The 70,405-nt window shown below is 45.6% G+C and overlaps 2 protein-coding genes, 2 long non-coding RNA genes and 2 other non-coding genes across 9 annotated transcripts; 2 read left to right on the top strand and 4 right to left on the bottom strand.

The window, feature by feature from the left end:
• Positions 1 to 9,960: 9,960 nt before the first annotated feature.
• On the bottom strand, positions 9,961 to 20,910 carry LOC135577074 (UPF0729 protein C18orf32 homolog). Of its 3 annotated transcripts, none has more exons than XM_065044735.1 (3): positions 20,831 to 20,910; positions 12,027 to 12,279; positions 9,961 to 11,418 (listed from the first exon to the last, which is right to left on the bottom strand). In XM_065044735.1, exons 2-3 carry the CDS (start codon positions 12,252 to 12,254, stop codon positions 11,344 to 11,346), a joined length of 303 nt encoding a protein of 100 aa, XP_064900807.1. In that variant the 5' UTR covers positions 12,255 to 12,279; positions 20,831 to 20,910; the 3' UTR covers positions 9,961 to 11,343. The 3 variants fall into 3 exon arrangements, 2 of the variants coding, with proteins under 2 accessions (XP_064900807.1, XP_064900806.1); XM_065044734.1 differs by having other exon boundaries at positions 10,273 to 11,418; positions 15,326 to 20,905; XR_010468679.1 differs by lacking the exons at positions 9,961 to 11,418; positions 12,027 to 12,279 and adding an exon at positions 12,416 to 19,478 and having other exon boundaries at positions 20,831 to 20,885.
• Positions 20,911 to 21,105: 195 nt separating this feature from the next.
• Positions 21,106 to 25,215, bottom strand: LOC135577073 (large ribosomal subunit protein uL22-like). 2 transcript variants are annotated; one of them, XM_065044732.1, is made up of 8 exons: positions 25,125 to 25,215; positions 24,122 to 24,273; positions 23,738 to 23,790; positions 23,599 to 23,639; positions 22,661 to 22,795; positions 22,321 to 22,419; positions 21,694 to 21,885; positions 21,106 to 21,226 (listed from the first exon to the last, which is right to left on the bottom strand). In XM_065044732.1, exons 3-8 carry the CDS (start codon positions 23,775 to 23,777, stop codon positions 21,179 to 21,181), a joined length of 555 nt encoding a protein of 184 aa, XP_064900804.1. In that variant the 5' UTR covers positions 23,778 to 23,790; positions 24,122 to 24,273; positions 25,125 to 25,215; the 3' UTR covers positions 21,106 to 21,178. The 2 variants fall into 2 exon arrangements, with proteins under 2 accessions (XP_064900804.1, XP_064900805.1); XM_065044733.1 differs by lacking the exon at positions 23,599 to 23,639 and having other exon boundaries at positions 25,125 to 25,210.
• LOC135577226 (small nucleolar RNA SNORD58) lies at positions 21,543 to 21,610 on the bottom strand. Its single transcript, XR_010468771.1, has one exon. It is a non-coding gene; the product is annotated as a small nucleolar RNA SNORD58 (small nucleolar RNA).
• Positions 23,869 to 23,938, bottom strand: LOC135577227 (small nucleolar RNA SNORD58). Its single transcript, XR_010468772.1, has one exon. It is a non-coding gene; the product is annotated as a small nucleolar RNA SNORD58 (small nucleolar RNA).
• A 128-nt stretch (positions 25,216 to 25,343) lies between the features above and the next one.
• Positions 25,344 to 41,946, top strand: LOC135577071 (uncharacterized). Its single transcript, XR_010468677.1, has 3 exons — positions 25,344 to 25,512; positions 26,310 to 26,435; positions 39,532 to 41,946. It is a non-coding gene; the product is annotated as an uncharacterized LOC135577071 (long non-coding RNA).
• An 8,929-nt stretch (positions 41,947 to 50,875) lies between these two features.
• On the top strand, positions 50,876 to 52,150 carry LOC135577072 (uncharacterized). Its single transcript, XR_010468678.1, has 2 exons — positions 50,876 to 50,974; positions 51,808 to 52,150. It is a non-coding gene; the product is annotated as an uncharacterized LOC135577072 (long non-coding RNA).
• The last annotated feature ends 18,255 nt before the right edge of the window (positions 52,151 to 70,405 follow it).

The following is a 70,405-nucleotide window of genomic DNA, read 5'->3' as shown; positions in this document are numbered from 1 at the left end:
CTGTGTTTAGTTGCTTCAGATTGATCTATCACTTACCAGCCACCCTGGTGTGGTGAATGCACTCAACACCCCCCCCCCCCCAGCCAAACCAGCAGCAGTTTGGTCCAGGCTCCAGAAGAGGTAAGGGCTTGAGCTGTAGCCAGGCCAAGAACTCCTTCCAGGAGACCCACAAGGAAGCAAAACAGCACATGAACTCCAGTAATTTGTGGGCGAAGGGACTCTCGTGCATACATTTCCTACTGTATGAAATTTGACTACAAGTCAACCACTTTGTTCTAGAAATATGACAGCCTGGATGAGCTCACTTTGAGCTCTCCCTGCTAAATAAGTGAGCTGTATGGCAATGGTTTTATTACTCACAAGTTAGTGGATGAGCCCAATTTAAGTTTAATATTAATCATTCAGCTTAAGTAGATGCATACTAAATATAATGAATTATTTATAGGCATAAGGTTGTATGATTTTTAATATACTCTTTGCTAAATGTTACTTGGTAAGCTGGATTTGCTAAAATTTTAAGCTGTAAAGTTCTGTTCATATTTACCAAAAACAACTACAAACTACATGGAACACTTGCAAGATAAGGTCTAATTTGCACTTTGCTGGGAGAAACGGGACTGGGAAAAATAATGATCCAAGGCTAATGCGGAGACATTCCAGACATCTACAAAACGGGGCCTATTTCGCACTTTGCTGAAAGGATTTATCTAGACCAAACAGCACCTGCAAGGTTATGGACCATAAACATACAGCTGAACAAAACAAAGGCCCACGTGGAATCAGAGAAAGGGATCCAATGAGAAACAAAAAGACCCCAAAGTGAAATGTTGCTATTGGACTGAATCATGGTATGAATGGTTTGTAAAGATAGAAAGGTCTATGGTTTCCTGTGCTCAGGACAGACATCTGCACAGGTACTCAGCTTGAGCCAGCCCTTCTGCTATTCTACTCCATTAAAATATCTTTTTTTTCTGAGAATTTTGCCTCCTGAAAGTCTGCTCTGCATACAGTTAACAGGCCTTGAAAGTTTGCCTCTAGAGTTATAAAATATAGACTCCAGAGCAAATGATCATCAGGGAGGGAATGGCTGAAAGCTAGCTTTCGTGAATGGGTAGAGGCCTCACCTGAAAGTTTGCCTTCAGAACTCTAAAATACAGACTCTTTAAGAAATATAAACATTGTTCTGCAGTGAGCAGAACCCTAAATTACCGCCCCCCACAAAAGTATCGCAGCGCGTGACACTAAATATGCAACCTAGGTCTCACACATACCTGTAAAACCTGTAAACTGGGTGTGTAAGCAAACAGGACATATACAAATGGTGCAAATGCAAAGGTGGGTGTGACCACTTCATATACGTTGGCACAAAAAAGCAAAAATCTTTGGTGTCGTGTTCATATGGTATTTGATCGGACCACTATGGCAATAAAAATGGTGCACAGACAACAGAGTAGCTATAAAAGAGGTAAGACTGTGCACAGAGAAGGAATTGATAAACAATCTTCATGCAAAATACAAGTATTGCTACATTTATCTACATATAAATATATCTATTCACAACATTTCAAAGAATTTGTTTCATATACAACAATGAAAGAAACTTACAGTGCTATGAGCTAAAAAACATTCCTAAAGCAAGAGAATCACTGCAGCAAACATGGTTTTCGAGACCATTTCAATTAAACTACTGCAGTCAGGCTCACTGAAAAGCAAAATGACAGTCTGTGAAACCTAAAATATTATTTGGTTCATCGAGCGTGTTCTAACAATCAGAAAACCGCACAAGGGAGATAATCCCTTCCTCCATGTATTAGTTCAATGAAACAGAATTAGTTCTCATTGAAGGCAGATTTAGTTAATCTAAGTGTAAATTAAATTTCTCTTAATTTCCTTTACCAGCAGCCTCTGAAAAGACTCTTCTTCCAGCAATTATGTTCTGCATTGTACAGAAGGCTGGGGTGCAATTGCCACTTTTTGGTAATAACATTATATTGTATTACTGTCATTAGATCGGCTTTGTGAATATTAACACATCTGAATAAAGATAATTTTGCACAGAATTCACTGTCAGTGTCGATATCCTGAGAGGTTGATCATGTTCCATTCAACCCGCCAGAATTTCCTTTGCCTGCACAATCAGGTCCATCAAAAGAATTTGCAATATAAAACTTTTTTTTGCACATACTTGCAGTATCTTAAAGGGGTATTTCAACTATTTGAAGTTCTTGCCATCCAGCTACCAAACCAACACATGGAAGGTACCATGTCACATTTAGACCTTCCCGTAAAGAAATACAATTTTAAATTAGATTATTTGAATGTTATTTTTTCAAATAGTGATTTCTTGATTCTTGTTCTCTCACGTGAGGATTTCCTTAATTTCTCTCAACTTATTTGTCTTAAATAAGGCTTTATGCACTTCTTAGCATCCCAGCAGATGATCTCCTCTCCTTCATCTGTTTTCTGACTTATTTTTTCTTAACTCTTCACAACACCATAGGATTATTGGCCTATTTTTGGAAATTTTTGCAACACAAACCTGCCAGGCCTCCCAGTTAAGTGCCTCATTCCAGAAAGCTGGATGATTAATCACATTAGCGTTTAATTGCAGCTTAGTAAAGTATTGAAACACCACTTCAGAAAGCACGAATGGAGTAATTTTACAAACGAGAAGAGATAATTGCATTATCTGCCTATTTTGCTTTTTGCAGGATTTTCAGCAGCCCTGCTAGAAGCCTCATTTACTATAGTTTATTGTCTGTGTCAGTCTGATGCACTTCCTTGTACAATAATATCCTAAATAATTCAATTAATTACGTAGATTTTAGAAACTGCACACATTTACAAACTAAAGGAGCTCCAGTATGGCTCTTGCTCTACTTTTTGTCGCGTTCCCAGCTGTAAGAGCTGAAGGTATTACTCCAAAACTTTGGCCTGCTTATCAGATGCCCACAATTTTAAAACAGTGTCTAAGTTTACCTGTCCTAGGACACAAACCACAGCAGAAGGGACGATCTTTTACCTTTTACTGGCTGAAGTTTCGATGGATACGATTTGTCGCAACAATATACAGGCGAAATATCCAAAGATACAGAGGACAAAAATTATCAGAAACTGGAGTGGCCTCTTTTCCTCACTTCTGCTTCCTAATCCACGTCTTCTCTACTAAACAATCCACACAATAATATACCTGAGAAGTGATAGGAGCGCACAGTTAGGATCGCTACCTTTTATTGTACGGATTATACCATGCAGGCATGCTTAGAATAATAAAAAACAGGTTTTAATACCACAAAGAATAGGTACTTGACGAGTCTAAAACACTGCATCTGTGATACACCAATCAGATGGGGGATTATGTTCCATGGATGATGCAAAAGCTGCTTAAACAGCAACACCAACTTCACTTCCTAATTGACAAGCTCGTTAAGGGAGAGCAAACAGGATTAGGCAACAACTTAAAAGAAGTTTTCTGTGATTCAGCTTATTACGGACGTAATGGTTGTAGAAACATGGGCCCGATATCCAGCTGTGAACGTTGCACTTGGATTCACACAAGACCTGACAAAACCATGTAGTAGTAGGAAAAAAACCACCTCACCAGAGGCGTTTGGCATCAATGAAATCTTCGGAATAATTAATTATCTGGTAGGAGATAGTTTTATGACCTCCATTTGCCCGTGGCATGTCCACAGGTTTGGTAATATTTTCGTACCACTCTAAAGATTTCTAGCTCAAAAGCCTAAGAACAGTCACACAAAGCAACTTATTTTTAAATAAAATCCTAGTTTATTATAACTGAAATCACACAAGCATGTTCAAGAGATTTTAGTTAAGATTTTTTTTTTTTTTAAGACAGAGCTGCAACATTTTAAACCACCACAACAGAATATAAAGCAACAATTCTCTTGCATCAAGCCCCTGCTGCTCCTATCCAGGAAAGAAAGACACAACGTTTCAAAGAAAATATTTCATGGAAGTATCAAATCAAGACTTTCTGCTTATAGCAAGCTAAGTAAATTTTGCATATAGCATAACTCCTTTAGTTCATCCACAGATTTGACATGAAAGTCTACATTCTTAATAATTTAACCATGACATTTACATTGCCACAATCCAATTTACAGTTCTTCAGCAATATCAAGAACAGCTACAGTTTTTAAGGTGAAAACCTGAAGTATTATATAGCAGTTAGTCAAACTAAGATGCCAAGATAGATTTACCTTCCTAGATTTATTAATAAGTTATTTAACCTAAAAGCTAATCATATAAAATAGATGAAAAGTAGTTCCAGTGAGGAAAATAAAGAACATCTTTTAAATTAAGAAATGTGCTATCTGCCATTTTCATGGCAAGAGACCCTCTCCTGTAAGTGATAAGGTGTTTGGGTTTTTTTCAGCTAAAATGTTGTCGAGGGTTAAGATTGCGGGGTGACAATAAAACCCTGGCAGATGTATTGTTAACCCCCTCTCCTTCCCCCCCCACTTCCCCCTCCCTCTCCCCCCTTTCCACTAAGGAGAGGCAATTGGGAGGAAAAGAAGGACAGAGTGAAGAGAGTTGGAAAAAATTAAAGATGTTTTACTAATGCTACTAATAAGAATAGAGAAAATAACACAAAATATACAAAACCAATCTTGAAAGTCTCAGCAACTGCAGAGCCAGCACCTGAAGTCCTGGATTAGACTCTGCAGCCAATCGGAGCTGGATTCAGTCTCTCATTAGGCCTCAGTTCGCAGGGACGACTAGCAAGGTCCTCTTCTAATGTCGGCCATAAGCAGAAGGGAAAAGGGCAAAAGGGAAAAAGGCGAGAAAAAGGCGTGAAGGCGAGAATATTTTAACCTGGCTGCTCCGATGCTGGGACAATGGGGCAGAAACAATTGAATTGGAAGGTGGTGAAGCCAGGCAGCTGGGATCTCTGTCAAGAGATTCCACCATTGATAGGGCAATTTCAAGAGAGTCTAATGCCACTACTCTCTGGACCCGACTCCTGGCAGCTATGAAAGTAAGATTTCCCTACAAGGAAGATTGTATATCCAAGTTGGGGAAATGGAATACTATGGAGAGAGGTATTCAGTTCCTGAGAGAATTAGCTGTGCGAGAGATCATCTATTTTGGATCAGACAACCAAGAGGGGACAGACCCAGATAGAATCAGTTGTACACGACCTCTGTGGCGCAGATTTGTACAAAGTGCACCCCCTGCATATGCTAAGTCATTGGCAGGAATGGTCTGGTCAGCTAGAGGTGTACAAGAGAATACTGAAGTGGTTGAGCAGCTCCAGAACTTTGAGGACAGCCTTGCTTGTTCTCTACGGGCTTGTGTCTCTGCTGTAGAGAAACTGTGTGAAAAATCTGATGACCGGTTTGAAAAGATATTGCAAGAAATCAAAGAACTCAGAGAAGACACATACCATTCACGACCTGCACAAACCTATGTTTCAGCTATTAGGAAAAGGCGTTTCCAATCTCGAGAGAGAGGACAGAGGCAGCCCACAAAAAGAGGTTCACTGTGGTTCTTCCTACATGAGCAGGGAGAAAACATGAATAAGTGGCATGGAAGACCTACCTTAGAACTTCAGGAACGAGTACGTGAGATAAAAGGAAAAACTCCTAGGAATGTGGCTGCTCCAGTTTACAAAAGGAGCAGAAGAGATTCTGATGCCCTTGAAGGAACCTCTAATTCACACCCAGAGACTGTGCAAAACAGAAATTAGAGGTGCCCTGCCTCCAACCAGGTGGAGGAAAGGGATAACAGAGTTTATTGGACTATACAAATACAATGGCCTGGTACAACACACCCCCAGGAGTACAAAGCTTTAGTGGACACTGGTGCTCAGTGCACAATAATTCCTTCTAATTATAAAGGAACGCAATCCATCAATATTGTTGGAGTGACTGGGGGATCCCAGGAACTGACTGTTGTAGAGGCTGAAATGCGCCTAACTGGAAAAAACTGGCAAAAGCACCCCATTGTGACTGGTCCAGATGCTCCGTGCATCCTTAGCATAGACTACCTCAGGAAAGGGTATTTTAAGGACCCAAAAGGGTATAGGTGGGCATTTGGTATAGCAGCTGTGGACACTGAGAAAATTGAACAGCTGTCTGATTTGCCTGGTCTTTCAGATGACCCTTCTGTTGTAGGACTGCTGATGGTTGATGATCAGCAGATGCCAATTGCTACCACAACAGTGCATCGTCGGCAATATCGCACCAACCGAGACTCTTTGATTCCGATCCAGAAGTTGATCCGTCATTTGGAAAGCCAGGGTGTGATCAGTAAGACTCGCTCACCTTTTAACAGCCCAATCTGGCCAGTGCGTAAGTCTAGTGACGAGTGGAGACTAACTGTAGAGTATCGTGGCCTGAATGAAGTTACACCACCACTGAGTGCTGCTGTGCCTGACATGCTAGAACTGCAATTTGAACTGGAGCCAAAGGCAGCTAAGTGGTATGCTACAATTGACATTGCTAATGCATTTTTCTCTATTCCTGTAGCAGCAGAGTGCAGGCCGCAGTTTGCTTTCACCTGGAGAGGCATCCAGTACACGTGGAATCGCTTGCCCCAGGGGTGGAAACACAGTCCTACCATCTGCCATGGACTGATCCAGACCACGCTGGAGCAAGGTAAAGCTCCAGAACACTTGCAATATATTGATGACATCATCGTATGGGGCGACACAGCGAAAGAAGTCTTCGAGAAAGGTGAGAGAATAATTCAGATTCTTTTGGATGCTGGTTTTGCCATAAAACGAAGCAAGGTCAAGGGACCTGCACGAGAGATCCAGTTTTTAGGAATAAAATGGCAAGATGGCCGTCGTCAGATCCCAATGGATGTGATCAACAAAATTGCTGCAATGTCTCCACCTACTAATAAAAAGGAGACACAGACTTTCTTGGGCGTTATAGGTTTTTGGAGAATGCATATTCCTGACTACAGCCAGATTGTGAGCCCTCTCTATCGAGTGACTCGTAAAAAGAACCAATTTGAGTGGGGCCCTGAACAACGACAAGCCTTTGAACAAATTAAGCGTGAGATAACTCATGCGGTGGCCCTTGGACCAGTTCGGACTGGACTAGATGTTAAAAATGTGCTCTACACCGCAGCTGGAGATAATGGACTTACCTGGAGCCTCTGGCAGAAAGCACCAGGAGAAACCCGAGGTCGACCCTTAGGTTTTTGGAGTCAAGGATACAAAGGATCTGAGGCCAACTATACTCCAACTGAAAAAGAGATACTAGCAGCATACGAAGGAGTTCGAGCTGCTTCAGAAGTGATCGGTACTGAAGCACAACTCCTCCTGGCACCTCGACTGCCGGTGCTGAGCTGGATATTCAAAGGGACGGTTCCCTCTCCACATCATGCAACCGAAGTTACGTGGAGTAAATGGATTGCATTGATCACGCAATGAGCTCAAATTGGAAATGCCAATCGCCCAGGGATCTTAGAAGTAATTACAGACTGGCCAGAAAGTAAAGACTTTGGGATGTCTCCAGATGAGGAAGTAAAACGTGCTGAAGAATCACCACCGTATAATACACTTTCAGAGACTGATAAGCAGTATGCACTGTTCACAGATGGATCTTGTCGTCTTGTAGGAAAACATCGAAGGTGGAAAGCTGCTGTGTGGAGTCCCACACGACAGGTTACAGAAGCCACTGAAGGACAAGGTGAATCTAGTCAATTTGCAGAAGTGAAAGCCATCCAGCTGGCTTTGGACATTGCTGAACGAGAGAAGTGGCCAATACTTTATCTCTATACTGACTCATGGATGGTAGCAAATGCCTTGTGGGGGTGGCTACAGCAATGGAAGAAAAGCAACTGGCAGCGCAGAGGTAAACCCATTTGGGCTGCCACACTGTGGCAAGACATTGCTGCTCGGCTAGAGAGCCTGCCTGTGAAAGTTTGTCATGTAGATGCTCATGTGCCTAAAAGTCGAGCCACCGAGGAACACCTAAACAACCAACAAGCAGATCAAGCTGCTAAGATTAAAGTAGCTGAGGTGGACTTGGACTGGCAACATAAAGGTGAACTTTTCCTAGCTCGGTGGGCCCATGATGCTTCAGGGCATCAAGGTATAGATGCAACATATAAATGGGCTCGCGATCGAGGGGTGGATTTAACTATGGACACTATTTCACAGGTTATTCATGAATGTGAGACTTGCGCTGAAATCAAACAAGCGAAACGGTTAAAGCCTGTATGGTATGGGGGGCGATGGTTAAAGTATAAGTATGGAGAAGCTTGGCAGATTGATTATATTACACTTCCACAAACACGTCAAGGTAAGCGTTATGTACTTACAATGGTGGAAGCAACCACTGGATGGTTGGAAACATATGCCGTACCTCATGCTACAGCCCGAAATACTATCTTGGGCCTTGAAAAGCAAGTCCTTTGGCGACACGGTACGCCAGAAATAATTGAATCTGACAACGGTACTCATTTCAAAAACAGTCTTATAGACAATTGGGCCAAAGAACATGGTATTGAGTGGGTATATCATATTCCATATCATGCACCAGCCTCTGGGAAAATTGAAAGGTACAATGGTTTGCTAAAAACTACACTAAAGGCACTTGGTGGTGGAACCTTTAAAAACTGGGATTCACATTTAGCAAAAGCCACTTGGTTGGTCAACACCAGGGGATCAACCAATCAAGCCGGGCCTGCCCAATCAGAAATTCTACGGACTGTAGAAGGAGATAAAGTCCCTGTAGTACACATGAAAAATTTGTTAGGAAAGGCAGTCTGTGTTACTCCTGCCTCAGGCAAAGGCAAGCCCATTCGCGGGATTGTTTTTGCCCAGGGACCTGGCAGCACCTGGTGGGTGATGCTTAAGGATGGAGAAGTTCGGTGTGTACCTCAAGGGGATTTGAGTTTAGGTGAAAATATTCAATACTGAACTGCATAATGTGAATTGCCATGCTAACAGTGTTTAATAAGTGTTTTTCAGATCAAAACAGTGATGATGAAACCAAAGCTAGCTTCTTCGAGTGGCGCCTGACAACTTCTTCGAAGTTGATGTCTTTAACCCACAAACAGTGGTCATGAGATGCACTTGTACCATTTTTCCTGCCCTGGGAGACTGTCGTGACAAAATGAACTTAATGAACTTTTTAAAGGATGGTCCACTGATTACTCCTGTGTATATATGTACATATGTATATATATATATATAGTAGTAGTGATTAATTAGATTGTATTGATAGATTGTATTGATAAGGTTTAAGCATTCAGTGGATGGCATATTATAAGGGGTGGAATGTCCTGGTTTTGTTAAAAACAAGTTTCTCTTTTAGTGAATTTGCCTGTCAGCTAAAGCCTTCGTATTAACTGCATTTTCCTGGAGAACCAGACACATGTTTTGGTAAACCTAGCAATGGAATGCAAACTTATTGATAAGCACGGATGGACATCTCGCGAGAGGGGCGACGAGAAGCAAGTGAGCAAGAAACTGACCAACTGTGTATAACATTCCATTCACGTGAATACTTCATATAAAGTGGGAGATCTCGAGGATCACTTCATCTCCTCCCTGTCCTGATGGTGCCCCTTGGGTTGATGTTGGCCCTGTGTCATCATCTGCTGCACGAGTAGTCTTTCTAGTGACTTTCTTACAACCAGCAACTGATGCTGATATGGGTTCACCATCATTTGATTTATTTCCAGAGTCTGAATAACTGTCACAGTGGTTACAGCAGCAACAGTGCCCAGTGTGTGAAGAAGGGGGTGCCGCCTTGTTAGCCTTTGAGGCTGGAGAAGTAATGTTATCTGCAGCGACCTTGGCAGAGGAACTCTGCGGAGGAGCTGTAGCTTCAGCCTGTAAAGCCGCCGTTGGGGGGGCAGTGGCTGCAGCGGCAGCTTTCGCTGTTTTGCTCTTTCTCGAGCGGCTCGGAGTGCTTTTTGCTAAAGCTTCCGAAGACGCACCGCAAATCTCAGGACAACAAAGAGACGCAAACCTCCTGTTGAACGCCATTTCTCTTAACAGAAGCACAAACTGACACACATTCAGTAAACCAGATAACACCATCACAGTTCTATCAAAACTCCAAGGATATTCAAAGCTCTCTAAAAAGTTTGCAAACTGTCCTAGCGAAAAAACGAAAGTATTGTTACTCAGCCTTTCTAAAGATTTGCTCGACCAATTAGCAAACACAGAGCCATACTGCTCTTTAATCTCTCCTGGAGGCTTTTCAAGGTAAAGCAGAAGCGAGTAGAAATTCATTAGCGGCTGCAGTATAATAAAATAAACCAGTGACAAACCACACAGTATCATCATGACCATTGTCCAGTTCCTTGTTGTAATATAATGAATACTTCGATTTAAAAAGAAAGCCCAACACAGATATGGAATCAGTGAGCACAATGTAGGAAATAACTGATACAACTTATGCCATAACATCTTTAAATCAGTGTAATTCACTTTGCCTTAATACAACTAAATAATATCCAAAGCAAACGGACGCGCAAGTATCACAACTCTATGAGTTGGCACCATGCCAAGAAAACTGAAAGGTACGTCAGAGCAGTAGAAAAGCCAAAAATCTTCAAATTTACCCCTTTCTCTTTGCCCCACGTTGGGCGCCAATTATCTGTTGAGGGTTAAGATTGCGGGGTGACAATAAAAACCTGGCAGATGTATTGTTAACCCCCTCTCCTTCCCCCCCCACTTCCCCCTCCCTCTCCCCCCTTTCCACTAAGGAGAGGCAATTGGGAGGAAAAGAAGGACAGAGTGAAGAGAGTTGGAAAAAATTAAAGATGTTTTACTAATGCTACTAATAAGAATAGAGAAAATAACACAAAATATACAAAACCAATCTTGAAAGTCTCAGCAACTGCAGAGCCAGCACCTGAAGTCCTGGATTAGACTCTGCAGCCAATCGGAGCTGGATTCAGTCTCTCATTAGGCCTCAGTTCGCAGGGACGACTAGCAAGGTCCTCTTCTAATGTCGGCCATAAGCAGAAGGGAAAAGGGAAAAAGGGAAAAAGGGACGAGATCCTCGAGATCTCCCACTTTATATGAAGTATTCACGTGAATGGAATGTTATACACAGTTGGTCAGTTTCTTGCTCACTTGCTTCTCGTCGCCCCTCTCGCGAGATGTCCATCCGTGCTTATCAATAAGTTTGCATTCCATTGCTAGGTTTACCAAAACATGTGTCTGGTTCTCCAGGAAAATGCAGTTAATACGAAGGCTTTAGCTGACAGGCAAATTCACTAAAAGAGAAACTTGTTTTTAACAAAACCAGGACAAATGTGCAAAGGAAAAATGTCTTAAAGTGAGAGAAATATCACCAGTTCATATTGGACACAAGGGAATAATTTTGTCACAAATTAATTCCTTTAATCCGTTTTCTTGTCAGAAACCTCTGTGGATCTCTTTGCGGCAATTCCATTTGCAACCCTGTTGCTTTCAAACTGCAAAGAAAACACAGAGTCATTAACGAGATGTCAAAAATAAAGGACTTCACACCCAGAATAGTTACAGCTGGTGACAAAAAGGACTTTTAGAAGCAAGGGCAGCGAAGAAATCTGCACAAGAACCAAAGGGCCGGTGTCTCTTTTAGATTTACACCTTAGCAGGGAGGAAATAAGGGCAGAGACAACATATACAAATCTTTGCATTTTGTTAGAAGAAACAAATAATAATGTTTTCCCCCATTATGAGTGGCAGAGCTTGCTGAAAAGTGCTTTTTTTTTTTAATTCTGCTTCATGCATCTGGCGTGATGCACCAATTATTTGACTTCTTTCTCCTCTGAAAGAATAGCCAGTCATTAAAAACATAAAATTAACCAAGTTGTTTGAGAAGACAGGTACAATTCCTATCCTTCCAAGACCAAGAAGTTGTCTTAAAACATCTATTTCCAGCTGGTTCAGCACCAGTAACTCCCTTTCATAAGAAAATAGCTACAAAAACATCTGTAAAAAACCCCAACTATTTACATTTTAGTGCTGCCAACCCCAAACTATCGCTGGGTGTTTGATTTGGACTTTCCCTGTTGAGCTTTGGACTTTCCCATCTTACTTTATAAACTACAAATTCATCCTCCTGATCTCTTTTGGCAGCAGAAGGTGCCCGTGGGTTTCCAGTGTTGCCTCCTTGACCTCGTTTCGGGGCCGCAGTTTCTTCCACCACTTTCTTGGGCCACATGCGCTTCACGAAGGGTGCAATAAGTGGGTAAATATACGGCTCGAGGAATTTCTTGTAGACCCAGAGGAGGATGGGGATGACGATACATGGAATGCACACCATGGTTTCCTCTCCTTCTGTCACAAAACTGATGAGGGGAAAAAAAACCCAACAATTTAGGATGCCATGAGCTAAGAAAACAATCTTAAATCATGAATAAGGATTGCAGTTGATATTCGAACACAGAAGAGTCTTTACTAATGTTATAAATAAGAGCCAATAAATCGATTCTGAGTCAATCAATCGAATTTATTTAGCAAGCGGTAATTAGGCAAAACAGCGCTGGGTGACCGGGGGAAGCTCAGTTCCGCCAACAGGCACACCAAATCAACCTTTCGTATGTGCTTATATACGTTGTGCATTCGTTTACGTGCTGGGAATTTCCGTCTCTGGAACTTTTGTTATCTGTTGCAACATCCGAGCGCTTTGTTATCTGTAACACCATCTGGGAGTCCTATTATCTGTGGTACCATCCGGGAGTCCTGTTATTTATGACACCATCCGGTAGTCCTGTTATTTATGGCACCACCTGGTAGTCCTGTTATTTATGGCATTGTCTTTAACTACTACTACAAGGTTCTACAAAACATAATCAAACTCGCACAAGCACAGTTACTGCTTACAATAATATGCATAATACAATTGAATCCTACTCGATTTGTTCAACATTAACAATTTTGACCATCACTTATTACAATTCCCCCCTTTTTTTTTTTACTCATTTATTTGTTGATCAAATCGAGTTACCGCTTTTCGGGCTAGTAAGGTTATTTCAGCTTCTTCATCAGTTCCATGTTTCTGTAGCAACATAAGGTGTACCCGCTCTACACGGTTTTTAACTAGTCCAATAAGTCGATTTAGGATACAGGGTCCAAAGGTTAGGGTGAGTAATAATATCATCAAGGGTCCAGCTATTGTGGATAGCAATGTAGTTAGCCACGGGGACTGAATAAACCAAGACTCGTACCACCCTTTTGTAGCTTCTCTTTCCCTTTTTCTCTGTTCCAGTCTCTCCCTTAATTTTACCATCGAGTCTCGGACTACCCCTGTGTGATCTGCATAAAAACAACACTCTTCCTTCAAGACTGTGCATAGTCCACCTTGCTGTAAGAAAAGGAGATCCATCCCTCTCCTGTTTTGCAACACCACTTCAGATAGCGAGGTTAGAGATCTCTCTAAGGCGGTTATGGAGTTTTCAGTTCTCTCTAGGTCCTCATCTATCGCAGTCTTCAAGGAACTGAATCCTTGATTTTGTTGAACAAGTGAAGCTATCCCTGTTCCTGCTCCGGCTACCCCTAACCCTAGCAACGTAGCTATAGTAATGGCTGTAATGGGTTCCCGTTTGGTACAATGGAGCCCTGTATCCCAAATATCATACATTACATTTTCTTGATGATACAATATCCTTGGGATGATGGTAACTAACATGCAATACTCTCGGGAACTGTTGAACACCTTTAAAGACACACACGGAGTAAATCCCGTCCTGGAACATATCCATTTTGTTCCATTCGGGGGAATAATATATCCTGTGGTTTCGTTAAGGCTCGGTACGATATTCCCACAAAGTGGTCTCTTGGAATTTGGTACTTTACCTATACAAGTCCCTGTCCCAGTTACATGTTGCATAGTTATCCCTCTTTTCTGCTTTTCCCAAGGACACTGAATAGGCACAGACTCCTTGCTCATGGTATACCAACGATTATCCCCTATAGCTTCATAAAAGGGTGGATTAACATCATAACACAACCAGCAACCCATGGTTAAGTTGGGTTGCGTATAGTTAGAGTTTGATAAGCAGCCAGGATAATTCCCCATAGAGGATTCAAAGATTCCGGGGCTTCAATATTCAGAGATTTCAAGGCTTCAGTGACAGTTTCCTCTATTATTATTATATTCTCCTTCTCTACTGTCTTTGTCTCCCTACCCAGAGGAGGAGGGGATTTTACTACTGGATTGGGACCTATCGCTCGAGGGGTCGGTTTAACTTCTTCTTTCTTTATGAGAAACATGCTTCCTCTATCAGCACCCAGTTGATAATATCGCATTCCCCAGGTTTTTCTAACAAACCATCCACTATGTTCAGGGTTTGTTATGTTAAGGAATATATATTTATACTCGCCATCACTGTCCCGCTCGTTTCGGTTGCGAGGATAACAGAGTTTTAGTCGGCGGCCTTGGTTTGAAGGAGGAATGCATCCTACAGGTCCCCATCCAACCTTTAAGAACTTATCAGTATTTGCCGGAGGAATTGGCCAGCTTGAGGCAATCACTTCACACCCCCAGTAAGAGCAGTAATAGTGTCCTGGAGTATTACAATACGAGGGCCCTGTGCTGGGGCACATATAAAACCCCATTTTGTTAAGGCATGGCTCAATCTGAACTAATTGGCATAAGGTTACAGTAAAAGAAGGTGACCCTGATGTGGTCTGTTGTTGTATTATCGTTTGGTCCTCCCATCGATAGAGGGTCCATTTAAAAGGTTGGTGAGAACTCCCCTGCTTTGTTGCTATTATTACCGGTAAGGTAAGGAGGATTAGGGAGAGCGACCCGGCCCCTGGTTGGCTGAAAATGAGCCAGTGGAGGTTCATTTTGTTGAGGGTTGTTCTGCTTAACGGAGCTGCTTTATTTTAGGAGTTTTCGGAGGCACTTGCCAATCCCCACAAGGATACCCCTCTGCCTTGCCCTGGGCCTACTCTGTTGCTTCAGAGTAGCCGGGTAAGTTTTCTTCTCGGCAGCAGTTGTAGTCTTCAGGGGACTGCCTCCTGAATTCTCTCCTTATTCTGTCACAACCCACTTTCCAATACTCAACCCAATAGGGCTATTTTCAAATACAAGGGTTTGGCCACTGTCCCGAATCCTCACAGGGTTTGGAACACTTCCTGTATCTTTTCTTACCAAAACGCTTCTTACACTTCCTCTTGGTTATTTTCCAAATGTCTGGACTTATCAGTGATTATTAATATCCTAATGGTATCTAAGGTTTTTTTTCCCAACACTCATTACACCATCGTTCAACATAAGGAAACTTTTTTTTTTTTGCTGTATCCCACACCCGTGACACACGCGACATACCCACGGATTGCATTGCTTACATACAGGACATGCGATGTGCGACTTATGTAATTCCTTACAATTGTCCATAAAAAGCCTAGTATCCAGGGCTATGCGTCACGTGTCTGTTTCCTCTTGAAGGTCAGCTTCAACTCATCCAGTTTCCCGGTGACTTCCCAGTCTGTGTGCAGTATAGGACCTTTTACTCGACTAGCGTGTGTCCATCCTCTTTCCGCGGTGCAGACTGCGATATCTGTGGTGAGTAAAACAAGGAAAGGTCCCTCCCAGGACGGGTTAGTGATGATTCCCTCCATGTTTTTATGAGTACTTGATTTCCTGGTTTGATACGATTTATTGCTATATCTAAAGGTGGTCTCTATACCACCAGACCTCGCTTTAACAGTTCTTACGAAGCCACACAAGCACAAAAGGGCCCGCGGGACTTCACCACACAACACAGGAAAAAAAAAAAAAAAACAAAGAACATATGCGGCAGGGACAACACCTCCCCCCCCAACTCTGCTCGGTCCCCTGGACAGGAGAAACGGCACAGGAGCCACAAAGTGACCTTGGACAGGTGCCACTGTTCACTGATCAACCAGCTGCAAGTCTGGTTCGTGCTGCCAGAGATGCACTTTGCAGACCTACAAAACCCAAGAATTTGCCCCAAATATTTCTACATAGCACAGCATCAAACACATCTTAGTATCTTATTCAGTCTGGAATTCACACCTCAATCTATTGCGATTATGGAAGCCACTGAAAAGTCAATGAAAGGGGTTCTACGAGAGTTGGTCCCCACACTGAACACTAAAACACATGTAAAATAAAAGGGGGCAAACTTCCAAGTCACTATTAGGGACGGTGATAGGTTCGACTTTTTTTTTTTTTTTTTTTTTTTTTTTTTTCAGATTCACCTCCCATTAAAGCAAGAGAAAAGTGCAACTTTGCAGCATGTTTGTTCACATCAAGTTTTGCCTCAAGAACACATTTTGCAGTAACAAAATATGGTCTATAAAGTTGCAAAGTGCACAAGCTGAAGGCACAGAGTACAAGCACATAGGAAAACAGATTTCAAAATACAAAGTAACAAAAAAAGAAATCTGGAATTTAAAACTCCCTGACAGAAGATACATTTATATGGGACCAACTCTTAAAGGTGACAATTTTTAAACTAATGAACAAATATTGCACAATAACAAAGTTTTATTCTTATTAAGTAAAAGCTCCCGAAAATACCTTGAAGTTTAAAGACTAATACACTGACGTGTTAACTAGTTTTAAGAATGTCCTTAATATTAAGAAAAGAGTGCAAAAAGGATTCTTCCATTCTAACACTTTTTGGAAACTGCTGATTCCAGCTGCCCATTTCTTTTATTACCAGCAATGCAGCTTTCTTAGCTTCCTCATCTGCTAAATTATTCCCTCTTATTTGCGTGGAGGTTCCCTTCCGATGGCCCTTTACATAAACTACCGCAATTTGTTTGGGCCCTCTTAATGCCTCCAAAGTTTGCTTTACTAAGGTCTCATGTATTAATCCTTTACCCTGAGAATTCATCAGTCCCCTCTCTTCCCAAATTTTTCCGAACGTGTGAACCACCCCAAATGCATATTTAGAATCTGTAAATATTGTTCCTCTCTTATCTTTTAACAACTGTAATACCCTCAATACTGCGAACAGCTCACAAGCCTGTGCTAACCATCCTGAGTTAAGGGGACCTGCCTCCTTAGTTGTCCAGCTGTTTCCATCTATTATAGCGTATCCTGACTTCCTTTTCCCGTCCACTACCCGTGATGATCCACATAAAAACTCTTCTTCTTCTAAATCCTCTCTTACCTTGGTATAGTTTTACTTTCAATTCCCGATCTTTTATTTCTAAACTAATTCCCAATTCGACCATTAAATCCCTTCCTAATAGGTTATATTCAGCTTCAGGCACTAATAAAAGGGACCCTATCCCTATTCGGGATGGGGATTCTATTTCTACCCCTTTAATTACTAGTACAGAAAAGGGGTCTCCTTTTGCTCCTAGTACTTCTCTTTTCTCCAAAGATGGAGCACATCCCCGGGGCAGTTTGGACAATAGATCTTTCTGCCCCCGAATCTTACCAGGAATTCCATTTCCTGGCACTGGGGACCTAACTTTAATTTTATCAAGGGCTCTGTTGTTTTAGGAGTCCCCAGCAGATAGAGCCCCTGACACCCCTACTCAGCATAATACATTTTCTCATCCTGTATACGTTTCCTACAACTCCTTCGCATATGTCCCTTCCTCTGACAGTAAAAACATTCGATTTCCTTCAAGTCCTTCAGTCCGACTTGACTTAGCTTGCCTCTTCTGAGTCTCTTCCTCCCTTCTCACATAAACCTTCTGTGCTTCCCTTAGCAACTCATCCAACCCTTTCTCTTGCCAATCTTCCAACTTTTCTAACTTCTTTCTAATATCCGGCCATGACTTCGCCACAAACTGTGTTTTTAAAAAGGGCTTGCCCGACTGGTGTCATAGGGTCTATCCCAGAATAAAGCTGCAAGCTCTTTCTTAGTCTTTCTAACCATTCTGTGGGAGTTTCATCTTTCTTTTGTTGTTCATTAAAGGCTTTATTTATGTTCTGCCCTCGAGGGACAGATTCCTTAATCCCTTGGACGATTATAGTGCAAAGATCTCCCATATGGCCCCTGTGTTCCGGGTTTTGATTATCCCAGTTAGGGCGCTGCTGGGGCCACTTAATGTCAGCACCCGGCCCTTGTTGGTGCCGTTGGTAAAGATTTAGGGCCTGACAAATCCAATTCTCATATGACCCAAAAATTGGCCAAAATAAATGATCTGGTCTAATCTGCTGGTTTCCCCAGACATGCATGCAATAGTAAACCATCTTTTCCCTATTTTTGTTTCGCGTGCTAGACCTCTCCGTGGGTCCCTTCCCCATGAGATCAGAAGGCTTGCCCTTCTTCTGTCCCATCTTCCGGAGTGTCTCCTTTTCACACACACACACGCACCCCTCGTTCATGGCTCACGCCCTCGCGGGCTATGAGAACCGCACTACTAGAGAGTCCCGCCCTGCCTTACGGCAGGGTCCACACTCACTTCGCTTCCTCCCCAAGCGGGGGGGGGGGGCGTCTCGTTCATGCACACTCCAGGATACCCACCCCAACCGAACGGAATTGCTTTCTATACTTACCCTCCCCGGGGTCTTCGTCCAGTTCTTCGTGCACAAAGGTTTACAGGGTTCAATTCTTTTGCCTAATTACCTAAATTTAGGGTTCGGAGGTTAAGGTTTCAGGGCGATCCTCCGTCCACTCCAGGGCCGTCTGAAAACGGGACGGGGCGCCTCCCTGAAGTTTAGGAGTCCCTCCCAGAGATCCTTAATCCGAGTCACAGCACCAAAATTTGTTATAAATAAGAGCCAATAAATCGATTCTGAGTCAATCAATCGAATTTATTTAGCAAGCGGTAATTAGGCAAAACAGCGCTGGGTGACCGGGGGAAGCTCAGTTCCGCCAACAGGCACACCAAATCAACCTTTCGTATGTGCTTATATACGTTGTGCATTCGTTTACGTGCTGGGAATTTCCGTCTCTGGAACTTTTGTTATCTGTTGCAACATCCGGGCGCTTTGTTATCTGTAACACCATCTGGGAGTCCTATTATCTGTGGTACCATCCGGGAGTCCTGTTATTTATGACACCATCCAGTAGTCCTGTTATTTATGGCACCACCTGGTAGTCCTGTTATTTATGGCATTGTCTTTAACTACTACTACAAGGTTCTACAAAACATAATCAAACTTACACGAACACAGTTACTGCTTACAATAATATGCATAATACAATTGAATCCTACTCGATTTGTTCAACATTAACAATTTTGACCATCACTTATTACACTAAGATATTAAAGTTTCAAAAATGCTGCGCGTTCCAATGTTATAAAGTCCTCAACAAGGGAAATATTTGTGATGTTTCAATCAAAAAAAGACTAGAGTTTGCATTAATTCATCATTCCTACAGCTGGAACGTAGTAAAACACATCCAGAAAATAAAAAGGTTTTGCCTAAACCACATAAATACAGTTTAATCAGTGAACTGCAGATATTAGCTCAGTTCTTACTCTAACAAAGGGTCCAAAAGGTTTGTTTTTCTCATTTTCTTCTTATTTCAGGTGCAATTAAATGACAGGACTGAAATCCATCTAATGGCTGAAGGGCAGGTTGGCGAGAGGAGGGAGGAAAATCCTTGTCAGGATTTGAGAAAAAGAGAAAAAAATGAGAATATGGGTTACTGCCTTCCTCCCACACAGGAGGAACTGCTTCATCCCACACTCATCCTGTAAAATTACCCAAATTATTAAAATTTTAATCCTTTCTTCTCTCCCAAAACCAGGAAATCTTCAAAAACAGCAGCCTGAAATTTGTGATCAAAACAGAAGAAAACCAAAGCGCAGGGACGGAAACGTAAGCAGGATTAGAGCTGTCCCTGTATTTGATATATTAGATTGAATATATTAGACACACTCTGCTGCACAGCGCAGCTTTGCCCTTCACATCTCTCTTTTTTTAAGCTGCCAATATCCCAAATTCTCCCATTAAGCAGCAAAACAAAAGCTTCCCGGGATGGAGAACAAAGAGGCAGATGTGCACGCTTTGTTTGGGATCAGTTTCGCTTTTTTTTTTTTTTAAGCTGGCCTAAAGATTTTTTAGCCCCAGGACCAATTTCCAGTTGACTAATTCCACATGTAGCTTTGGCTGCTTCAGATGTAGTTTTTACAGAATCTGTTAATCCCTGAAATCAGAGAAGAATCTTAAATTGAGACAACACAAATGAGTTTACCCATTTAAAAAATAATTCAGGTATTCTCCCTGCCACAACTTCTGAAATACTAAATTTCTAGCAAGATGATGTGGATTCATCCATTATAGAAGAAACACCCTGGGCTGTCTCCGCAGCCTCTTAACGTCTGAATTCCGGACCAAAAATGAATTCAGACCTATGCCAGACACAAAATTCAGTGGAAATAGGTCCTAATATGTTTAAAAATTGGTCATTAGTTTCTTCTGTGATTTTTAATGCAGGGAATTTTTAGGAAAAAAAAAAAAAAAAACACCACAACCAAACACAAACAGGCAAATGTTCAAATTTAACAGCAAGCGTGTTCCTTTGTGATGTGAGCTTTTGTTTTTGTCAGGCACCATCTATTGGGTCAGCAAAGAAAAAGCATGACATAGGAACTGAAGTACATTTGGGATGTTTTGGTTTGTTTGTTTTTTTTTTTGGAACTTGGTCGTTACTCGACTGTTATTATAGAACAGGAAAAAAAAGTCAACGCAGACAAAAGGCCTTAATTTCTCTTTCCATAAAGGATGAACTCGTCTAGAATGGCTAATTTCTGTGATCCACTCCGGTTCTGTTTCTGATGCCCAGGCCCAATTCACCCCGCCCGCTCCCCATTAACGGAGCCCCTCCGGCCGCGGGGAAAGGACCAAAGGGCCGAGACGAGGCCGGTCCCCAGGGACAACTCCAGCCCGGCAGAGCAAGAAGAGACTCCCGGGCCACAGCCCTGGCGGTTCCCGCCCAGCCCCGCATTTACCTCAACAGCGAGCGAGCGCCGAGATCGGCCGCCCCGCCCTCCACCGCCGCACCCGGCTGACGCGCAGTGCGGATTCTCCACGAATGGGAGAAGGGGGTGTGCGCGTCACGTGGCCCACGCCACGCCCCCCCCGCAGCGGGAGACTCCGCCCCGCGTTACGACGCGGCCGCCCCCGGGTTCTATCGCCCGCCGGCAGACGGGGAGGAAAAATAGAACACCCGGATTTATCTGAAATTCGCTTGTTTTATGTATTAATAATATCCCGAGCCAGCCCTGAAACACCCAAGAAGTGCACACAAGACACGTAAACTTTTAAAATTCATTTATGTACATCGGTGGTGGCAGATTTTACTCCCGTGCCATCAGCTTTTGCTTCTTGAGCTTCTTTTGAGAGATCTGAAAAACAAAACAAAAAAAACCACCACAGAAATGAGAAAACAGCAACAGCCTGGACCTTCCTAAAACAACTTATGAGAAGTTTGGAGTCAGAATTTGAAAGAAAGACTGAGGATTGTTAGAAATTTCTTCACCTGTTTACAAAATGATCCACTAATCACATTTGCACTTAATTAAGCATCCTTACAAGCTTACAGACTTAAAATCTCACCCTCACACATCACATCTGGGAGGGGGAACGAAAAACCAACCAATATGACCCCCCAAAAAGTTCCTTTTCTACATTCCCAAGGTTGTATTTACAATACATATCAAGGTTGCTCAGAAATCTTTTTTTTTTTTTCATGGGTGTTCCAAAGGTGTCCTAAGATCACATCACATCACATCACATCACAGCAACCCCTCTGTCTCAAAATCACTGAACGTTAAATCCCCGTGATGTTTTGACGGAGGATACGAGCCAGTACCTTTTTCTTTTGAGCAATTTCTTCCTCCGGCTTGGGCACGATCTGCTCCTTCTTGGTGAGGATCATCTCGATGTGGCAGGGGGAGCTCATGTAGGGGTTGATCCTCCCATGTGCTCGGTAGGTGCAGCGGCGCATTTTGGGAGCCTTGTTCACCTGGATGTGCTCGATCACCAGAGAATCCACATCAAGACCCTAGGGTGGGAGGGAAAGATCCAAAAACCTGTGATTTTCCTCTTGGAATCAATCACCTCTGCAGCAGAAATGTTAATAACCACCTCCCCGCGTCACTAAAAACAGCTTAATTTACACCAATGACCCTTCTATGCATCATGGTGGATTTAAAATGACACTGATGGCTCAGAAAGAGAGAATTATTCTTTGATGGTTACTCCAAAATATATTAAATTGTCATCACCGCCATCAAAGTCACCAAAATAGAGTATATTGCAAAGATATAAACTGACCACAAGTCTACAGATTTTTGGGGTTATTTTGTACATTTTAAAGAAACATAAACCTCACTTACAGTGGTTAACCATGCACAAACTCACTGGCCACAAAGAATTATTACTCACACTTGAGCACAAAACAAATTCTTCGCATTCAACACCGTCTACCCCGCCCTACCTTGAGCTCCGCGTTGCTCTCGGCATTTTTCAGCATGTGCAGCAAAAACTCGGTGCTTTTTTTGGGCCACCGGCCCTGCGTCCAGCCCCACTGCTTGGCCTGCAAGAAAAGTAACAGGCTTTTTTGTCTGGTTTTTTTTTTTGTCCTCTACGCTCCATTAACTTGCTATTAAATCCCTTTTTCAGCAAGCTCGCACGTCAAAATAACTCAATTTCATTAATTACTTGACACTGGGAGTAGCTGCAATGCTTGCACTGGAACTAAGTATTTTTTCTCTCTTTAATTTTATATATAACATGAATGGACTGTTCTCCACACTGTCTCAACATCATTTTTTTACCTGGGCGCATCTCCCGACTCCCCCGTTGTAGCGGCAGAAGGGGACGCACTGTTTTTTCAAGGAGACATCCTTCAGGTACTTGGTGGCCTTGCGGAAGTGCATGCCCTTCATGGCCTGTGCTGTCTCGCGGGTGTTCTACAAAAAAAAAAAAAAAATAGAAAAATGAAGCACTGAAGAATAATTAACAATGCTTTTTTCTTTTTTTTTTTCTCCTTTACCACCTAATTTTCTAAATTTGGCACAACTTCCATCAATGAATTTTGATTTTTAACCAACGTCCAGATCTTTCCAATCAGCAAAATTAAAGTTGGAGTATTTATACTTTTCATAACTCTTTTGACTGCTAACCAAACAAAAGGAGGAGCCTGAAGGATAAATTCTTACTAAAACAGCAAATATGGCACCTGAGAGGAAGTGATAAAAAATAAGCTACACAAGCTACAATCTCTATAAGGGAATTATAAAGTAGAGAGAAAAATGAAAAAAAATCAAGGATAAATTATCAGTGCCTAAGACACTAAATGCAAAAGTCTGACAGTAATTATAACCCTGCTTGATCACAATAAAAAAGCAAACCAAAAAAAGTGAAATATCTTAGCACTATATTAACACCGAGCAGCTGCTCAGCTCTAATCCAACACAATATTCCTTCCAGAAGACCAAAAAGGGAGAATAAAACAAGGAAAATAAATCCCTCACCTAACACCAGCCTGATTCCTCCTGCTAAAATCCCTACAACTGTTTTTCTATTTTATTTTATTATCTGTGTTAGTAAGATCTTTTAGAACACACCACCTTGGGTTTGTTCCTGTGGATAAAAAACACTACAAGCAGGTAAAAAATAACTACACCACCCTACTTAATAAATATGTCATGATCCAGAAGACTAAAAGACACTACCTTGAAAAAAAAACCAAATATATTTACACATCACACACCTTGAAATGCACTCGCAGGTTGGAGCCTTGTGACTTGCACGCTACGGGAAAAAAACAATGGACCAATTTTAAGAATTAAAACCTCAAAGGTTTCGGTAAAGTCCTACACGAACATCCACGAAAAAAAAGAATAACTCACATTTTGTGGGGTTCTCCGGATCCAGGGAGTAACATACCATTTTGGGAACTCAGCTGAAAAATAACAATTTCAATATACATATTAAGCTTCTAACAGAGATATACAGAACCAACCGGCAGAGAATTAGAAGAGCTACTCAAAAATAACGCTTATTTTTTCACAATTAAATCCGAGGATGTCCTAAGAGAGTCATCACCACAGCCACGGCCTCTCCAGGCCCTCACCCCCGAACGCCGCCGCCATCCGCCCTCCCTGCCTCCCTGCAAATACTCTGGGCATCCAGCGACACAGACTGAGCCCTCACCCGCTCATCGCCTCCCCGGGGTTACCAGAGCGGGATGGCAACAAATGGCAATGTCTCATCAACAGCCATGACAAGCTCACCTCCAGGCAGTAACGGGGAAAAGGGAGACCGGGGCACGCCAGGAGCCGCGAAATCCGCAAGTTCTCGTGAAAACTCACACAGAATTTCCCGGAAGACGCTGAAGAAGCGGTGAAAAACTAATGCAGTGCGGCTTTCCCTGAGGGATAAACCCCTTCATGTGGAGAGAAAACATCTGTTTCAGTCAGGAAACACTGATTACTAAGCCAAAACACAGTTTTATTAAACCCCAGCTCAAGGCTGGCGTTAATTCAATTTAGAAAGCAGTTCCCTAGACCAGGAGCTGATGGCTTCACCTGACCAGGTGGGGCAAGAGGGTCTTTGCCAACAAGCTGGCCAGACTGACAAGGAGGGCTTTAAACTAGACTCAGTGGGGGAAGAGGAGGGAGTTTTGAGCAACAGGGGCTGCTGACGCATTAGGAACCAACAGGGGAACAGCTGCGAAACGCCGCAAAGGAATTGGGGCTTGAAAGGTGAGAGGGTCGACAGCCCAACTGAAGCGCCTCCATACCCGTGCACGCAGCACAGGTAACGAACAGGAGGAGCTGGAAGCCACTGTGCAGCTGGAAAGCTATGGCCTAATCGCTATCACTGAAACTTGGTGGGATGACTCAAGGGACTGGAGCGCTGCAGTCGACGGCTAGAAACTGTTCAGAAGGAAACGGAGGTGGCGGGGTGGGGTGGGGGGGACGCCCTCTATGTAAAAAGAAAAAGAGAGAGCAGAAAAAAGGATTGATTCCACAGAGCTGGCTTGGAAAGACACGCGCTTTGGATTTGATTTTCTCCCAGGAGGCATGCAGCTTAGAGACATCTGCAGCTGAAGTGGGGCTTTCAGGGAACAGTTTAGAGCAAGCCCTGTTGGTTCTGCGAAATGCTCTGAAAAGTCAAGGCCTGCCCTGCCCTGGCAAAAGCAGTCCTTTGACTGGAGGGAAAAGCAGCACCAAAACGAGCCGCGAGCACGCTTGGGGTGGACTTGCTGCGGTAATAAACAACAGTAAAGAGTACTTGTAGCTACAGCAGCCTCTTCTGAGACCTCGTTGCCCGCCCACAGGGTCGCAGCACTACACGGCCCAGATCCCTCCGCGGCCCGAGCGCACGCAAACTGCCCGAGCCCACGTGAGCACCAGGTCGACGAGGGCGGACCCGCCAAGGGGGGCGGGGACGAGGGCAAACGACAGACGAGACAGCCAATCGAGACGCGGGATCGGCCGGCGGCGATCTGACGGCCCAATGGGAGCCGCGGAGGGCCTGGCCGAGTGGAGGAAGCGACAACGGGCGTTGTCGTGGCTGCCGAGATTATTGGGGCGTGGGCGGCGTGGCGACGCCATTACTGTCTTCGGCAAGGTCCCCGGCAAGGCGCTTCCCCGCCAACGTCGTCTACGAGGACGAGAAGGTAGCCGCGGCTTTGCTCTGTGCGCGTTTCTTCTTCGCTTCCCCCCCCGCGCTCGCAGGCCCCCTGAGAGCCGAGGACCCGTTGCGCGCTGCCCGGGAACGCGGCGGGGCGGGTGGCGGCATTGCTGCGGGTGGGCGGAGGGACGGGCGACGGACGGGGCCTCTCTGGGTTGTGGCGCTCTCTACCGCATCATCCCTAAAACCTCGCGCTTCGTCGGTGTCCCTTCCCGTCCCCCGGCTGCCGCGGCGCGTACCGGGTTCGCCTCGGTTTCCAGCCCCCCCCACCCCCTTGTTAGAGTTGAATTGAATTTTGTGGGCTGTGTTTTGATTCTGTAGACCGTATCCAAGATTCTTAGCTTTCATACTGTATCCAGGTTCAGAATGTGCATTCAAGCATGATTTTATATAGCCATACCCTATTCCTGAAATTGACATAGATTTATGACGTATTCTTTAGAAGAGGTAACTTAAACCATACCCTCTTCTTAAGGTTGATATAGATTTATGATATATTCTTTAAAACAGGTAACTTAGAAATAACTGATAAACATGCGAATGTTACTTAGCATTGCTTAGATAGATAATTTGTGTTAGAATAGGTGTGGAATATGCTAATGGTTGTCAAGAATTGTAATGCATATGTATGTGATCAAATTGTATAAATATGGTGTAGACTGAATCAGTGGCTGAAGCCAGCTTTGGGTGCGAACCCCTGGTTTCCCAGCGCTGAAATAAAGCACCGCATATAACTGCACCTGTGGTTATGTGTCTTGAATGCTAACATTTTTGGCGACCCAGGTGGGACCTCGCGAGCATTGCTGAGGCGGATCGCGTCTTGATCCTGCTCCAGCTAGCACCGAGGTATTCTTGGGGAGTGCATCGGACGCGACCGACCCTCTGCTGCTCACGACGGACCTCTGACTGGTAAGAAGGTGCTTTATCTGGATTGTTGGGTACCCACTTGGTCTGGTTCTGGTCTGGTAGCCTGCTGGTCAGGCATCTGGTAGCCTGCCGGTCAGACGCGGCGAAAGCCACGCTCGGTTGGGCAGGGAGCTCCTGTGGTATTGCTTAGGCAGCCGTCCGTCAGACAGAGGGAAACCTCTGCAGGTTCGGCATCTGGTTATTTGTGCCGCAGGCTCGGCACCTGGTCTGGTTATTTGTGCGCACCTGGTCTGGTTATTTGTGCTACTCAGCACCTGGTCTGTAGTTCTGGTGATTTAATCTGTATTTACTGTTGAAACCGGTGATTTGATCCTGTTTACTGTTGTTCTGGTAAAGTTACCTGTGTTATCTTTCTGTGTTAGTTATCTGTATCCTTCTCTGTTGATATGTCCAATTCAAACGTATCGCCGTCAAATTGCTTTCTGAAACATTAGAAGAAGGCTGGGTTTGGACAGTTTATGCATAAAAGAAGTGTGATTGTGATCTGTTTGCATATTTGAACTCGGTATTCGGTTTGCATGTCTGAGCTCAGTGTTTTAGTTTGTATGTTTATATTTGGTACCAAAAGAATTTGTTTGGGGAAATAATTACAAAATAAGAACGGTTTCCGTTACTAAAGTGCCACCTTGCTCCCCCTTCACATGCATCTGTACACATGAAAGTAAATTGAGTTAGCTGTATTGCAGTTAGTGTTGTTTTGTGGATAGACTGATTTGGATTTGGATCTAAAATTAATGTCAGGGATTGATGTTTAGTATGCTGTTTATTGACATCTGTAAGAAGTTACAAAAGGGTAGGAGCTGAGGGATGTAACTATTATTCAGCTGATTGGAATTACATATAAAGTTTATAATCACAGGAATTAAATGAAGAGAGAAAAAGGGCAAAAGGAGCCCAAACCTGTGCCCGGCAGCTTCTCCTTGATAAGCTGCAGAGAAAAAAAAAAAAGGGTGAAAAGCTGACTGTCTGCTAAAGCGGTGGGAAAGGGGGGGGAAGCGGCGGCTGCTAAGGCTGAAGCTGCAGCTCCTCTCCTCCAAGCTCGCCGCCCGCGGGGGATCATCAAACGTAATAGCACCCCTGCGGCAGGCAGTAGGTGTTGGGGGGGGAACCAGTCTATGTAAAAGTCCCGTTTTCGCCGGGGGATTTAGTGATCTGGAAGCAGTCGGCTGGTCCTTATCGGGAAAACCCAGATAAGGTTGCAAAAGTGATTAAGATGATAATTAAGACGCAGAATCCTGATTGGGATGATTTACAAGTCATTTTAGATACATTAATGGACTCTACAGAAAAATATGTGGTTATACAGGTTGCGAGGGATAAGGTGAGAGAAGATATTCCGAAAGGGAAAATAGAGGCTAACCTTGACGAGAACTTTAAAAAGAAGATCCCCGATAATACAGGAGATACAGACAATACAGGAGGCGGGTTAAGCCGTCTCCGGAGGTATCAGGATTGGTTATTGATTGGCGTTTAAACTGCTATGCTGAAGCAAATGAATTGGTCAAAATTGTATGATGTGATGCAGGAAAACAATGAGTCTCCCTCGGCCTTTTTAGAAAGATTAAAAGAAGCTGCCAAAACCGGGATGTAAAATTTTTAGTAGACACAGGGGCTATTTATAGTCTCTACTGAATTCCTTACAGGGGGCGGTAGGTCACAGAGCTACAACAATTGTTGGTGCCACAGGGAAGGAGGAAGTACGGCCATTCCTGCAACCTTTGGATTTGTGTTTTGGAGAAAAGGAGCTAACCCACGAGTTCTTATATGTTCCAGATTGTCCAGTTTCTCTTTTAGGACGAGATTTGCTGACCAAATTAGATGCCACAATAACATTTGAGGATGGAAACTTGGTAATGAAAGTTCCGGAGTCAAAGGTAGGACAAATTTTACTATTAAAGGAAAATCCAATTGTGAAAATACCACAGGCAATAGAAGATGCAGTGATTCCCACGGTATGGGAAACTGACATACCTGGGAAGTCAAAGGCAGCTAAACCTGTGAAAGTAGCGCTGAAGGAAGGTGCTGAACCGGTACGATTAAGACAGTACCCATTGAAATTGGAAGCCAGATTAGGAATAGTATCTTTAATTGAGAAATTTTTGAAATATGGAATTCTAGAAGAATGTGAATCAGAATACAATACTCCAATTTTTCCAGTAAAGAAACCTGATGGTAGCTATCGACTAGTCCAAGACTTACGAGCAATAAACCAGATCACTAAGGACATACATCCAGTAGTTGCAAATCCGTATACCTTGTTAACATCTGTGAAAGAGAAATATAAATGGTTTACAGTACTTGATTTAAAAGATGCCTTCTTCTGCATACCCCTTGACCAGGAAAGCAAAAGCTATTCGCTTTCGAATGGGAGAATCCACACAACGGGAGAAAGGCCCAATTAACCTGGACACGCCTTCCACAAGGATTTAAGAATAGTCCAACTATCTTCGGAAATCAACTAGCCAAAGAGCTTGAGGAATGGACTACAAGAGGCCATATCGGAATTCCTCGACAATGGTATTTGTTGCTGCAATATGTGGATGATATTCTGATTGCTGCTGAGACCCAAGAACTTTGCATTCAGGTAACAATTGAAATATTGAATCAATTAGGAATGAATGGATATAAAGTGTCAAAAAATAAAGCTCAGATTGCATCCACAACTGTGACCTATCTAGGATGCGAGCTTTCTCAAGGACAGCGAAGACTAGGTATAAACCGTGTACATGCTATCTGTGCGATCTCAGAACCGCGTAACTTACATGAATTAAGATCTTTTCTAGGAATGGCAGGATGGTGCAGGCTCTGGATCATGGACTATGGACTTATTGCCAAACCTTTATACGAGGCACAGAAGCATAAGACCTTGGTGTGGGAAAGACCACAACAAGAAGCTTTTCAAAAATTGAAACAGGCCTTAATGCAAGCGCCTGCTTTGGGCCTACCTGACCTGAGTAAAGACTTTCAGTTATTTGTACATGAACGACAGAGACTTTCTCTAGGGGTATTAACCCAACGGCTGGGATCTTGGAAAAGGCCCGTAGGTTATTTCTCTAAACAACTTGACCCGGTAAGTGCTGGATGGCCGGCGTGCTTGCGGGCGGTGGCTGCTACCGTGATATTAATTCAGGAAGTCCGGAAACTGACTATGGGGAAAAAGATTGAAGTGTTTGTATCCCACATGGTGACTACTGTATTGGAACAAAAGGGGGGCCATGGGCTTTCCCCAAGTAGAATGATGAAATATCAGGCAATTTTAACAGAGCAGGATGATGTTATCCTAAAAACAACTAACCTAATGAATCCAGCTGTGTTTTTAAGCGCAGAGACTGAAGAAGAAAATCTGGAACATGATTGTGTGGAGGTCATTGAATATACCCACACAAGTCGACCTGACCTGAAAGATACCCCATTGGAGAAGACGGATTGGGAGCTTTTTACTGACGGCAGTAGTTTTGTGGAAAGCGGAGTGCGGTATGCAGGATACGCGATTACTACTGCCAAAACAGTAATTGAAGCTAAATGGACTAAATGAAGCTAAATGAAGCTAAATTGGACTCTGAAGGAAATATAGTTAACAAAGATGAGGAGAAAGCTGAGGTACTTAATACCTACTTTGCCTCAGTTTTTACCAGTAAGACAGGTGGCCCTCAGGACAACTCATGTCTGGAGATGGTTGGCAGAGATAGAAAGCCAAATAGGCCCCTTGTATTCCAGGAGGAAATAGTTGGTGATTTACTGAGCCATCTGGATCCTCACAAGTCTATGGGACCAGATGGGATCCATCCTAGGGTGATGAGGGAGCTAGCAGAAGAACTTGCCAAGCCGCTCTCCATCATCTTCCAACAGTCCTGGCTCACTGGGGAGGTCCCATATGATTGGAAATTGGCCAATGTTACCCCAGTCCACAAAAAGGGCTGCAGAGCTGACCCTGGCAACTACAGGCCTGTCAGCCTGACCTCGGTGCCTGGCAGGGTTATGGAGCAGATCATCCTGAATGGAATCACACAGCACCTTCAGGATGGACAAGCGATCAGACCCAGCCAGCATGGGTTTAGGAGGGGCAGGTCCTGTCTGACCAACCTGATCTCTTTTTATGATCAGGTGACTCAGTGACTCACCTGGTAGATGAGGGGAAAGCTGTGGATGTGGTCTATCTGGACTTCAGCAAGGCCTTTGACACTGTCTCCTGCCGAGAGAAATCCCATCAGAGTTCCAGACCCGAGCGGACGAAGGAAGAAATGCAGCCAACTCAATATGAGTGATAAAGCATACTTCAACTTTATTGCCCGAGATGGCGTGCATTTATACCAAATACCATAATTATGCATACTTGTCTCTATCTAATAGGCTAAGCACATTTACTTACTCCACCTACTTGGGTTTAGCTAGCTATGCGCATCCCACATTCTTCTGACTCTTATCTCTTCAAAAATATCCTGACCCTGCCTTAGTTAGTACTTTTCCGTTCCCCCCTTTCCCACGGCCTAATAGACAAGCTAACTAAGGCCTACTTATGTCAACTAAAATGGGCTCTGCTCATACAGTTGCTTGGTGGACTCATGTCTGTGCTCCTTGAGCCAATCCCCGACATCTCCCCCTTTTTCTTTTTTTTTAATGAGCAGAGCCTGCCCAAGTGTCTGCTCTAAAATCTTCTTAATACATGATATAGCACAACTCAAGCATATTAATGCAACTACTACTATGATTAAGAGAGCCAGAGCACTCTGCAAAAGCCCTTTTACCCATCCTCCTAGTCCAAACCAGTTCATGAGGCCCTCTAAGCCAAAGAGGCCCACATCCTCTCTGATCTTCTGTGAATGGTCCGTAAGTTGTTTAATCTCCTCGTGGATGGATCTCGACTTATTCTGTAAATCCATAAAAGTGTTTTTCTCGTCTTGCTCTTTTGTGATCTATTATCATAGATACATTGGACGTTAAGAGAGTTAATAGTCCCAAAATACACAGTCCTCCAACAGCGTTAGAAGGAATTCCTGGTCAGGCTCTATCTTCACAGATCAAGAATACACCATACAGGAGGTTTTAGGGTCGCTGTCAATGACATCCCTTGCATTCTTTTGTGAAGCATTACACCGTCGAGTTTCATTTCTGTAGTCACCAAGGGTAGCATTAACATTTTGTAGTTTTGTCCATTCATGTTCTTGTATACTGTTCTGACACTTTTCACAAACCGGCTGGATACAAGTGTCCATGGGCATAGATGCCATCAATTCCAGTTCCTGTGGTTCGATGTCTGCTTCCTGGTGGCAATTAATCCAAAGTGCCGTGTTAGTATTATTGCAGTTCGTTGCAATGCCTCTGCATCAACCACTATTTGAAACAGTCGTGTGATGCTGCTGTAGTCATCAAGGAAGACACCAACCAAGCATGTGTGGAACGTTTTTTCCAGAGACATCGTAGTTAGGCATATAGATGGTCAGTCATGTTGGCTAAAGTAATCCACATGTTAGTCTTTGTCTGTGCATGCATCCAAAACACAGCAGCTGCAACAATCATTGTCAGGAAGATAACACAGGTTTCACGTTTCGTGCTGGCAACCATTGCAGCTCTTGATCTGTAAAAACATAAGCATAACCTCTCCCCCAGGTTATCAATTGGTGTGGCCTTTTCCATTGAACGTTAACTAGTGATTTGACCATAACTAATGCAGGTTCTTTCTGATTTAGCATGGTTTTGGGTCATAGTTACAAAGTGTTTCATCACAGGGCAAATTTAGGCTGTACTACTTAGATACAAGTGATTCATCACATACAATCCTTTTGACAATTCCCCTTTTTGTTTAAAAAACAAAACAGAACAAACAAAACAAAACAAAAACACAGTTCAGAATCAGATACGTGTGTTGGATCTTGACTACGTACTCAAAATCGCAAATCAAATTCAGAGGTTCCTTAAATTTCGCAAATGGTACATATATGACAAAAGGATCATGGCCTTAAATTCATTCCCTGCATTTTCTTGATCAGAGTGACAATTGGTATATTAGTCTGTTAGCATTCTCATCATACTGTCCCACAATAGCCACAGGTTGTTTCATAGACAAATCTGTAAGTCCAATCAAATGCAGTCATCCTGTAAAGTTGTCATAAATTCATTCCTCAAAGTTTCTAACTCCATTTTGGCTGTCATATTTATTGGATATTGTTTTCCCTTACCGGATCGAAGTCTTGTTTCAGATTTCTCAGTGTAGTATTTGCTTTATCAAAAACATTGGCTGCTAAGTTCCTTGAAGATTTCTCACTTGCACAAGCAGATCTGCACCATCCAAGCAGCTTCTTGTAGGCTATGCAACTAAACAGAATTCTCAGAAAACGTTATTTGAGCTTACAATTTACTTAACAAATCTTAACCTAAGAGAGGTATAGGAGTTTCTAACAACTATAAGAATTCATGTATTAAAGCTTTGTTCCAAATTTGACATTCTATTGGTCTCAAAAAATGGCCTTTCTTTCATTCTCTCTCATGACCTCAAAAACTAGCATGGTGAATTTACTAAGAAGTCACTTACAACTAATTACCACAGAATAAGTCTATTAGCAAATTTTTGGTTTAATTTTCCAGTTTCATTAGAACTATGGGTCTGCTAAGGATGCCTTTAAACTTCACCATCGGACTGCTCCATTCAGTGTTACATCGCTGCAGTGGGGGGAGAGAGAACCCCCCTTTCTCTGCTTTAAAAGCAGGCAGCCAGGTTTTTCCAGTTGTTTTTTCTTTCTGTGCAGTGTAGATATAACCAAGGTCACGCAGCTGGCACACTGGCTGGTACGAAGTAGGAGGCTCTGGGAAACTTCTCAGTTACAATGAGCTGCACACAGGCCTGGGATATTTTGCTCTTTTGTTTTCCCATTTCATTCCAGCCATAATACACTTTATATGCAATTTCAAGTAGCTCAGCAATAGTCACATTCCTTAGCTCCATTTACCTTTTACAATTTAGAGATGTCAAAAAAACCAGTATAAACCAGTATAATAAACATAAATCCATTATTCTCTTGTCCTAGATCCAAATCAGTTCACATTCCAGCAACCTTTAAATACAACTTCATAACTTCATACAATACCCCAAGTTCACATCTATCATAGTATTTTAACAATTTAAATGCTTTTCTAACAATATAAGCGATTACTTTAATGTGTAAGGATGCATCCTAAGGGGGAGCAAGGTGGAATTTTAGCAGTGGAACCGGTTCCCATTGTAATTATCTCCCCAAACAAGATTCTTTTGGTACCGAATATGAATATACAAACTAAAATACTGAGCTCAGATACGAAAACCATATACCAAGTTCAACTAAGCAGATGGATCACACTTACACCAATTTAAGACAATATCTCAATTTTTTGCATTGCACCTTGAACCGCTTACTGCTCAGCCAGGTGGAGATACCTCTGGGTCTCCCTGACAAAATGCGTCAGTGCGCGCTGGAGGCCCGTTTGGCATCCGCCCCCCCCGCAGCAAGCTGGACTGAGCAAGGCCTTTTAATAATTATTTTTTTTTTATTATTTTTTTTTATTTTTATTTATTTTTTTTTTTTGAGTGTCTCATCTGGTGTGCTACAACTGTTATTCTAAAACCATGATTCTTCACTTAATGTGCATACAAAAAGGCCAAATTTAGTGCACCGAGATGAGAGACAGCCTGTCACAGAGTTGCGCAAGTCTGGATATTGGAATAAAGCTAGTACGCTAGAAAAAAAAAAAAATATAACAGCTACTACACATAAAATCTTAACATCACGTTCACGCAGTAAGGAACTAAATTACTCATGATCTTTTTGTACTATCACAAAACGCACCTTTTGAGTCAACCGATTCTCATGATTTAACAGTCTGTGAACTTAATGTACCATATAACAAAGACCTACCAAAATTGCAACGTGCTTAAACAGATACCCACAAAGAAAACAGGCTAATAAGGAAAACATTGTGCAGACTTCAGCAAGTTTACTGTGACCTGTGTGTTATCAGTTAACTCTCTCTCAGCTGTCTGAAATGATTTAATGATCTCTTGTAGGGATTTATTTTGTCTTACTCTTCTCACCCTAAAAACAACATTAATTGCAATAAGGTGTTATACTTCAAGATTCTATTCCCCGGACACTTTTCCCAATCATTTAACTTATACAGCAGCCACCATTAATTACAATATTTTACAAGATCTTCTTTCCTCATATTTCCAAGTGCTTCCCTATGTTTTGAAACACCTCCCAATACCGATTTTTTATGAACATGACTGAAAACAGTAATTTCTGACCCCACGGAAAAGCACAGGGCTGCTTGCAGCGTGAGTGGGAAAAGTGGAGAGAAAGTTTTACGGTGCACTTATACCACAAAGAAACAATTCTAACAACAACCAGTAAAACAATTAACTCACATTCCTGACAAGCTGCTTGACTTTCAGAGAGGCAATAAACAGCAGCACATAATATGCACTGTAAAACTCACAAATAACATGTTGATAGCAAACTTTAGCATTCTCTACTGCCAATTCCAAAACCAGTGCTTCCTTAACTTCTAAGTTTTATACCCTGAGTCCCCAGAAGCACCCCCTTTCCCGTCACGATTATCATGACCACATTGCCGACTGTCAGATTCACTTGCTGTTAGCTGATCTAATCTGTCACACAGTTCTGTTGTCCAGTTCTATTTTCAGTGACTTCTTCTGTTCTCTCGTGGAAGTTAGAGGGTTAAAATGCAGGAAAAGCAGATTGGTAAAATTGGTAAAAGGAACTGATAGTACACTTGTTTACGACTTTAGCATTCTCAGCTTTCACAGGTTCTTTGAGTAAGTTGTCTGACACCAATCCTCTGGACTTGCTGTTCTCACCAGGGTTAGATGATGGTACAGGAGGCTAACCGTTTGGCATTGTTCCTCCCCCCGCCCCAGACTGCTGAACCATCGGGGGTGCCGAAAGCACAGCAGGGGATTGCATAGGGAGGGCATCGCAGACACAAACCGGGTGAATTTCACCGCAACTTTCAGGATACTTATCAGGCTGCAACGCTGCAAAAATTCCGGCAGCAGCAGACCGTTCAAGCTTCCATGTAGTTACTAATGATTTAGCTTCTGTATGTCCATTGCTGACTTTATCCCATAATTTCTGCTCTATACTGTCCCAAAGTTCAAGTTTTGAGTCACTAATGCTCGTAACAGTCTTTTCAGGTTTTAATTGCTTCACTGTAGTATTTATCAGTTTCCAGATGGTTACAAGGCCGAGAATATATCTTTCGCGGCGACTAATTGCCTTCCACAACACAGTTCCCATCTTTTTCCAAGTCTCTATTTGAAAAACTCCTGACAGGTCAGCAGGATACCTATTGCCTCTGCACCAAGTTAATAGTCTTTTAAGGTCCTTCGCTGATAACGCAGATATGCCCGTTTCCATCGGCGGAGCGGAAGGCTCCATTTTGCCGAGTTTCTGTGAAGCTACCGCGGCTAAATTCTTTTTCACTTTATGACGCTTAATATTATTAATTACTTCCCTCCACAGTTTCTTCAGTTTCTTAGCTGTTTTATCCTCGTCTATGACCATATCCCACAACACATCCCCCAATTTCCTCCACTCTCCTTCATCAAACAATAAATCAGGATCCTGAAAACACCCCTTAGTTTTCCCCGTTGCTACTAGACCAGCTAGCTGTTTAACGCAACTATAATCAACCCCCTGCTTTTCTAAAAAGCTTTGTAATAAATCTAGGGCTACGTCTAAATCCATTTCTCTGTTATTCACCATTTTAATCCGTTTCTCCGTTATTTATCACTTTTAATCCGTTTCTCCGTTATTTATCACTTTTAACCCGTTTCTCTGTTATTTATCACTTTTAACCCGTTTCTCTGTTATTTATCACTTTTAACCCGTTTCTCTGTTATCTATCACTTTTAATCCGTTTCTCTATTATCTATCACTTTTAATCCGTTTCTCTGTTATCTATCACTTTTAATCCATTTCTCTATTATCTATCACTTTTAATCCGTTTCTCTGTTATCTATTTCTCCGTTATTCATCATTTTTAATCTATTTCTCCGTTATTCATCATTTTTAATCTATTTCTCCGTTATTCATCATTATAGTACGGTACCTCTTGCTAAATTAAGAGACCTCTTGCAGCCCTTGTTTCCTGTAGCCCAGCACTGGCGAACTTCAGTCGGTTCAGGCTTCGGAGTCGACACACCGCAGCACAGTGTTCGGTCGCTCTTGCCCGCCGGTCGCTGCTCTCCCGGCGCCTTTTGCTTCTATCCGCCGCTTCGGATCGCCGGTTCGGGCGCCAATTGCCGAGAGAAATCCCATCAGAGTTCCAGACCCGAGCGGACGAAGGAAGAAATGCAGCCAACTCAATATGAGTGATAAAGCATACTTCAACTTTATTGCCCGAGATGGCGTGCATTTATACCAAATACCATAATTATGCATACTTGTCTCTATCTAATAGGCTAAGCACATTTACTTACTCCACCTACTTGGGTTTAGCTAGCTATGCGCATCCCACATTCTTCTGACTCTTATCTCTTCAAAAATATCCTGACCCTGCCTTAGTTAGTACTTTTCCGTTCCCCCCTTTCCCACGGCCTAATAGACAAGCTAACTAAGGCCTACTTATGTCAACTAAAATGGGCTCTGCTCATACAGTTGCTTGGTGGACTCATGTCTGTGCTCCTTGAGCCAATCCCCGACAGTCTCCCATAATATACTCTTGCAAAAGCTGGTAGCCCATGGCTTGGACAAGTGTACTCTACGCTGGGTTAAGAGTTGGCTGGAGGGCCGGGCCCAGAGAGTGCTGGTGAATGGGGCTGCATCCAGCTGGCGGCCAGTCACTAGTGGTGTTCCCCAGGGGTCAGTGTTGGGTCCAGTCCTGTTTAACATCTTTATTGATGATTTAGATGAGGGGATTGAGACCATCATCAGCAAATTTGCTGATGACACCAAGCTGGGAGGGAGTGTCGACCTGCTGGAAGGCAGGAGGGCTCTGCAGAGGGATCTGGATAGACTGGAAAAATGGGCTGATTCCAATGGGATGAAGTTCAATAAGGCCAAATGCCGGGTGCTGCACTTTGGTCACAACAACCCCCTGCAGCGCTACAGGCTGGGCGCAGAGTGGCTGGAGAGCAGTCAGACAGAAAGGGACCTGGGGGTACTAATTGACAGGAAGCTCAACATGAGCCAACAGTGTGCCCAGGTGGCCAAGAAGGCCAACGGTATCCTGTCCTGTATCAAAAACAGCGTGGTTAGCAGGACAAGGGAAGTGATCCTTCCCCTGTACTCTGCATTGGTGAGGCCACACCTGGAGTATTGTGTTCGGTTCTGGGCCCCTCAGTTCAGGAAAGACATTGAAGTGCTGGATCGGGTCCAGAGAAGAGCAACACGACTGGTGAAGGGACTTGAATATAAGACCTATGAGGAGAGGCTGAGGGAGCTGGGGTTGTTTAGTCTAGAGAAGAGGAGGCTTAGAGGTGACCTCATCACTCTCTATAACTACCTGAAGGGAAGTTATAGCCAGGTGGGGATTGGTCTCTTCTCCCAGGCAGTTAGCAATAGGACAAGGGGGCATGGGCTTAAACTCTACCAGGGGAAATTTAGGCTGGATATTAGAAAGAAATTCTTTACACAGAGAGTGATCAGGCATTGGAATGGCCTGCCCAGGGAGGTAGTGGACTCGCCGTCCTTGGAGGTTTTTAAACTGAGATTGGACATGGCACTTAGTGCCATGATCTAGTAAACGGACTAGAGTTGGACCAAGGGTTGGACTCGATGATCTCTGAGGTCTTTTCCAACCCAGTTGATTCTGTGATTCTGTAAATCCCTACCACCAAACACATCAGCACAGAAAGCTGAGTTGATAGCCCTAACTAGGGCATTAGAGCTCAGTGAGGACAAAAGGGTCAATATTTGGACCGACTCAAAATATGCATTCGGGGTTGTTCATGTACATGGAGCTCTTTGGAAAGAGCGTGGACTACTCTCCTCCCAAGGAACAAACATCAAGTACCAAAAAGAAATATTGAACTTGATTAATGCCGTTCAAAAGCCATCACTAGTTGCCATCATGCACTGTAAAGCTCATCAGAGTGGGACATCGACAATTATTGAAGGAAACCGACTTGCTGATCAAACAGCCCGATCAGTGGCATGACGAGTCTGGATGATGGTGGGTCTTGTCTCCCAAAAGGTAAGAGCAATTGATTTATTACCTACACCTTCAGAGGCACCTGAATATTCTACAGAAGATGAGAAATTGGCAAGACTAGTAAAAGCCATCAAGGGTAATTCTGGATGGTAAGTAACCACCAACGGACAAATTGTGGTCCCAATCACAATTATGAGAGGGATACTTCAAGCGGAGCACCAGAAGTGTCACTGGGGTGCAGAAGCATTGGTAACTTATCTAAGAAAACAAATTATCTCGGTCCAGATGTTAACAATGGCAAAATCTATCACAGCTAAGTGTGAAATTTGCTTGAGAAATAATCCTTTAGTTAAAAGAAAAGTAGATATGGGAAAAATTAGGACAGGTGTACAACCAGGGGATTGTTGGCAAATAGATTATGTGGAACTCCCCAAAACTCGAGGATTCAGATATCTGCTAGTTGGGGTATGCACCTTTTCAGGATGGCCAGAAGCCTTCCCTTGTCGCACCAACCAGGCACAAGAAACTGTAAAATGGTTACTGAAGGAAATAATTCCTAGATTTGGAGTACCATTGGGAATATCATCTGATAGGGGACCGCATTTTGTTGCTCAAGTGGTAAAGGAAGTCAGTAGATGTTTGGGAATTAAATGGGAATTACATACCCCATGGAGACCCCAGTCTAGTGGCCAGGTGGAGAAAATGAATCAGACGTTAAAACGACAACTTAGCAAAATTTGCCAAGAAGCAAAATTTAATGGCCCCAGGCCTTACCAATAGCGTTATTGCGAATTAGGATTAAACCTAGGAGTGGAATGTCCGTAAGCCCATACGAAATTCTGTATGGCAAACCATACGAAGCACCTGATCCGAATCCAAGTGTACATGTAAAAGGTAATCAGGATGTGTACAATTATGTGTTGTCTCTCGGCAGGACATTGAATCGACTCAGATCCGTATTAGTGTGGAATCGCCCGCTAGCACTTGAGAATCTGGTACATGATATAGAACCTGGAGACACGGTGTATATAAAGACTTGGAGAGAAGATCCTTTAAAAGAACGTTGGGACGGACCTTATCAAGTACTTTTAACTACATTTACCGCAATCAAGTTTGCTGAAATAGACTCCTGGATACATTACACCCAAGTGAAGAAAGTCCCAAAACTGTGGCAATCACGATTAGTGGGTCCAACCACGCTTTTGTTACCGTTTTGTTTTTATAGTAGTTTATGTACCCAGACTGTATGCCACACTGATTTGCAAAGTCACTGGAGAACAATTATGTAAAATACAAAGGGCTATAGGAGATAGTGACGATACTCAAATGCCACAAGTAGTGCAGAGTGTACAGAATCAGGCAGAGAATCTGATGATAGGACTAATTTGAGATTTTGCACAAACCCAAAATGTCAGTAGCATCACTGCTTGTCTTCCCATCCCGAAATCAGCTGAAGATCCGGTACAGTGGGGAATAATATCTATGACCTTACCAGAAGTAAATAAGACTGGTAAGATAGTGTGTGAGTCCCATACTAAAATAGAGCAAGTACCAATTGAACAACGGACAAAAGAGCTTGTTAAGAATGCCATGATAAAAAGAGGTGACTGCTTAAAGTTGCCAGGAGCAAAATTTGTAAAGATAGGACGATTTCATAATATTGGGTATTGCACGTATGAAAAGTGGACCACCAAAACAGTATATTAAAAGGTTGAGCGAGCCTATTGGGAATGTAAAGATCAGGATAATCAGAACATAACTGAATCATGGGATAACATGTGGACGTTGAGTATAGTACAGCAATATCAATATAGCGAAGCATTTCCATGGTGTATACGATGGACCAATGTAACAAGAGGAGTAACAGTACCGTGGTGGAATTGCTCTCAAGTAATGACCTGCCAGACAGATGTGAAAGAAATACTTCTGTCCATCATTAAAGTTGCAGTAATCGCAGGTTGCATTTGTCAGAAACAATTGGATCCAAAGGAAGCAATCAAAATAGGCATTGATGGACATAAGATAGATTGTAGAGGAACTATAGGTAGTGTGGGACATTTGGTTTGGGCCTTAAGTGATGGAACTTGGACGACACATTTACCGATAGCAGGACCAGTAAGGGAGGTTACTTTGGGGTTACCAACCCTATGTCCCATTTGGAAAAGGTCACCCTTGAAGAATAGGCAAGAACTCCTACAAGTTAGGTACAAACGAGAGATAGATGAAGATGATGTGTGGCACGAACCATCGGGTAGTGTTAAATTCGGCTGGGCATTAGAATCTTTCTTTGCACCAATCGCAGCCTATAGGAACAGAGAAATGATTGACAGATTAATTGGACAAATGGATCGATTGGCAAGGGTAACCAAAAAGGGTTTTCGAGAATTCAATATACAATTACAAGCTACGACCAAAATGACTTTGCAGAACAGATGGCACTTGACATAATGTTGCTAAAAGAAAATGGGGTTTGTGGATATTTAAAAGATAGGGTTGACCATTGCTGCATTCATATCCCAAACGTAACCTCTGAAGTGGAAAAAGATATTTCCCAATTAACCCAAACAGAAAAAGAACTGCAAGCGGAAAAACAAGATGTAGAGCAGAGCTGGGTTGGGGCCTTGCTAGGCAAATTGAACCTGAACCTGGGAGGATGGGTACATGAGTTATTGGAGAGTTTATTTTTGCTTGCCATTATAGTTGCTCTTTTCTTTTTGCTTTATGCTTGTATTAAGCATCAAATAAGTCAATCAAAGGCAAGGAACGACCGCATCTTTACTGTCCTTAGCAGATCCACTTTTGACAACCCTCCAGCTTATAAGGCAAATATAATGTAGTGAAAATGCATTGTCTAGGAATAGAAAAGCATTTTCAAAGGGGGGAAATGTTATAGTTGAATGGAATTTTGTGGGCTGTGTTTTGATTCTGTAGAACGTATCCAAGATTCTTAGCTTTGATACTGTATCCAGGTTCAGAATGTGCATTCAAGCATGATTTTATATAATCATATCCTGTTCCTGAAATTGACATAGATTTATGACATATTCTTTAGAACAGGTAACTTAAACCATACCCTATTCTTAAGATTGATATAGATTTATGATATATTCTTTAAAACAGGTAACTTAGAAATAACTGATAAACATGGGAATGTTACTTAGCATTGCTTAGATAGATAATTTGTGTTAGAATAGGTGTGGGATATGCTAATGGTTGTCAAGAATTGTAATGCATATGTATGTGATCAAATTGTACAAATACGGTGTAGACTGAATCAGTGGCTGAAGCCAGCTTTGTGTGCGAACCCCTGGTTTCCCAGCGCTGAAATAAAGCACCACATATAACTGCACCTGTGGTTATGTGTCTTGAATGCTAACACCCTCGCTCCGTGTCGTGTATGCGCGCGCGCAGAGAAGGGCCTCTGACGGTTATGCGCTGGGCGGCAGCCGCAGACGTTTGCCGCGTGATATCCCTTTGGCACTGCAAGTCGAGCAAAGTTTGCTGCCGAGGGACGGGAGCGGCCCTACCTCGTGTAGGATGGTAGTCTTGAAACCTTAGGTTAAGTACACGCAGTCAGTGTCCTCGGCGATTCCCGGTGTATGTACGTGAACAGTGAAGGTCCGCGAGGAGTTAGTTCCGCGTAGGAGAAAGGCAGGTCTTGATGTGCCTCGTAAGAGCATTATAGAGATTTTGCAGCTCTGCTGTGCTAGGTTTTGGTTCTGAAGCCCCAAACTGGATTATTAAAGCAAAGAAGTACACCTGTTCTTGTTTTTCTTAAAAATAAAAACCAACTAAAACCACCAGTCTAGAAACGGGTCATCCCGCAGGCTGCCAAAGCTTCCCAGATCTTGTTTCTGTGGTGAAGTGGGACCACGATAACAGCATGCTTGCAACGTTCACGGGTGCTGGTGCGCCACAGTGTGCTAGTAACTAGAGTGAGCTGCTTAGACTGCGGGGAAAAAAAAAAACCTGCGGCCGTTACCTACATAATGTTAACTTTCAGTTAGTATCCTGTATAATTTTGTTATTAAAATGCTGAAGGTTAACGGTTAGGGACGTCTTCTGCTTTGGAAGGTAGGGTTTCGGTGCGACATAGAAGGCGGACTCGCGCTATGCCCTTGCAGGCTTCCTGTGATCATGCTTTTGTTCAGTACTTGAGCTCCCTGTACGGCGGCAAACGAACGGCCGCTGATCTTGCGCTCCGCTGAATTCTTTGCCGATTCAGTTAAGCCGTTTGCCTCCCGCCTCTGTGTGGACCGCATTGAATAGAAAAACTGCTTAGGAAATGATCAACCCAAATTAAACCATACTGGAGGTCGCTAATCTGAAGTACTGGCCTGTCTCGTTGCCCCTGTCATCTTGCGTGCTGAATCCCGCTTCTGGAGGGGGCTCTGTAAACATGTTGTATTTCGAGTACAGAAAGTATTAATATCGCGTGAGAAAAAAAAAAGGAAATCAACGTCTCGGCTTGCGTTTGGGGTCTCGGGTGATCTGCTTCTGTACGAGTCCAGCGGGGCGTATTGATTTGCTTAAGCTCTTACCTTTCTCTGAAGCCCGTTACGTTTCAGCTGTTTACTCTTCCTCCAGTGCCTTGCGTTCCGTGATCTTTCACCCCAAGCTGCGACGCTTTTCCTAGTCATGCCTAAGGAGCCGATTATCAGGTTATCTGAAGATTCCGGTGACTCTGTAAGTACTGTGGAAGCTTTCTGTACGCTGAAGAGTACCTGTAATTAGTTCCTAATTTAGTGGACTCTTTCCCAGCCCCTCTTTTCCTCTTGATAGGGCACAGGAGGCTATTCTGGGTTTTCTGGCGCTGTAATCTTTTGCCTCTGGCTTGTAATGGAATTGAGCTTTTTGACTAACAGCGGCGATGTGAAGCAATGCTTGTCCCTGGGTATGTACTTCTGGTGCAAAATGCAGGGCTGTTTTGCTTTGGAGTGCGGTCTGATGCCCGTTGTCATGGTTTATAGAGTAAGAGGAGGAGTAGTACTAGTTCTTCTTCTGATATGGAGAAGAGGGCTTGGGGTTTTTGGCAGGTCGGGGCGAGGAAGGGCAAAGCTGGTTGAGAGGTGCTGGATGCTTCACTTTTAGCTATAAAAGTCGAGTTCAGAGACTCCGTAAAGCCACGCAAAAGGCAGCCTAAAGCTTATTTTGCACCAGAATTGCTTATGTTGCCTGGAGATATAAGGGGGCTTTAACCCAGAGACAAACTTGGCTTCCGTGGCCGTTTTGTAGTCGGGCAGTGTCTTGCTTGAAACAAATTGCATAGCTGCTTCCCCCCCCTCCCCCATGGTGGTGTGCATAATAGGTCTTTGTAGCTTTGCCTGGCAAATGTCAGTTTCAGGCGGGCGGGCAGACAGACGGTAATTTGTAGCCCAGTGGTTGAATTGCTAGGAGTTGGCACGCTGGTTTCTCTGGGGGGTGGTCCTCTGCTCTCAGTCCTGCCCTTCCTGCCCTCTCCCCTCTTTGTATGTGGCTTTTTATTTTATTAATTTATGGGTTTGTACTTCCTTCTCCAGCTTCCCGGGCATTTAATGCTTGTTGGCAAGAAGCGTGCTGCTCGCCTGGGTCTGACCAACGGATTCCGGATGGTTGTGGATGAAGGGCCCGAGGGTGGGCAGTCTGTCTGTCACGTACGTCTACCTATTCGGGGTGGCCGTGAGTTGGGCTGTCCGCCTGGCTAAGATTTGTTTGCACCGCAAGAGTCGCTGGACGGGCACGAACCGCCTCTGAATGGATTTTTGTCTGTTGCCCGTCAGTCTAGCCACTGTTGAAGTCTAATTTTGTGTGATGTGTGTCTGTGGAAGGTACTAAAAGCTTTGAGCAGCAGTTGCACAATAAAGATTTAGCATGGGGATATCACCTCTGTCTTGTGCGTCTTACTCTGAGGGGAAAGAGTTGTGCAGGGCAAAATGGTGTCTCCCCGGAGTGCAAGTATGTGGAACGTTTCAGTCCGTTCACAGCCTTCTCTAGACAGACAATGATTTGCCCAGTCATTTGAAGCGTGGCGCTGGAACCGCTTGGCAGTAGTCTCCCATGTGTGTGGCACGAAGCGAACTCGTAGCTTTTTGGAAGTGGTACGCAAATGTACGTAAAGCCAGCGTAGGCTGCTGCTGAAACTTGAGAAGATACCGTACGTGACGCTACAGGCATGCCGTACGAGGGTGGTTTCGGCACAGTGCAACGTGTTGGAAGCGTCCAACTCCTGTTGGAGCGCTTGATCAATGGCTGTGTGCGAAGGCCCCGTTGACGTCCCTTTTCTGGTGAGGAGGGATACGGCAGGAGAAAACGGTCGGCCTGAATGGCAGCTGCGGTGCTTCCGTAGCAGAGTGGAATATCTCTTTTTGTCAGTTTGGGTCAGCTGTCCTGGCTCTGTCCCCTCCCAACCTCTTGCCCACCCCCAGCTCACTGGCCGGTGGGGGTGGTTGGAGAGACAGCCTCTGTGCCGTGGGAGCACTGCTCAGCAGTAGCCAAAGCATCGGTGTGTTCTCAACACCCTTCTAGCTAGAGCTACAAAGCACAGCACTACGAGGGCTGCTGTGGGGAAAGTTCCCTCCGTCCCAGCCAGACCCAAACCAAAAGTACATCACAGGGAGACGGCCAACTTCATCTTTCTTTAACAGCTATTAAAAAAGGGAGATGGGCGTGGGAAAGCAGGGCCATCCTTTGTTGCCCTTGAACGCTATGTTACTGAGGCAGAGGCACCTGAGACGCCCGCTGGAAGGCGTCTATCATCTCTTCTGTATCCCCAAGCCATCAGGTGAAGTTTGGTGACACCCGAGGGCTTCACCTTTGTTTCATCTTCCCTGGGGAGGAGATGGAAATGATTTACCTGAAGTAGGTGGAAACTGACAGGTGATGTTGCCTTGAAACTGCACTGGTGCAGTGTTTGCTTACTGACTGACTGAGCCAGGTAAGGTCTATTGTTCTGTCTGTGTAAACTCCCTAAGGCATCTAGGAGGTGTTCCCGCTTCTGGGGGCAGGGGGATTGTGAAGAAGCTAGGTATGGCTTATCCATTCAGAGAGACTTGGGTGAGTGATTACCAGAGGTTTTGGAGGTCTGTGGCGCCTGGTGGAACGTTGCGCCTCACCTCGCAGGCAAGGTTGCCGATACTTTGCTCCAAACCGGAGAGAGGGTTATTAAACAGTGATCCGCTGAAGAACTGTAGAATCCTAGAGCAGCCCGGGTGGGAAGGGACCTCAAAAGATGGTCTGGTCCAACCTTTATCTAGCACCCTGTCCAATGGCATCTTGAAAACCTCCAGCGATGGGGACCCTACCATGTCCCTGGGGAGGCTGTTCCGGTGGATGATTGGTCTCACTGGAAAAGAGGAGAGAGGGGGGAAAAACAAAAAAAAAGAAAAAAGAGTCTGTCTTGTATCACCGTGAAACCCCTCTCCTGGTGCAAGTTGTCTGGGCAAGGCAGCTAGGCACCGGACTCACCGCGGGCCAAAGCTGAGCAACTCAGCGACGCTGGTGGCGCCCCTGTGAAAACACATTTAAGGAAGGGCAAAACGCTGTCCGGGGCAGGTAGTTCCCTGCTGCCCGCGGATCCGGCTGGTGGCTATTTCCCGGAGGAACTTCTTGTCCTGGTTTTGTTAAAAACAAGACCGGTTCTCTTTTAGTGATTTTTTTTTTTTCTTTCAGCTCAGTTCTTCTCGGTGGCTGTACTTTTCTGAGTTTTAGCCTGCATATTTTTCCTAGGATGCTGTACTCGGTGCTGATAAGAGACCAACGGAATGCTGAAGAAGCTCGTGTTTAGATTTATTACTATGGTAGCTAAGAAAGACTTATAAGTTTTCCCACGTTCCATTGTGAGAGGGGAGGGGCGTGTTTGAGGAGGGGTGGATGGAACAGGTGACTAGAACTGACCAACGGAAGTATTCCATCCCATAATCGTCATACCCCCTATATAAGAGGGTGATCACGAGGGTCGAGCTCTCGTTGACCACGGCTGGCATCTAGAGAGGACCCTGTCTGTCTGCCTGTGATCTACAGGCCTCAGGCCCTGCATCCCTGCAACCAGGTTCCGGTTTGCTGTGAAGTCCCGCCCATGACTTCCGGGGGCCTGGCCTGCACCTGCTGGAGCCACCAGCTCGGCACACCCAGCTCCGCCGCTGCTGGAGTGACGCCAGCTCCACATCGAGCGCTTGAGATTGGTTTTGTATAGTTTGTATCTATTCTCTATTTATTAGTAGCATTAGTAAAACCCTTTAAAACTTTCCAACTTGAAGTCTCTCTTCCTTTCCCCTTATCTTTTTTATCATCTTTCCGATCTAAAGGAAAGGGGTGGCGTGAAAATGAGGGGATAACAGGGAGCGTCTGCCACGGTTTATTGCCGCCTTGCCTTAAACCTTGACGCTTCTTCATCCTGTTTTCTTTCCCCCTGTCCTCTTGAGGGGGGGCAGTGAGAGAGAGCAGCTGGCTGGGCCCCTGGCAGCTGGCCAAGGTCAACCCATCACCAAGCCTAAAAGGCAGATTCCTCTGCGCAGAAGTTGAAGGGGGCTGGTGGTTTAAAGAACAACAGTGACTGGGGTAGGAACAGGACGTTTTGGAGATAAAAAAAGTTGGGAAACGTCTGGAGAGCCTGTCACTTTGAGGGGGGCAAATTTCATGAGGAAAAGCCTTCTTTCTGAGCAATAAGAGGTTCGTGTGAGAAAAAAAGGACCCGTTCTCCGTTTTTTCCTCGCTTGGTAATACAAGTGACAAAGAACTGGAGGCCCTGCGCGCAAAGGGATGAAAATGTACGGGGCCCGTCGGATGCTCTTTGTGCGGGCGTTGGAAACCCGGGAACAGCTACAAAGAGGTCATGGAGTAGACTGTGAGCTTGGTTAACTCGGTCTCGCTAAACTCAATTAAAACAGAGCTTCAGAGAAGGCAACGCCCTGAGGATGCGAGGGAGAAAAGGACAATAAGAAAGGCTGAAGATGTAGTTCCTGACCCTTTTGTCAGGAAGGATTAGGACTGAATGTTGATTTGACTGAAGCGCAGGTAGCCATCGGTCTTCTGTAACTGAAATTTCAGTAGCAAAGGAGACCCAAAGCTGAGAATTGGGCACCAGTGATGCTTCTGATAGCGGCCGGGTGTCACAGGAGAAGAGTCAAGAGATCACTCAGATCTGATCTGGTCTAGTAGTTAGTTTACTGAGGTCTGATCAGTAAATTTAGGTGCGTAAAATATTTAATAAGTACAGCTGGATGCTATTTACGACACCTAAAGTTAGTATGGGATACAAAGATTCTCGCGTAAGCTTACTATAGGCATCTTAAATGTCACACGCGTGCAAAAACGTGTCGCTTACCAGCCCGTCGATGCCTGGTGTCAGGTAAGGGATCTCTCAGCCTCAAGGGGAAACCTCGAGAGGCGTCCCTACTCAAGGGGAGATCGCCGCCGCGCAGCCAGCTGCTGCGGAGGGAGAGCTCAAGGGAGCCTGATGGCTGCACGCATTTATAGCATAAAGCGGTTGACTCGTAGTCGGATGTTTCTGCCACGCTCACGCGGGTTCGGCCGCTTATCAGCCCGGTCTCCAGCCACACGGTTTTGTTGGATTTGGTGCTGGGTTCTCGCTGATAGCCTCACACAATAGGATTAACGTGTCCGGGCTTTGGCTTCTATGGTCACGGATCTACCTTTGAGAAGCCGGGTCTGTTGGGAGCTGATGGCTTCACCTGACCAGGTGGGGCAAGAGGGTCTTTGCCAACAAGCTGGCCAGACTGACAAGGAGGGCTTTAAACTAGACTCAGTGGGGGAAGAGGAGGGAGTTTTGAGCAACAGGGGCTGCTGACGCATTAGGAACCAACAGGGGAACACCTGCGAAACGCCGCAAAGGAATTGGGGCTTGAAAGGTGAGAGGGTCGACAGCCCAACTGAAGCGCCTCCATACCCGTGCACGCAGCACAGGTAACGAACAGGAGGAGCTGGAAGCCACTGTGCAGCTGGAAAGCTATGGCCTAATCGCTATCACTGAAACTTGGTGGGATGACTCAAGGGACTGGAGCGCTGCAGTCGACGGCTAGAAACTGTTCAGAAGGAAACGGAGGTGGCGGGGTGGGGTGGGGGGGACGCCCTCTATGTAAAAAGAAAAAGAGAGAGCAGAAAAAAGGATTGATTCCACAGAGCTGGCTTGGAAAGACACGCGCTTTGGATTTGATTTTCTCCCAGGAGGCATGCAGCTTAGAGACATCTGCAGCTGAAGTGGGGCTTTCAGGGAACAGTTTAGAGCAAGCCCTGTTGGTTCTGCGAAATGCTCTGAAAAGTCAAGGCCTGCCCTGCCCTGGCAAAAGCAGTCCTTTGACTGGAGGGAAAAGCAGCACCAAAACGAGCCGCGAGCACGCTTGGGGTGGACTTGCTGCGGTAATAAACAACAGTAAAGAGTACTTGTAGCTACAGCAGCCTCTTCTGAGACCTCGTTGCCCGCCCACAGGGTCGCAGCACTACACGGCCCAGATCCCTCCGCGGCCCGAGCGCACGCAAACTGCCCGAGCCCCCGTGAGCACCAGGTCGACGAGGGCGGACCCGCCAAGGGGGGCGGGGACGAGGGCAAACGACAGACGAGACAGCCAATCGAGACGCGGGATCGGCCGGCGGCGATCTGACGGCCCAATGGGAGCCGCGGAGGACCTGGCCGAGTGGAGGAAGCGACAACGGGCGTTGTCGTGGCTGCCGAGATTATTGGGGCGCGGGCGGCGTGGCGGCGCCATTATTGTCTTCGGCAAGGTCCCCGGCAAGGCGCTTCCCCGCCAACGTCGTCTACGAGGACGAGAAGGTAGCCGCGGCTATGCTCTGTGCGCGTTTCTTCTTCGCTTCCCCCCCCGCGCTCGCAGGCCCCCTGAGCCGAGGACCCGTTGCGCGCTGCCCGGGAGCGCGGCGGGGCGGGTGGCGGCATTGCTGCGGGTGGGCGGAGGGACGGGCGACGGACGGGGCCTCTCTGGGTTGTGGCGCTCTCTACCGCACCATCCCTAAAACCTCGCGCTTCGTCGGTGTCCCGTCCCGTCCCGTCCCCCGGCTGCCGCGGCGCCTACCGGGTTGCTGGTACTGTCCGGTTCGCCTCGGTTTCCAGCCCCCCCCACCCCCTCGCTCCGTGTCGTGTATGCGCGCGCACAGAGAAGGGCCTCTGACGGTTACGCGCTGGGCGGCAGCCGCAGACGTTTGCCGCGTGATATCCCTTTGGCACTGCAAGTCGAGCAAAGTTTGCTGCCGAGGGATGGGAGCGGCCCTACCTCGTGTAGGATGGTAGTCTTGAAACCTTAGGTTAAGTACACGCAGTCAGTGTCCTCGGCGATTCCCGGTGTCTGTACGTGAACAGTGAAGGTCCGCGAGGAGTTAGTTCCGCGTAGGAGAAAGGCAGGTCTTGATGTGCCTCGTAAGAGCATTATAGAGATTTTGCAGCTCTGCTGTGCTAGGTTTTGGTTCTGAAGCCCCAAACTGGATTATTAAAGCAAAGAAGTACACCTGTTCTTGTTTTTCTTAAAAATAAAAACCAACTAAAACCACCAGTCTAGAAACGGGTCATCCCGCAGGCTGCCAAAGCTTCCCAGATCTTGTTTCTGTGGTGAAGTGGGACCACGATAACAGCATGCTTGCAACGTTCACGGGTGCTGGTGCGCCACAGTGTGCTAGTAACTAGAGTGAGCTGCTTAGACTGCGGGGAAAAAAAAAAACCTGCGGCCGTTACCTACATGATGTTAACTTTCAGTTAGTATCCTGTATAATTTTGTTATTAAAATGCTGAAGGTTAACGGTTAGGGACGTCTTCTGCTTTGGAAGGTAGGGTTTCGGTGCGACATAGAAGGCGGACTCGCGCTATGCCCTTGCAGGCTTCCTGTGATCATGCTTTTGTTCAGTACTTGAGCTCCCTGTACGGCGGCAAACGAACGGCCGCTGATCTTGCGCTCCGCTGAATTCTTTGCCGATTCAGTTAAGCCGTTTGCCTCCCGCCTCTGTGTGGACCGCATTGAATAGAAAAACTGCTTAGGAAATGATCAACCCAAATTAAACCATACTGGAGGTCGCTAATCTGAAGTACTGGCCCGTCTCGTTGCCCCTGTCATCTTGCGTGCTGAATCCCGCTTCTGGAGGGGGCTCTGTAAACATGTTGTATTTCGAGTACAGAAAGTATTAATATCGCGTGAGAAAAAAAAAGAAAATCAACGTCTCGGCTTGCGTTTGGGGTCTCGGGTGATCTGCTTCTGTACGAGTCCAGCGGGGCGTATTGATTTGCTTAAGCTCTTACCTTTCTCTGAAGCCCGTTACGTTTCAGCTGTTTACTCTTCCTCCAGTGCCTTGCGTTCCGTGATCTTTCACCCCAAGCTGCGACGCTTTTCCTAGTCATGCCTAAGGAGCCGATTATCAGGTTATCTGAAGATTCCAGTGACTCTGTAAGTACTGTGGAAGCTTTCTGTACGCTGAAGAGTACCTGTAATTAGTTCCTAATTTAGTGGACTCTTTCCCAGCCCCTCTTTTCCTCTTGATAGGGCACAGGAGGCTATTCTGGGTTTTCTGGCGCTGTAATCTTTTGCCTCTGGCTTGTAATGGAATTGAGCTTTTTGACTAACAGCGGCGATGTGAAGCAATGCTTGTCCCTGGGTATGTACTTCTGGTGCAAAATGCAGGGCTGTTTTGCTTTGGAGTGCGGTCTGATGCCCGTTGTCATGGTTTATAGAGTAAGAGGAGGAGTAGTACTAGTTCTTCTTCTGATATGGAGAAGAGGGCTTGGGGTTTTTGGCAGGTCGGGGCGAGGAAGGGCAAAGCTGGTTGAGAGGTGCTGGATGCTTCACTTTTAGCTATAAAAGTCGAGTTCAGAGACTCCGTAAAGCCACGCAAAAGGCAGCCTAAAGCTTATTTTGCACCAGAATTGCTTATGTTGCCTGGAGATATAAGGGGGCTTTAACCCAGAGACAAACTTGGCTTCCGTGGCCGTTTTGTAGTCGGGCAGTGTCTTGCTTGAAACAAATTGCATAGCTGCTTCCCCCCCCTCCCCCATGGTGGTGTGCATAATAGGTCTTTGTAGCTTTGCCTGGCAAATGTCAGTTTCAGGCGGGCGGGCAGACAGACGGTAATTTGTAGCCCAGTGGTTGAATTGCTAGGAGTTGGCACGCTGGTTTCTCTGGGGGGTGGTCCTCTGCTCTCAGTCCTGCCCTTCCTGCCCTCTCCCCTCTTTGTATGTGGCTTTTTATTTTATTAATTTATGGGTTTGTACTTCCTTCTCCAGCTTCCCGGGCATTTAATGCTTGTTGGCAAGAAGCGTGCTGCTCGCCTGGGTCTGACCAACGGATTCCGGATGGTTGTGGATGAAGGGCCCGAGGGTGGGCAGTCTGTCTGTCACGTACGTCTACCTATTCGGGGTGGCCGTGAGTTGGGCTGTCCGCCCGGCTAAGATTTGTTTGCACCGCAAGAGTCGCTGGACGGGCACGAACCGCCTCTGAATGGATTTTTGTCTGTTGCCCGTCAGTCTAGCCACTGTTGAAGTCTAATTTTGTGTGACGTGTGTCTGTGGAAGGTACTAAAAGCTTTGAGCAGCAGTTGCACAATAAAGATTTAGCATGGGGATATCACCTCTGTCTTGTGCGTCTTACTCTGAGGGGAAAGAGTTGTGCAGGGCAAAATGGTGTCTCCCCGGAGTGCAAGTATGTGGAACGTTTCAGTCCGTTCACAGCCTTCTCTAGACAGACAATGATTTGCCCAGTCATTTGAAGCGTGGCGCTGGAACCGCTTGGCAGTAGTCTCCCATGTGTGTGTCACGAAGCGAACTCGTAGCTTTTTGGAAGTGGTACGCAAATGTACGTAAAGCCAGCGTAGGCTGCTGCTGAAACTTGAGAAGATACCGTACGTGACGCTACAGGCATGCCGTACGAGGGTGGTTTCGGCACAGTGCAACGTGTTGGAAGCGTCCAACTCCTGTTGGAGCGCTTGATCAATGGCTGTGTGCGAAGGCCCCGTTGACGTCCCTTTTCTGGTGAGGAGGGATACGGCAGGAGAAAACGGTCGGCCTGAATGGCAGCTGCGGCGCTTCCGTAGCAGAGTGGAATATCTCTTTTTGTCAGTTTGGGTCAGCTGTCCTGGCTCTGTCCCCTCCCAACCTCTTGCCCACCCCCAGCTCACTGGCCGGTGGGGGTGGTTGGAGAGACAGCCTCTGTGCCGTGGGAGCACTGCTCAGCAGTAGCCAAAGCATCGGTGTGTTCTCAACACCCTTCTAGCTAGAGCTACAAAGCACAGCACTACGAGGGCTGCTGTGGGGAAAGTTCCCTCCGTCCCAGCCAGACCCAAACCAAAAGTACATCACAGGGAGACGGCCAACTTCATCTTTCTTTAACAGCTATTAAAAAAGGGAGATGGGTGTGGGAAAGCAGGGCCATCCTTTGTTGCCCTTGAACGCTATGTTACTGAGGCAGAGGCACCTGAGACGCCCGCTGGAAGGCGTCTATCATCTCTTCTGTATCCCCAAGCCATCAGGTGAAGTTTGGTGACACCCGAGGGCTTCACCTTTGTTTCATCTTCCCTGGGGAGGAGATGGAAATGATTTACCTGAAGTAGGTGGAAACTGACAGGTGATGTTGCCTTGAAACTGCACTGGTGCAGTGTTTGCTTACTGACTGACTGAGCCAGGTAAGGTCTATTGTTCTGTCTGTGTAAACTCCCTAAGGCATCTAGGAGGTGTTCCCGCTTCTGGGGGCAGGGGATTGTGAAGAAGCTAGGTATGGCTTATCCATTCAGAGAGACTTGGGTGAGTGATTACCAGAGGTTTTGGAGGTCTGTGGCGCCTGGTGGAACGTTGCGCCTCACCTCGCAGGCAAGGTTGCCGATACTTTGCTCCAAACCGGAGAGAGGGTTATTAAACAGTGATCCGCTGAAGAATTGTAGAATCCTAGAGCAGCCCGGGTGGGAAGGGACTGCAGAGAAAAGTCCCATCAGAGTTCCAGACCCGAGCGGACGGAGGAAGAAATGCAGCCAACTCAATATGAGTGATAAAGCATACTTCAACTTTATTGCCCGAGATAGCGTGCATTTATACCAAATACCATAATTATGCATACTTGTCTCTATCTAATAGGCTAAGCACATTTACTTACTCCACCTACTTGGGTTTAGCTAGCTATGCGCATCCCACATTCTTCTGACTCTTATCTCTTCAAAAATATCCTGACCCTGCCTTAGTTAGTACTTTTCCGTTCCCCCCTTTCCCACGGCCTAATAGACAAGCTAACTAAGGCCTACTTATATCAACTAAAATGGGCTCTGCTCGTACAGTTGCTTGGTGGACTCATGTCTGTGCTCCTTGAGCCAATCCCCAACATCTCCCCCCTTTTCCTTTTTTATGAGCAGAGCCTGTCCAAGTGTCTGCTCTAAAATCTTCTTAATACATGATATAGCATAACTCAAGCATATTAATGCAACTACTACTATGATTAAGAGAGCCAGAGCACTCTGCAAAAGCCCTTTTACCCATCCTCGTAGTCCAAACCAGTTCATGAGGCCGTCTAAGCCAAAGAGGCCCACATCTTCTCTGATCTTCTGTGAATGGTCCGTAAGTTGTTTAATCTCCTCGTGGATGGATCTCGACTTATTCTGTAAATCCATAAAAGTGTTTTTCTCGTCTTGTTCTTTTGTGATCTATTATCATAGATACATTGGACGTTAAGAGAGTTAATAGTCCCAAAATACACAGTCCTCCAACAGCGTTAGAAGGAATTCCTGGTCAGGCTCTATCTTCACAGATCAAGAATACACCATACAGGAGGTTTTAGGGTCGCTGTCAATGACATCCCTTGCATTCTTCTGTGAAGCATTACACCGTCGAGTTTCATTTCTGTAGTCACCAAGAGTAGCATTAACATTTTGTAGTTTTGTCCATTCATGTTCTTGTATACTGTTCTGACACTTTTCACAAACCGGCTGAATACAAGCATCCATGGGCATAGATGCCAGCAATTCCAGTTCCTGTGGTTTGATGTCTGCTTCCAGGTGGCAATTAATCCAAAGTGCCGTGTTAGTATTATTACAGTTCGTTGCAATGCCTCTGCATCAACCACTATTTGAAACAGTCGTGTGATGCTGCTGTAGTCATCAAGGAAGACATCAACCAAGCATGTGTGGAACGCCCTTTCCAGAGACATCGCAGCCAGGCACATAGATGGTCAGTCATGTTGGCCAAAGTAATCCACATGCTAGTCCCTGTCTGCGCAGGCATCCAAAACACAGCAGCTGCAACAATCATTGTCAGGAAGATAACACAGGTTTCACGTTTCGTGCTGGCAACCATTGCAGCTCTTGATCTGTAAAAACATAAGCATAACCTCTCCCCCAGGTTATCAATTGGTGTGGCCTTTTCCATTGAACGTTAACTAGTGATTTGACCATAACTAATGCAGGTTCTTTCTGATTTAGCATGGTTTTGGGTCATAGTTACAAAGTGTTTCATCACAGGGCAAATTTAGGCTGTACTACTTAGATACAAGTGATTCATCACATACAATCCTTTTGACAATTCCCCTTTTTGTTTAAAAAACAAAACAAAACAAAACAAACAAAACAAAACAAAAACACAGTTCAGAATCAGATACGTGTGTTGGATCTTGACTACGTACTCAAAATCGCAAATCAAATTCAGAGGTTCCTTAAATTTTGCAAATGGTACATATATGACAAAAGGATCATGGCCTTAAATTCATTCCCTGCATTTTCTTGATCAGAGTGACAATTGGTATATTAGTCTGTTAGCATTCTCATCATACTGTCCCACAATAGCCACAGGTTGTTTCATAGACAAATCTGTAAGTCCAATCAAATGCAGTCGTCCTGTAAAGTTGTCATAAATTCATCCCTCAAAGTTTCTAACTCCATTTTGGCTGTCATATTTATTGGATATTGTTTTCCCTTACCGGATTGAAGTCCTGTTTCAGATTTCTCAGTGTAGTATTTGCTTTATCAAAAACATTGGCTGCTAAGTTCCTTGAAGATTTCTCACTTGCACAAGCAGATCTGCACCATCCAAGCAGCTTCTTGTAGGCTATGCAACTAAACAGAATTCTCAGAAAACGTTATTTGAGCTTACAATTTACTTAACAAATCTTAACCTAAGAGAGGTATAGGAGTTTCTAACAACTATAAGAATTCATGTATTAAAACTTTGTTCCAAATTTGACATTCTATTGGTCTCAAAAAAAAATGGCCTTTCTTTCATTCTCTCTCATGACCTCAAAAACTAGCATGGTGAATTTACTAAGAAGTCTTGTACAATTAATTACTATAGGATAAGTCTATCAACAAATTTTTGGTTTAATTGTCCAGTTTCATTAGAACTACGGGTCTGCTCAGGATGCCTTTAAACTTCACCCTCAGACTGCTCCATTCAGTATTACATCGCTGCAGTGGGGGGAGAGAGAACCCCCCTTTCACTGCTTTAAAAGCAGGCAGCCAGGTTTTTCCAGTTGTTTTTTCTTTCTTTGCAGTGTAGATATAACCAAGGTCACGCAGCTGGCATACTGGCTGGTACGAAGTAGGAGGCTCTGGGAAACTTCTCAGTTACAATGAGCTACACACAGGCCTGGGATATTTTGCTCTTTTGTTTTCCCATTTCATTTCAGCCATAATACACTTTATATGCAATTTCAAGTAGCTCAGCAATATCTCCATTTGCCTTTTACAATTTAGAGATGTCAAAAAACAGTATAAACCAGTATAATAAACATAAATCCATTATTCTATTGTCCTAGATCCAAATCAGTTCACATTCCAGCAACCTTTAAATACAACTTCATAACTTCATACAATACCCCAAGTTCACATCTATCATAGTATTTTAACAATTTAAATGCTTTTCTAACAATATAAGCGATTACTTTAATGTGTAAGGATGCATCCTAAGGGGAAGCAAGGTGGAATTTTAGCAGTGGAACCGGTTCCCATTGTAATTATCTCCCCAAACAAGATTCTTTTGGTACCGAATATGAATATGCAAGCTAAAATACTGAGCTCAGATACGAAAACCATATACCAAGTTCAAATAAGCAGATGGATCACACTTACACCAATTTAAGACAATATCTCAATTTTTTGCATTGCACCTTGAACCGCTCACTGCTCAGCCAGGTGGAGATACCTCTGGGTCTCCCTGACAAAATGGGTCAGTGCGCGCTGGAGCCCCATTTGGCATCCGCCCCCCCCCGCAGCAAGCTGGACTGGGCAAGGCCTTTTTTTTTTTTTTTTTTTTTATAGTGTCTCATCTGGTGTGCTACAACTGTTATTCTAAAACCATGATTCTTCAGTTGATGTGCATACAAAAAGGCCAAATTTAGTGCACCGAGATGAGAGACAGCCTGTCACAGAGTTGCGCAAGTCTGGATATTGGAATAAAGCTAGTACGCTAGAAAAAAAATATAACAGCTACTACACATAAAATCTTAACATCATGTTCACACAGTAAGGAACTAAATTACTCATGATCTTTTGTACTATCACAAAACGCACCTTTTGAGTCAACCAATTTTCATGAATCTCTGTGAACCTACTGTACCATATAACAAAGACCTACCAAAATTGCAACATGCTTAAACAGATACCCACAAAGAAAACAGGCTAATAAGGAAAACATTGTGCAGACTTCGGCAAGTTTACTGTGACCTGCGTGTTATCAGTTAACTCTCTCTCAGCTGTCTGAAATGATTTAATGATCTCTTGTAGGGATTTATTTTGTCTTACTTTTCTCACCCTAAAAACAATATTAATTGCAACAAGGTGTTATACTCCAAGATTCTATTCCCCGGACACTTTTCCCAACCATTTAACTTATACAGCAGCCACCATTAATTACAATATTTTACAAGATCTTCTTTCCTCATATTTCCAAGTGCTTCCCTATGTTTTAAAACACCTCCCAATACCGATTTTTTATGAACACGACTGAAAACAGTAATTTCTGACCCCACGGAAAAGCACAGGGCTGCTTGCAGCGTGAGTGGGAAAAGTGGAGAGAAAGTTTTACGGTGCACTTATACCACAAAGAAACAATTCTAACAACAACCAGTAAAACAATTAACTCACATTCCTGACAAGCTGCTTGACTTTCAGAGAGGCAATAAACAGCAGCACATAATATGCACTGTAAAACTCACAAATAACATGTTGATAGCAAACTTTAGCATTCTCTACTGCCAATTCCAAAACCAGTGCTTCCTTAACTTCTAAGTTTTATACCCTGAGTCCCCAGAAGCACCCCCTTTCCCGTCACGATTATCATGACCACATTGCCGACTGTCAGATTCACTTGCTGTTAGCTGATCTAATCTGTCACACAGTTCTGTTGTCCAGTTCTATTTTCAGTGACTTCTTCTGTTCTCTCGTGGAAGTTAGAGGGTTAAAATGCAGGAAAAGCAGATTGGTAAAATTGGTAAAAGAACTGATAGTACACGTGTTTACGACTTTAGCATTCTCAGCTTTCACAGGTTCTTTGAGTAAGTTGTCTGACACCAATCCTCTGGACTTGCTGTTCTCACCCAAAGTTCAAGTTTTGAGTCACTAATGCTCGTAACAGTCTTTTCAGGTTTTAATTGCTTCACTGTAGTATTTATCAGTTTCCAGATGGTTACAAGGCCGAGAATATATCTTTCGCGGTGACTAATTGCCTTCCACAATACAGTTCCCATCTTTTTCCAAGTCTCTATTCGAAAAACTCCTGACAGGTCAGCAGGATACCTATTGCCTCTGCACCAAGTTAATAGTCTTTTAAGGTTCTTCGCTGATAACGCAGATATGCCCGTTTCCATCGGCGGAGCGGAAGGCTCCATTTTGCCGAGTTTCTGTGAAACTACCGCGGCTAAATTCTTTTTCACTTTATGACGCTTAATATTATTAATTACTTCCCTCCACGGTTTCTTCAGTTTCTTAGCTGTTTTATCCTCGTCTATGACCATATCCCACAACACATCCCCTAATTTCCTCCACTCTCCTTCATCAAACAATAAATCAGGATCCTGAAAACACCCCTTAGTTTTTCCCAATGTTACTAGACCAGCTAGCTGTTTAACGTAACTATGATCAACACCTCGCTTTTCTAAAAAGCTTTGTAATAAATCTAGGGCTACTTCTAAATCCATTTCTCTGTTATTCATCATTTTAACCCGTTTCTCCGTTATTCATCACTTTTAATCCGTTTCTCTGTTATTTATCACTTTTAACCCGTTTCTCTGTTATTTATCACTTTTAACCCGTTTCTCTGTTATCTATCTCTTTTAATCCGTTTCTCTGTTATCTATCTCTCCGTTATTCATCATTTTTAATCTATTTCCCCGTTATTCATCATTATAGTACGGTACCTCTTGCTAAATTAAGAGACCTCTTGCAGCCCTTGTTTCCTGTAGCCCAGCACTGGCGAACTTCAGTCGGTTCAGGCTTCGGAGACGACACACCGCAGCAAAGTGTTCGGTCGATCTTGCCCGCCGGTCGCTGCTCTCCCGGTGCCTTTTGCTTCTATCCGCCGCTTCGGATCGCCGGTTCGGGCGCCAATTGCAGAGAAAAGTCCCATCAGAGTTCCAGACCCGAGCGGACGGAGGAAGAAATGCAGCCAACTCAATATGAGTGATAAAGCATACTTCAACTTTATTGCCCGAGATAGCGTGCATTTATACCAAATACCATAATTATGCATACTTGTCTCTATCTAATAGGCTAAGCACATTTACTTACTCCACCTACTTGGGTTTAGCTAGCTATGCGCATCCCACATTCTTCTGACTCTTATCTCTTCAAAAATATCCTGACCCTGCCTTAGTTAGTACTTTTCCGTTCCCCCCTTTCCCACGGCCTAATAGACAAGCTAACTAAGGCCTACTTATATCAACTAAAATGGGCTCTGCTCGTACAGTTGCTTGGTGGACTCATGTCTGTGCTCCTTGAGCCAATCCCCAACAAGGGACCTCAAAAGATCGTCTGGTCCAACCTTTATCTAGCACCCTGTCCAATGGCATCTTGAAAACCTCCAGCGATGGGGACCCTACCATGTCCCTGGGGAGGCTGTTCCGGTGGATGATTGGTCTCACTGGAAAAGAGGAGAGAGGGGGGAAAAACAAAAAAAAAGAAAAAAGAGTCTGTCTTGTATCACCGTGAAACCCCTCTCCTGGTGCAAGTTGTCTGGGCAAGGCAGCTAGGCACCGGACTCACCGCGGGCCAAAGCTGAGCAACTCAGCGACGCTGGTGGCGCCCCTGTGAAAACACATTTAAGGAAGGGCAAAACGCCGTCCGGGGCAGGTAGTTCCCTGCTGCCCGCGGATCCGGCTGGTGGCTATTTCCCAGAGGAACTTCTTGTCCTGGTTTTGTTAAAAACAAGACCGGTTCTCTTTTAGTGATTTTTTTTTTTTTCTTTCAGCTCAGTTCTTCTCGGTGGCTGTACTTTTCTGAGTTTTAGCCTGCATATTTTTCCTAGGATGCTGTACTCGGTGCTGATAAGAGACCAACGGAATGCTGAAGAAGCTCGTGTTTAGATTTATTACTATGGTAGCTAAGAAAGACTGATAAGTTTTCCCACGTTCCGTTTTGAGAGGGGAGGGGCGTGTTTGCGGAGGGGTGGATGGAACAGGTGACTAGAACTGACCAACGGAAGTATTCCATCCCATAATCGTCATACCCCCTATATAAGAGGGTGATCACGAGGGTCGAGCTCTCGTTGACCACGGCTGGCATCTAGAGAGGACCCTGTCTGTCTGCCTGTGATCTACAGGCCTCAGGCCCTGCATCCCTGCAACCAGGTTCCGGTTTGCTGTGAAGTCCCGCCCATGACTTCCGGGGGCCTGGCCTGCACCTGCTGGAGCCACCAGCTCGGCACACCCAGCTCCGCCGCTGCTGGAGTGACGCCAGCTCCACATCGAGCGCTTGAGATTGGTTTTGTATAGTTTGTATCTATTCTCTATTTATTAGTAGCATTAGTAAAACCCTTTAAAACTTTCCAACTTGAAGTCTCTCTTCCTTTCCCCTTATCTTTTTTATCATCTTTCCGATCTAAAGGAAAGGGGTGGCGTGAAAATGAGGGGATAACAGGGAGCGTCTGCCACGGTTTATTGCCGCCTTGCCTTAAACCTTGACGCTTCTTCATCCTGTTTTCTTTCCCCCTGTCCTCTTGAGGGGGGGCAGTGAGAGAGAGCAGCTGGCTGGGCCCCTGGCAGCTGGCCAAGGTCAACCCATCACCAAGCCTAAAAGGCAGATTCCTCTGCGCAGAAGTTGAAGGGGGCTGGTGGTTTAAAGAACAACAGTGACTGGGGTAGGAACAGGACGTTTTGGAGATAAAAAAAGTTGGGAAACGTCTGGAGAGCCTGTCACTTTGAGGGGGGCAAATTTCATGAGGAAAAGCCTTCTTTCTGAGCAATAAGAGGTTCGTGTGAGAAAAAAGGACCCGGTCTCCGTTTTTTCCTCGCTTGGTAATACAAGTGACAAAGAACTGGAGGCCCTGCGTGCAAAGGGATGAAAATGTACGGGGCCCGTCGGATGCTCTTTGTGCGGGCGTTGGAAACCCGGGAACAGCTACAAAGAGGTCATGGAGTAGACTGTGAGCTTGGTTAACTCGGTCTCGCTAAACTCGATTAAAACAGAGCTTTAGAGAAGGCAACGCCCTGAGGATGCGAGGGAGAAAAGGACAATAAGAAAGGCTGAAGATGTAGTTCCTGACCCTTTTGTCAGGAAGGATTAGGACTGAATGTTGATTTGACTGAAGCGCAGGTAGCCATCGGTCTTCTGTAACTGAAATTTCAGTAGCAAAGGAGACCCAAAGCTGAGAATTGGGCACCAGTGATGCTTCTGATAGCGGCCGGGTGTCACAGGAGAAGAGTCAAGAGATCACTCAGATCTGATCTGGTCTAGTAGTTAGTTTACTGAGGTCTGATCAGTAAATTTAGGTGCGTAAAATATTTAATAAGTACAGCTGGATGCTATTTACGACACCTAAAGTTAGTATGGGATACAAAGATTCTCGCGTAAGCTTACTATAGGCATCTTAAATGTCACACGCGTGCAAAAACGTGTCGCTTACCAGCCCGTCGATGCCTGGTGTCAGGTAAGGGATCTCTCAGCCTCAAGGGGAAACCTCGAGAGGCGTCCCTACTCAAGGGGAGATCGCCGCCGCGCAGCCAGCTGCTGCGGAGGGAGAGCTCAAGGGAGCCTGATGGCTGCACGCATTTATAGCATAAAGCGGTTGACTCGTAGTCGGATGTTTCTGCCACGCTCACGCGGGTTCGGCCGCTTATCAGCCCGGTCTCCAGCCACACGGTTTTGTTGGATTTGGTGCTGGGTTCTCGCTGATAGCCTCACACAATAGGATTAACGTGTCCGGGCTTTGGCTTCTATGGTCACGGATCTACCTTTGAGAAGCCGGGTCTGTTGGGAGCTGATGGCTTCACCTGACCAGGTGGGGCAAGAGGGTCTTTGCCAACAAGCTGGCCAGACTGACAAGGAGGGCTTTAAACTAGACTCAGTGGGGGAAGAGGAGGGAGTTTTGAGCAACAGGGGCTGCTGACGCATTAGGAACCAACAGGGGAACAGCTGCGAAACGCCGCAAAGGAATTGGGGCTTGAAAGGTGAGAGGGTCGACAGCCCAACTGAAGCGCCTCCATACCCGTGCACGCAGCACAGGTAACGAACAGGAGGAGCTGGAAGCCACTGTGCAGCTGGAAAGCTATGGCCTAATCGCTATCACTGAAACTTGGTGGGATGACTCACGGGACTGGAGCGCTGCAGTCGACGGCTAGAAACTGTTCAGAAGGAAGCGGAGGTGGCGGGGAGATGCCCTCTGTGTAAAAAGAAAAAGAGAGAGCAGAAAAAAGGATTGATTCCACAGAGCTGGCTTGGAAAGACACGCGCTTTGGATTTGATTTTCTCCCAGGAGGCATGCAGCTTAGAGACATCTGCAGCTGAAGTGGGGCTTTCAGGGAACAGTTTAGAGCAAGCCCTGTTGGTTCTGCAAAATGCTCTGAAAAGTCAAGGCCTGCCCTGCCCTGGCAAAAGCAGTCCTTTGACTGGAGGGAAAAGCAGCACCAAAACGAGCCGCGAGCACGCTTGGGGTGGACTTGCTGCGGTAATAAACAACAGTAAAGAGTACTTGTAGCTACAGCAGCCTCTTCTGAGACCTCGTTGCCCGCCCTCCCGCCCACAGGGTCGCAGCACTACACGGCCCAGATCCCTCCGCGGCCCGAGCCCCCATGAGCACCAGGTCGACGAGGGCGGACCCGCCAAGGGGGGCGGGGACGAGGGCAAACGACAGACGAGACAGCCAATCGAGACGCGGGATCGGCCGGCGGCGATCTGACGGCCCAATGGGAGCCGCGGAGGGCCTGGCCGAGTGGAGGAAGCGACAACGGGCGTTGTCGTGGCTGCCGAGATTATTGGGGCGCGGGCGGCGTGGCGGCGCCATTATTGTCTTCGGCAAGGTCCCGGGCAAGGCGCTTCCCCGCCAACGTCGTCTACGAGGACGAGAAGGTAGCCGCGGCTTTGCTCTGTGCGCGTTTCTTCTTCGCTTCCCCCCCCGCGCTCGCAGGCCCCCTGAGCCGAGGACCCGTTGCGCGCTGCCCGGGAACGCGGCGGGGCGGGTGGCGGCATTGCTGCGGGTGGGCGGAGGGACGGGCGACGGACGGGGCCTCTCTGGGTTGTGGCGCTCTCTACCGCACCATCCCTAAAACATCGCGCTTCGTCGGTGTCCCATCCCGTCCCGTCCCGTCCCCCGGCTGCCGCGGCGCATACCGGGTTGCTGGTACTGTCCGGTTCGCCTCGGTTTCCAGCCCCCCCCACCCCCTCGCTGCGTGTCGTGTCGTGTATGCGCGCGCGCAGAGAAGGGCCTCTGACGGTTACGCGCTGGGCGGCAGCCGCAGACGTTTGCCGCGTGATATCCCTTTGGCACTGCAAGTCGAGCAAAGTTTGCTGCCGAGGGATGGGAGCGGCCCTACCTCGTGTAGGATGGTAGTCTTGAAACCTTAGGTTAAGTACACGCAGTCAGTGTCCTCGGCGATTCCCGGTGTATGTACGTGAACAGTGAAGGTCCGCGAGGAGTTAGTTCCGCGTAGGAGAAAGGCAGGTCTTGATGTGCCTCGTAAGAGCATTATAGAGATTTTGCAGCTCTGCTGTGCTAGGTTTTGGTTCTGAAGCCCCAAACTGGATTATTAAAGCAAAGAAGTACACCTGTTCTTGTTTTTCTTAAAAATAAAAACCAACTAAAACCACCAGTCTAGAAACGGGTCATCCCGCAGGCTGCCAAAGCTTCCCAGATCTTGTTTCTGTGGTGAAGTGGGACCACGATAACAGCATGCTTGCAACGTTCACGGGTGCTGGTGCGCCACAGTGTGCTAGTAACTAGAGTGAGCTGCTTAGACTGCGGGGAAAAAAAAAACCTGCGGCCGTTACCTACATGATGTTAACTTTCAGTTAGTATCCTGTATAATTTTGTTATTAAAATGCTGAAGGTTAACGGTTAGGGACGTCTTCTGCTTTGGAAGGTAGGGTTTCGGTGCGGCATAGAAGGCGGACTCGCGCTATGCCCTTGCAGGCTTCCTGTGATCATGCTTTTGTTCAGTACTTGAGCTCCCTGTACGGCGGCAAACGAACGGCTGCTGATCTTGCGCTCCGCTGAATTCTTTGCCGATTCAGTTAAGCCGTTTGCCTCCCGCCTCTGTGTGGACCGCATTGAATAGAAAAACTGCTTAGGAAATGATCAACCCAAATTAAACCATACTGGAGGTCGCTAATCTGAAGTACTGGCCCGTCTCGTTGCCCCTGTCATCTTGCGTGCTGAATCCCGCTTCTGGAGGGGGCTCTGTAAACATGTTGTATTTCGAGTACAGAAAGTATTAATATCGCGTGAGAAAAAAAAAAGAAAATCAACGTCTCGGCTTGCGTTTGGGGTCTCGGGTGATCTGCTTCTGTACGAGTCCAGCGGGGCGTATTGATTTGCTTAAGCTCTTACCTTTCTCTGAAGCCCGTTACGTTTCAGCTGTTTACTCTTCCTCCAGTGCCTTGCGTTCCGTGATCTTTCACCCCAAGCTGCGACGCTTTTCCTAGTCATGCCTAAGGAGCCGATTATCAGGTTATCTGAAGCTGAAGATTCCGGTGACTCTGTAAGTACTGTGGAAGCTTTCTGTACGCTGAAGAGTACCTGTAATTAGTTCCTAATTTAGTGGACTCTTTCCCAGCCCCTCTTTTCCTCTTGATAGGGCACAAGAGGCTATTCTGGGTTTTCTGGCGCTGTAATCTTTTGCCTCTGGCTTGTAATGGAATTGAGCTTTTTGACTAACAGCGGCGATGTGAAGCAATGCTTGTCCCTGGGTATGTACTTCTGGTGCAAAATGCAGGGCTGTTTTGCTTTGGAGTGCGGTCTGATGCCCGTTGTCATGGTTTATAGAGTAAGAGGAGGAGTAGTAGTACTAGTTCTCCTTCTGATATGGAGAAGAGGGCTTGGGGTTTTTGGCAGGTCGGGGCGAGGAAGGGCAAAGCTGTTTGAGAGGTGCTGGATGCTTCACTTTGAGCTATAAAAGTCGAGTTCAGAGACTCCGTAAAGCCACGCAAAAGGCAGCCTAAAGCTTATTTTGCACCAGAATTGCTTATGTTGCCTGGAGATATAAGGGGGCTTTAACCCAGAGACAAACTTGGCTTCCGTGGGCCGTTTTGTAGTCGGGCAGTGTCTTGCTTGAAACAAATTGCATAGCTGCTTCCCCCCCCTCCCCCATGGTGGTGTGCATAATAGGTCTTTGTAGCTTTGCCTGGCAAATGTCAGTTTCAGGCGGGCGGGCAGACAGACGGTAATTTGTAGCCCAGTGGTTGAATTGCTAGGAATTGGCACGCTGGTTTCTCTGGGGGGTGGTCCTCTGCTCTCAGTCCTGCCCTTCCTGCCCTCTCCCCTCTTTGTATGTGGCTTTTTATTTTATTAATTTATGGGTTTGTACTTCCTTCTCCAGCTTCCCGGGCATTTAATGCTTGTTGGCAAGAAGCGTGCTGCTCGCCTGGGTCTGACCAACGGATTCCGGATGGTTGTGGATGAAGGGCCCGAGGGTGGGCAGTCTGTCTGTCACGTACGTCTACCTATTCGGGGTGGCCGTGAGTTGGGCTGTCCGCCCGGCTAAGATTTGTTTGCACCGCAAGAGTCGCTGGACGGGCACGAACCGCCTCTGAATGGATTTTTGTCTGTTGCCCGTCAGTCTAGCCACTGTTGAAGTCTAATTTTGTGTGACGTGTGTCTGTGGAAGGTACTAAAAGCTTTGAGCAGCAGTTGCACAATAAAGATTTAGCATGGGGATATCACCTCTGTCTTGTGCGTCTTACTCTGAGGGGAAAGAGTTGTGCAGGGCAAAATGGTGTTTCCCCGGAGTGCAAGTATGTGGAACGTTTCAGTCCGTTCACAGCCTTCTCTAGACAGACAATGATTTGCCCAGTCATTTGAAGCGTGGCGCTGGAAGCGCTTGGCAGTAGTCTCCCATGTGTGTGTCACGAAGCGAACTCGTAGCTTTTTGGAAGTGGTACGCAAATGTACGTAAAGCCAGCGTAGGCTGCTGCTGAAACTTGAGAAGATACCGTACGTGACGCTACAGGCATGCCGTACGAGGGTGGTTTCGGCACAGTGCAACGTGTTGGAAGCGTCCAACTCCTGTTGGAGCGCTTGATCAATGGCTGTGTGCGAAGGCCCCGTTGACGTCCCTTTTCTGGTGAGGAGGGATACGGCAGGAGAAAACGGTCGGCCTGAATGGCAGCTGCGGTGCTTCCGTAGCAGAGTGGAATATCTCATTTTGTCAGTTTGGGTCAGCTGTCCTGGCTCTGTCCCCTCCCAACCTCTTGCCCACCCCCAGCTCACTGGCCGGTGGGGGTGGTTGGAGAGACAGCCTCTGTGCCGTGGGAGCACTGCTCAGCAGTAGCCAAAGCATCGGTGTGTTCTCAACACCCTTCTAGCTAGAGCTACCAAGCACAGCACTACGAGGGCTGCTGTGGGGAAAGTTCCCTCCGTCCCAGCCAGACCCAAACCAAAAGTACATCACAGGGAGACGGCCAACTTCATCTTTCTTTAACAGCTATTAAAAAAGGGAGATGGGCGTGGGAAAGCAGGGCCATCCTTTGTTGCCCTTGAACGCTATGTTACTGAGGCAGAGGCACCTGAGACGCCCGCTGGAAGGCGTCTATCATCTCTTCTGTATCCCCAAGCCATCAGGTGAAGTTTGGTGACACCCGAGGGCTTCACCTTTGTTTCATCTTCCCTGGGGAGGAGATGGAAATGATTTACCTGAAGTAGGTGGAAACTGACAGGTGATGTTGCCTTGAAACTGCACTGGTGCAGTGTTTGCTTACTGACTGACTGAGCCAGGTAAGGTCTATTGTTCTGTCTGTGTAAACTCCCTAAGGCATCTAGGAGGTGTTCCCGCTTCTGGGGGCAGGGGATTGTGAAGAAGCTAGGTATGGCTTATCCATTCAGAGAGACTTGGGTGAGTGATTACCAGAGGTTTTGGAGGTCTGTGGCGCCTGGTGGAACGTTGCGCCTCACCTCGCAGGCAAGGTTGCCGATACTTTGCTCCAAACCGGAGAGAGGGTTATTAAACAGTGATCCGCTGAAGAATTGTAGAATCCTAGAGCAGCCCGGGTGGGAAGGGACCTCAAAAGATCGTCTGGTCCAACCTTTATCTAGCACCCTGTCCAATGGCATCTTGAAAACCTCCAGCGATGGGGACCCTACCATGTCCCTGGGGAGGCTGTTCCGGTGGATGATTGGTCTCACTGGAAAAGAGGAGAGAGGGGGGAAAAACAAAAAAAAAGAAAAAAGAGTCTGTCTTGTATCACCGTGAAACCCCTCTCCTGGTGCAAGTTGTCTGGGCAAGGCAGCTAGGCACCGGACTCACCGCGGGCCAAAGCTGAGCAACTCAGCGACGCTGGTGGCGCCCCTGTGAAAACACATTTAAGGAAGGGCAAAACGCTGTCCGGGGCAGGTAGTTCCCTGCTGCCCGCGGATCCGGCTGGTGGCTATTTCCCAGAGGAACTTCTTGTCCTGGTTTTGTTAAAAACAAGACCGGTTCTCTTTTAGTGATTTTTTTTTTTTTCTTTCAGCTCAGTTCTTCTCGGTGGCTGTACTTTTCTGAGTTTTAGCCTGCATATTTTTCCTAGGATGCTGTACTCGGTGCTGATAAGAGACCAACGGAATGCTGAAGAAGCTCGTGTTTAGATTTATTACTATGGTAGCTAAGAAAGACTGATAAGTTTTCCCACGTTCCGTTTTGAGAGGGGAGGGGCGTGTTTGCGGAGGGGTGGATGGAACAGGTGACTAGAACTGACCAACGGAAGTATTCCATCCCATAATCGTCATACCCCCTATATAAGAGGGTGATCACGAGGGTCGAGCTCTCGTTGACCACGGCTGGCATCTAGAGAGGACCCTGTCTGTCTGCCTGTGATCTACAGGCCTCAGGCCCTGCATCCCTGCAACCAGGTTCCGGTTTGCTGTGAAGTCCCGCCCATGACTTCCGGGGGCCTGGCCTGCACCTGCTGGAGCCACCAGCTCGGCACACCCAGCTCCGCCGCTGCTGGAGTGACGCCAGCTCCACATCGAGCGCTTGAGATTGGTTTTGTATAGTTTGTATCTATTCTCTATTTATTAGTAGCATTAGTAAAACCCTTTAAAACTTTCCAACTTGAAGTCTCTCTTCCTTTCCCCTTATCTTTTCTATCATCTTTCCGATCTAAAGGAAAGGGGTGGCGTGAAAATGAGGGGATAACAGGGAGCGTCTGCCACGGTTTATTGCCGCCTTGCCTTAAACCTTGACGCTTCTTCATCCTGTTTTCTTTCCCCCTGTCCTCTTGAGGGGGGGCAGTGAGAGAGAGCAGCTGGCTGGGCCCCTGGCAGCTGGCCAAGGTCAACCCATCACCAAGCCTAAAAGGCAGATTCCTCTGCGCAGAAGTTGAAGGGGGCTGGTGGTTTAAAGAACAACAGTGACTGGGGTAGGAACAGGACGTTTTGGAGATAAAAAAAGTTGGGAAACGTCTGGAGAGCCTGTCACTTTGAGGGGGGCAAATTTCATGAGGAAAAGCCTTCTTTCTGAGCAATAAGAGGTTCGTGTGAGAAAAAAGGACCCGGTCTCCGTTTTTTCCTCGCTTGGTAATACAAGTGACAAAGAACTGGAGGCCCTGCGTGCAAAGGGATGAAAATGTACGGGGCCCGTCGGATGCTCTTTGTGCGGGCGTTGGAAACCCGGGAACAGCTACAAAGAGGTCATGGAGTAGACTGTGAGCTTGGTTAACTCGGTCTCGCTAAACTCGATTAAAACAGAGCTTTAGAGAAGGCAACGCCCTGAGGATGCGAGGGAGAAAAGGACAATAAGAAAGGCTGAAGATGTAGTTCCTGACCCTTTTGTCAGGAAGGATTAGGACTGAATGTTGATTTGACTGAAGCGCAGGTAGCCATCGGTCTTCTGTAACTGAAATTTCAGTAGCAAAGGAGACCCAAAGCTGAGAATTGGGCACCAGTGATGCTTCTGATAGCGGCCGGGTGTCACAGGAGAAGAGTCAAGAGATCACTCAGATCTGATCTGGTCTAGTAGTTAGTTTACTGAGGTCTGATCAGTAAATTTAGGTGCGTAAAATATTTAATAAGTACAGCTGGATGCTATTTACGACACCTAAAGTTAGTATGGGATACAAAGATTCTCGCGTAAGCTTACTATAGGCATCTTAAATGTCACACGCGTGCAAAAACGTGTCGCTTACCAGCCCGTCGATGCCTGGTGTCAGGTAAGGGATCTCTCAGCCTCAAGGGGAAACCTCGAGAGGCGTCCCTACTCAAGGGGAGATCGCCGCCGCGCAGCCAGCTGCTGCGGAGGGAGAGCTCAAGGGAGCCTGATGGCTGCACGCATTTATAGCATAAAGCGGTTGACTCGTAGTCGGATGTTTCTGCCACGCTCACGCGGGTTCGGCCGCTTATCAGCCCGGTCTCCAGCCACACGGTTTTGTTGGATTTGGTGCTGGGTTCTCGCTGATAGCCTCACACAATAGGATTAACGTGTCCGGGCTTTGGCTTCTATGGTCACGGATCTACCTTTGAGAAGCCGGGTCTGTTGGGAGCTGATGGCTTCACCTGACCAGGTGGGGCAAGAGGGTCTTTGCCAACAAGCTGGCCAGACTGACAAGGAGGGCTTTAAACTAGACTCAGTGGGGGAAGAGGAGGGAGTTTTGAGCAACAGGGGCTGCTGACGCATTAGGAACCAACAGGGGAACAGCTGCGAAACGCCGCAAAGGAATTGGGGCTTGAAAGGTGAGAGGGTCGACAGCCCAACTGAAGCGCCTCCATACCTGTGCACGCAGCACAGGTAACGAACAGGAGGAGCTGGAAGCCACTGTGCAGCTGGAAAGCTATGGCCTAATCGCTATCACTGAAACTTGGTGGGATGACTCACGGGACCGGAGCGCTGCAGTCGACAGCTAGAAACTGTTCAGAAGGAAGCGGAGGTGGCGGGGAGATGCCCTCTGTGTAAAAAGAAAAAGAGAGAGCAGAAAAAAGGATTGATTCCACAGAGCTGGCTTGGAAAGACACGCGCTTTGGATTTGATTTTCTCCCAGGAGGCATGCAGCTTAGAGACATCTGCAGCTGAAGTGGGGCTTTCAGGGAACAGTTTAGAGCAAGCCCTGTTGGTTCTGCAAAATGCTCTGAAAAGTCAAGGCCTGCCCTGCCCTGGCAAAAGCAGTCCTTTGACTGGAGGGAAAAGCAGCACCAAAACGAGCCGCGAGCACGCTTGGGGTGGACTTGCTGCGGTAATAAACAACAGTAAAGAGTACTTGTAGCTACAGCAGCCTCTTCTGAGACCTTGTTGCCCGCCCTC

This window comes from Columba livia, chromosome W (genome assembly GCF_036013475.1).
Source record: "Columba livia isolate bColLiv1 breed racing homer chromosome W, bColLiv1.pat.W.v2, whole genome shotgun sequence".
NCBI classification, from domain to species: Eukaryota; Metazoa; Chordata; class Aves; order Columbiformes; family Columbidae; genus Columba; species Columba livia.
This window is presented reverse-complemented; position numbering and strand designations above follow the sequence as displayed.

Bases quoted from the DNA above. Each gene is read 5' to 3' on its own strand.
- LOC135577074 (XM_065044735.1), bottom strand. From the start codon at position 12,254: ATGGTGTGCATTCCATGTATCGTCATCCCCATCCTCCTCTGGGTCTAC. The intron at 11,419-12,026 runs GTAAGATGGGAA...TTTTCTTTGCAG, and splicing joins ATGAATTTGTAGTTTATAAA to TTTGAAAGCAACAGGGTTGC.
- LOC135577073 (XM_065044732.1), bottom strand. From the start codon at position 23,777: ATGGTATGTTACTCCCTGGATCCGGAGAACCCCACAAAAT. The intron at 23,640-23,737 runs GTGAGTTATTCT...TTTTTCCCGTAG, and splicing joins TCCGGAGAACCCCACAAAAT to CGTGCAAGTCACAAGGCTCC. The intron at 22,796-23,598 runs GTGTGTGATGTG...TTTTTTTTGTAG, and splicing joins ACCTGCGAGTGCATTTCAAG to AACACCCGCGAGACAGCACA.